Source organism: Carassius auratus, chromosome 22, assembly GCF_003368295.1.
Source record: "Carassius auratus strain Wakin chromosome 22, ASM336829v1, whole genome shotgun sequence".
NCBI classification, from domain to species: domain Eukaryota; kingdom Metazoa; phylum Chordata; class Actinopteri; order Cypriniformes; family Cyprinidae; genus Carassius; species Carassius auratus.
The window spans coordinates 9,923,551-9,995,639 of NC_039264.1; the positions used below are offsets into that span (position 1 = coordinate 9,923,551).

The 72,089-nt window shown below is 36.8% G+C and overlaps 1 protein-coding gene across 1 annotated transcript; it reads left to right on the forward strand.

The window, feature by feature from the left end:
* The first annotated feature begins 8,625 nt into the window (after positions 1-8,625).
* Positions 8,626-59,957, forward strand: LOC113039654 (anthrax toxin receptor 1-like). The gene is made up of 18 exons (XM_026197638.1): positions 8,626-9,085; positions 19,082-19,153; positions 19,423-19,494; positions 19,646-19,727; positions 19,990-20,023; positions 20,792-20,871; positions 22,054-22,122; positions 22,257-22,337; positions 24,707-24,767; positions 25,191-25,289; positions 29,848-29,917; positions 30,043-30,121; positions 31,877-31,972; positions 43,925-43,966; positions 46,304-46,399; positions 47,414-47,581; positions 48,980-49,060; positions 59,383-59,957. Exons 1-18 carry the CDS (start codon positions 8,943-8,945, stop codon positions 59,797-59,799), a joined length of 1,842 nt encoding a protein of 613 aa, XP_026053423.1. The 5' UTR covers positions 8,626-8,942; the 3' UTR covers positions 59,800-59,957.
* The last annotated feature ends 12,132 nt before the right edge of the window (positions 59,958-72,089 follow it).

Genomic DNA, 72,089 nt, shown 5'->3' on the forward strand with positions numbered 1-72,089 from the left:
AAGTCCATATTACCCGCAAAGTAACGGGCTAGCAGAGAAATCTGTGCAAACTGCAAAGAGGTTGCTGGAAAAGGCTAAGGCTGACAAAAGAGATCAACCCTGCGGTCAACCCTACCAAATACCAATCAGCAGCTCCTGCCAAAAGTCGTCAGGAGGAAAGATGTCAGAGCAAAGAGGTTACAGAAACAACAGAGCCAAAAAAAGCTGTTATGACAGATCGGCTAGACCTTTATCTCAGGGACAGGCAGTTAGGGTACATGAGCAAGGATACTGGAAACCAGCCGTTATCGTCAGATCAGCCGGCACTCAGAGATCGTATTACGTGCGTACTTCTGATGGACGGGAATATCGACGAAACAGACGTCACCTCCTTGACACGAAGGAACCTCAGGACAGTTCTGACATATCCTTGGGACATGATGGTGTTGAGCTATGTGAAACGCCAATCAGCAGTGCACCACACAATGACATTATACACACACCTGACCACACTGATGACCTGCTCAAATCTGTCACTTACAGAACCAGATATGGATGCCAGATAAAGCCCAGAGTCATTCTGGATCTGTGATTGTACAAGGGTGTAGGCGGATCGCTGCCATTAAAAAGAAAAAAAAAATTGTTCACAATGTTCAATGTAGTTTGCGTTTTGTATGTGACAATCCATTATTGTGTGAACACACACACAGTATGCTAGTGCTTTAGTATAATGCTATATGGATGCTCTAGTTTGTACATGTGATGTTTTTTTGAAAGCTGAATGTTTCTTTCACTTAATATGATATGCAATATGTTCTTTATATTGTTTATTTCAAAAGAAGGGGGATGTAGTATTCTGACATTCTGCTAAGAACCAATCACATGTCAGAGACATTGTATCCAATGTTCTCATTGGCTATAGCATTTGCCAGTAAAGTTTATGCAGATTGGCTCTAAAAGTTCAATGTGTATTATGCTGCTGAAGAGTTAACACTTATGTTGCGAGTCTGAGTCGAGTTAATAAATCCTCATGATAAGACTAGTTCTGCGTGTACCCGCAGTCTCTTTGAATACGAATCATCATAACAAAAAACATAACACCAATACCTCAAGGCACCCATTTCTCATTCAAGACATGCATCACTGGGTAACTAGTGATGGGTCATTCTTGAACAATTCGTTCATTTGCATGTGCAAAATTCTATAGGTTCTATACTGGAATTAGTCTACTTTAGTTCACCTGTTTCAGTCAATGCAGTCTGAGCCTGAAAAATAATTGATTGGTTATTTTTTTCATATATTTTATTAATGCCAAGGTACCAAAGTACAGAGAATGTCAATATTTCTTACAAAGAAGTGGCTTTATCATTTACAAACATATGTAAACGTAAAAATAAATACTAAACGAAAGCTTTAACAAAATAAATTAAAAATATTAAACAGCCTTAAAAATATTAGTTTGAACAGCCTGAAGATTTTTGGAAGATTAAATAGTTTGGATATACTGTTGAACCTGTTTTTTAAGCCATTCCTGAACCACAGACAAAGTCAGAGGCGTCTTACCTGGGCTAAGGAGAAGAAGAACTGGATTCTTGCCCAGTGGTCCAAAGTCCTCTTTTCAGATGAGAGCAAGTTTTGTATTTCATTTGTAAACTAAGGTCCTAGAGTCTGGAGGAAGGGTGAAGAAGCTCATAGCCCAAGTAGCTTGAAGTCCATTGTTAAGTTTCCACAGTCTGTGATGATTCTGGGGTGCAATGTCATCTGCTGGTGTTGGTCCATTGTGTTTTTTGAAAGCCAAAGTCATTGTACCCATTTACCAAGAAATCTTGGAGAACTTCATGCTTCCTTCTCCTGACCAGCTTTTTGGAGATGTTGATTTCATTTTCCAGAAGAATTTGGCACCTGCCCACACTGCCAAAAGCACCAAAAGTTGGTTAAATGACCATGGTGTTGGTGTGCTTGCCTGGACTGCAAACTCACCAGACCTGAACCCCATAGACAATCTATGTGGTATTGTCAATAGGAAAATAATAAACAAGAGACCAAAAAATACAGATAAGCTGTAGGCCACTGTCAAAGAAACCTGGGCTTCCAGACCACCTCAACAGTCCCACAAACTGAACATCTTCATGCCACCCAGAATTGAGGCAGTAATTAAAGCAAAAGGAGCCCCTACCAAATATTAAGTACATTTACAGTAAATGAAAATACTTTCCAGATGGCGAACAATTCACTTAAAATGTATTTCTGTGTGTGTATATATATATATATATATATATATATATATATATATATATATATATATATATATATATATATATATATATATATATATTCTTTTTTTTTGTTTTTTTGTTTTTTGAAGAAAATATTTATTTATTCTCAAATTTAACTTAATGGATATATACAAAAAACTAAATCAAAAATGTGCTTAATTACTGCATTTGTTTACAAGAAACTTTATTCAAGTTAAAAAAAAATATATAATAATAAAATTAATAGGATTTATGTAATATACTGTAGAATTTAGCTTTTTTTTGGGGGGGGGGGGCACTGAAAATGCTCTAGACACGCCCCTGCTAAAGCCAATAGATGGCACTTTAATGATACATTATTATATAGCATCTCCTTCCTAGATCAACTTAGACGAGAATTAATAATTTTTGGGGGGGAAATTAATTCCCACTGTCATAATCCACAGATGTTCTGGGAAGTTACAAAATGTTTTTCAAGGGGTAATTGCATCTCATATTCTACTAAAGTCAAGGCCTCTAGGAATAAATGGGGTGAGGAGCTAGAAAAAAAGATTCATGATCTAGAATGTCAACTGGCTAATGCTTTTTTCAATTAAGCTTAATTGGGAGCTACTGTATATTTATTAAAAGCAGAATATGCTTTTCTCTCTATATCCAAAGCTGAGTTTATCATCCACAGTACAAGAGTTTGAATCTAAAGCCAGCATTGACATAATTAAAACTGACTCTGGTGAAATTACTATGGACCCAAAGGCTATTAATGATGAGTTAAATCATTCTGTTCTACATTGTATTGGCCTGAGGTCTGCCTTGACACAAGAGAATGTAGTGACTTTTTCAGTCACTTGAATCCTCCCACTTGATCGATTTCTGTTCAAGACTGCATAATCCTTTAACACTGGACGAACTCCACAATGGAGCAAAACTGTTCCAGAAAGGTAAATCTCCTGACCCTGATGAAATCCCTCCCAAGATCTATCTAGCTATCTGGGATATTATGGGCCCCCTAATTCTGAAGTGCATGAATTATGCCACTGATCATGATACTCTTCATAGAGATCAAAATATAGCCATCATTACCCTGATGCTTAAAAAAGAAAAACATCCACTAAGTTGTTCTTGTTATCATCCGATATCTCTGATATCACCTGACGTCAAGATCCTAGCCAAGGCACTGGTTTTACGATTGGAACCATATATTGACAATATGATTCATCATGACCCAACTGGCTTCTTGAAGGGCAGTTTAGCATTGAGTAACATGCGCCAACTATTACATATTATTGATCACGCTGAGACCATTAAAGCTACCTTTGCGTCTGGGTCCTGATCAGCCTGTCAGGATTTATTCCGAGAGAACCACTGGATGGATGTACATAAGGTGTGCAAATTACTCTGTCCCATGGGCAGCTTTGGGGCTCTATGATCACTGTCTGGTTCATCTTATACCAACCTACAGGCAAAAACTTAAATCTGCTAAACCTAGCGTAAACACTGTAAAGAGATGGACCAACAAAATCCGAGTGGATTTTAAAAGCCAGTTTTGATCTCTCTAATTGGAATGTTTTTGAAGCTGCTACCACAGATCTGGACAAATTCAGAGACTGTAACATGATATATTAGAGTTCGTCCAGATCAGTGGTAGCAGCACTTCAGCCTGCAACATCTGGACAAAACAGGGACTTATGTGAGGATCCTGTTTGTGGACTTTAGTTCTGCCTTCCACACCATCATTTCAAACTACCCCAACTCTTTGGCCCTAGCTCTATCTGTCTTTAGATCACCAGCTTTCTGACAGATAGGCAACAGCTAGTGAGACTGGGGAAATTAATTTTAAACAGTCTCTCCACCAACACTAGTTCCCCTCAGGGATGTGAGACACCAACAACTGCACCTCTAAAGACCCCTCTGTCAAGCTCCAGAAGTTTGCAGACAACACTACTGTCATCTGTCTCATCCAGGAGGACAGTGACAAGTCAGGCAAGAGTCTGAGCAGCTGGTTGTCTGGTGCAGTCTTAACAACCTGGAGCTGAACACGCTCAAAACTGTAGAGATGATAGTGGACTTCAGGAGAAACTCCCCATTTATTTATTTATTTATTTAGTCTCCGTGTACTGGAAACGTATACTACTTAAACAATGTATTGGCAATAAAGCTCTTCTGATTCTGATTCTCTAAATCTCTAGGGACTCAAAATTATAATTTTTATCTACAAAAGATCTGTCTTCTGTCATCTGATCTATAGTTCATACTTATTTACATACCTGCAAACTAGTCACTTTTAAGCGAAAATCACCGCTTTGAATGGGAAAATCTCATCCACGTGAATCGTGTAGATCCGAAGAGTTTTTTTGACGGGGGAGGGGGGGTCTTCTGCGGTCTTCCCTACTGCGGTCTTCTTCACAAACATCTTTGGTGATACAGCACGCGAGTCATTTGGCCATTCACAGTCAAGATAACAGCAGCGTCTTCTTTGAAAAGCCCCTGGCTGCAGCTTTTGCCGTGGATGAATTTGCGCCTATTTACGCATATTTCTAGAACCTGCTGCACGCGAGTCATTTGGCCAATCACAGTCAAGATAGCGGCAGCTTTCCTGCGGATGAATTCACGCTTTGGACACTGACATTAGTTTTGAGGTAAGTGCTGTTATCTGCCAACAATATAATAAATAATAATAATAATAATAATAATAATAATAATAATAAATGTGTCACCTTTTTCAGTCCTTCTGAGTTTGCAGGTATGTATTTAGTAAGTAAAACATCTTTAAGTATAATTGCAGAAACAACCACTTTTAGGTTACGGTTCACGTCTTTTGCTGTGAATTGCTTAATGATTTTTAAAAAGTAAACATAACCTTTATATTTTCAGTAATATTTCATGATGAACATTATATGTATATGTGTGTGTGTGTGTGTGTGTGTGTGAATGAATCATTAGTATTATTATTAATCATGTTAAAATGTGAGTATCAAATATGATCATCAGTACGGTGGCCGAGAGAGCTCAACACGCTGCAATTTAAGAAAACACATGCAAGTTGTAAAAAATATCTTCATCAGTTTGACAACACAAGTGTTGCAAATCATCACAACACATGCATATAACGAAATGTGCTGCAAATACTTCACAACACACGCAAATTAAGAAATGCTGCAAATCCTCACAACTAGGGCTGGGACAACGCGTCAAGGTCATCGATGATGTCGACGCAAAAAATACGTCGACGCAAAATATGCGCATCGATTCGTTGACCTGTTTTTATTTCTCTAAAATACGTTTACAAAACGTTTACCTTATGTGCGCTAAATATACGCGATGGCCGGATCAACATTCTGTCCAACGTTATATAACCAATCCAGGGGTTTTTCTGCATTGATCTTTTTTTTCTTTTTTTTTTGGCGGCTGTCAAAGCCTTATTCGATCAGTGAATGATGTAGAATAGAATGACTGCTGTATGAGAGAGAGAGCCCCGGCTGCGTGCACTCACAGTCTTCAAACTACACAGGCGCTGTTTTGCTCTCTATCTCTCTCTCTCTCTCTCTCGTGCATATTAACCAAAATCATTAGACACGATAGAAAAAGGGCGGAACGCCAAAGTTTCATGTGGAGCATTCTGAGATTTTTTTTTCCCTCCATGACAGGCTGCTGGCTCCCACTGTTAATTTTTATTTTTATTTTTTGTGGAAAAGCACTCTCTGTATTAGCTTAAAGCCCTCAAGTTTACATTGGTTACTGTATTCTTTCAATTGCTCTAAACAAGTATTTTGGGTGACCTTTTTTATTGAATGCTAGACATCAAGTTGTTTTCATCTGAAAGAACTTTTTTTCAGTAAGCTAGGCCCTATGTGTTCAGTAAGCTTGTTTCAGTAAACTATGTGTTATCAAGGCTTCAAGGTTTTATTGAATGCTATCTCTATACAAGTGCAAAGTAATGCATTCTTAGTCAGTCTTTTATTTTGTAATTTTAAGAGCAATAAACATATATTGCAATGTTAAGGAATTCATGTTTTTTTTCATTCAGATATGAAAATAAACATGTATAAATTGTTAGTAGTCAATTAATGGGGAGATAATCGAAAGGAATCAACGATAAAGGAATCATCAATCAGGGTGTTAAAAACAAAAACAAAAAAAAAACGTACCTTTCAGTTCACCAACAACTCCACTGACCAGTAGCCACTGCAGGATACGCAAATCCCAACCGGGTCCAACACTTTTTGGGGTCTCCTTGAAACATTTCCATTGTGGTCAGTGCTATTTGCAGCTCGTTTGTTAATTTGCATGTGTTGTGAAGGATTTGCAGCCCGTTTCGTTATATGCATCTGTTGTGAGGATTTGCAGTGTTTTTTAATTAGCATGTTTTGTGAAGGATTTGCAGCGCGTTTCGTTATATGCCAGTCCCTCCAGAAAAACGCGATTATGCGATTGCGTGATTTTATGCATAATCAGCCAAGGACCGCATATTTATGCGGGGGTCGCATTTTTTCAAATACGCCGCACTTTCGCCGCATAAAATCTCGATTTCAGGAAGCAAAATCCCGATTTCAGGAAGCAAAATATGCGGCGGAGGTAGCATGATTTCATAATAATAATAATTTTCGTTGCAAAAAAGTCACATAAATCTTAGCAGAAAGTTGAAAAATGTTGCATTTACTTCACACAAGTAAATCGCCATTATTTCCCAATGCGAACCTTATGAAGTGACGTAAATGCGCGATGTGAACATCATCTGTGAAGCCCGCGGTGAAACCAGGGTGAAGGACACAAATCATTCTCATCTGCCAACAAAATTAAGCGCAAAAGACCACGCAAAGCAGTTACCTTGTTACATGGTACATGACAGTGGGGGCAAATTATTTTGAGAAAGGGATGAGGATGAGGATGGCGAATGATAGGCCAGTGTTAGAGGCTACGCAGTTAGCTTTCATTTTCACAGTGGACTGTTGTAGTTTCATTCAGAAGTTGATGCACCTCTACAGTTGTAAGATTGTACTTTTTTGTTACAGAATACTACCAAAACCTTACAGTTGTAAGTATATTAGTAGTATGTAAAATAATTTACGTTGCAATAAGAGATAGCACTTTGCAATTCCTGTAAAACAGCATTTGTATATTTGTGTGTATATTTTATTTGTATTCATTTTTACAGAAGTAGTTGAATATTCCTTTTGTAAAGCTAGAGAACCTGTTTGACTCAATGTTTTGTAAGTTTGAGCCATGTGTTAATTAAGGTCTGAAATAAAACAGAATGAGAACTTAAATATTCTGTGATTTAATATGCTTGCTTATCATAGGAAGTCATAAAAAATGACTCATTACAGTAAGGTAGTAGCCTAGTGAGAACAGGGTGTTGGGGGGGGGGGGTCATCTTTTTTTCTCTTTTTCATCAAACCGCAGTTTTTGCAATTTCCCGCAATTTCATCGCATAAGATTGCAAAAATATCCCGCCTATTCCATCACATTTTTTACGAAAACCTGCCACAAAATCAAGGATTTTTGTCCACAACAATCACCAAAAAAATCTGTGTTTTTCCGGAGGGACTGATAATATGCATATGTTGTGAGTATTTACAGTGTTTCTTAATTTGCATGTGTTGTGAGATTTTGCAGGGCGTTTTGTTTTATGCATGTGCTGTGAGGATTTGCAACACTTGTGTTGTCAAACTGATGAAGATGTTTTTTTTTTTTTTTGGTGCTTTTTCAATTTGCATGTGTTTCTTAAATTGAGCTCTCTCGGCCATCGTACTTCAGGCTTTTGAAGAACATTTATTTGTTCATCTCTCATTCATTACTATGTAATTTAATGCATTGAATTAAATGTTTTGAAACCCAAGGGCTGATAAAACTATAAGCATTTAAATATCATACTACTAAGACCTATTATTGGGTGATACAGAGTGACAACTGGTATTTATATCATTGTGTGTAAATAATCTGCTATACTATAGTAAATCACATCTCATTGATTTGCATTTTAAGCTAAAAACATTTTATCTTATAAATATAAATATCAGAAATTGCATATTTTTGCTCAGTTTGGGCCTCTGAACAAAACTGAGGTCTTTTTTCCTCGGCTCCATACTGTAAACTATTCAATTTCCAAAATTGAGATCACTGGACTATTATAAAACCACTGTATTGTTTTGTATGTCAGGCTTTCCAGGAAAAAAAAAAAAGAAAGTGTTGGAATTTATTATTATGTGATGGTGTCAATAAGCAAACAGTTTCACTAACATTTCTTACCACCAGATGGCAAAATAACAACCTTAATCACGCTTTGGGTTTCTTTATTGCTTTAAAAAAAGAGGATGGAAAGTTGTTTTGGAGTCAAGGGGCTGAGAGAGACAATGATTGGAAAAGACACACACACACACACACACACAATCAACCACACTCCCTCCCACACTCCATTAATCTAACAGCAACTGGGGCAGCAAGCAGAAGTGTGTCAGACTTTAGGGTGCATGTGCACATTTCTTCTTTAGAACCAAGATTCTTTCTTAGAGACATTTTCTTTCTTTCCTTCTGTAAAGTATTTACTCTGCTGCCAGTAGAAGCAAAGAAAACTTAAATTGGTTTCTCAAAATTAACTCCACAGAACAGCTGCACACATTACGGACTGTCAAGGACCCCGTGGAACCTTACTTTTCTCTCATGGTTGCTTTTGTATTTTTCCTGTAGTCCTGACTTTTGCTTGACACAAACATGTGCAGACTTTTGAGGATAGCATTTTTGCTCTGTGTCAAATTGGTGGACACTGCAAATGGGAATACAGGACTAATGCCTAAAAGAGAGACAGCAGCTTCCTCCTGCTATGGGGGTTTTGACCTGTACTTTGTACTAGACAAGTAAGTTATCCTGTGATTTACCACTTTTTCTTATCAGTACATGCTTATATGTATGATAATACTGTAAATGCTGTGTTGGCGTCTGTAGACCATACAAGACTCACTATGACTGATGTTTTGGGGCAAGGTTTTGTTAGAGTGAGGAAGGCTAAGTTAAGTTTTCATGTATTAATGTTTTATCACATTTTTTGATAGACACTGCCCTGAAGAGTCATATTTTAATACTTTAAAGATCATTTTAAAATTAATTCCTATGCCATGAATACCATTACATTAGATTCAACGTATTAAAGTGGCATCTGCAGCAAACTTTTCTGATAGCTACAGTAATTAATTTTTTTCTTCATCTTTTTTGCTAAATTACTTTTAATCCAAGTCAGCTCTCCACAAGTTTACATAGGTTTTCTATCAGGGTAACTACAGGTGTAGATCATCACATTAACTTACATGATCCTCTAACGATTGAAAACCATAAAATATCCAATTACATTTTTTCTATTTTCTATTGGTTTACCTTCTGTGTAGTATTTTTCTTGAGAAGAGTTCATATGCTATCTTTTTTTAAATCAATTCCATGCAGGTTGATTGGAAAGAGAAAAAGATTTCCCGTGTAACATATATGTCATGCAACAACAATATCGCTTGAGGTGGGAAAATTGCATGTTAGGGGTCAATGCGTACAAACTGGCTGGATGAAAGTACTGCCCCTTGAGGGCAGTTTACAAACATGCAGCACTGATCCAAAAAGACTGCAAGATAATGATGGATTAAACAGCTGGGTTAAGAGCCCATTTGCCGTAATAGAATCACATTAGCAGTTTAATAGAAAAGTGAAAAAATCTGAAATAATAACAAATAAAAAGCAATCTGAAGTCGGGAAGAGATTGATGTTTTACTGCTTTCTTAAAATATACTCCAGTAATCACTTTTTATAATTTAGAAATGATTTCAGTGCATTTTGACTACAAATTAAGGTTGTTTTAGTCTTGTTTGATAGTTTGCTTGGCAACTCACAAGCTACCTTGACCTAATTTTTGCATGCAGCCTTATAAAAGCACACAGAAAATCACATACGGTTCTAAACTCAATCATAATACTGTGATGTTTACTGGTGTGATGCTAGCTTTATACAATACCACACACACACACACATGGACATACAATAGATTGGATGTGGGTCATAGTTTCCAAGTATTTCTGTTTAGTCTAAACTTTAGTGCTACTTGGCAACTTTTCCCACAGTGTTATGCCCATGTTCAACGAACGTGTTTTAAGGATGACAAACACAGCTGTGTTTCCTAATACATGTAAATCATTCCTCACGAGCAGCCTGTCAGTTCAGCTGTGAATGTGATGTTATTGTTGGACAGATTCATACTGTTATACAGTGACATACAGCTATAATGTCAACTCATTTCCCTGTTACTCCACTGCCTTGGATATTACAAATCAAAGCCTGTCAGATCAGGTTCTTTTCTATTTTGTTCATTTGTTTTTTATTTTATTTTATTTTTTTCCAGTAAGAACATTTTCCTGAATATGATTATTGTATATTAGTGCAAAGAAGATTTATAATATAATATTCATGTGGTGTTCAGTCTGATCACCTAGTGGCCGAGCAACAGCGTGATGATACTTAAAATAATAAAAGATTATGTGCTTTCAGAGGAACCCCTTTCATCAGCTTCAAGACTTGTGAAGTCAAGTATTATGGTTTTACTAGATACACAAAATTAATTCTAGAAATGCTGTGGGAGAATAGAGTTAATGAAAGCTCTGATGGCAGAACATGCTAACAAAGCAAACAGCTGTAATCAGCAGGGAATGATCGCGAAAGGTTCCTATTTTGCACTTGTACAATTTAATAGAACAAGTTGAGTTTTAAATTTAATTATTATTGTTATAAATTAATTCTAAATTAATCAGTATAATAGTTTGAGTAAAAGGCTAAAAGGTTAATGTAAGGATTTCTTAGCATTTGTTAATAGTTTCACTAGTTTCACCTTCATATCATTCATAAACATATACATAGAGTAGCAAAAGTCAAAAATGAACATTGCTAATGTCTCCAAGACACTTCAAGAAAACTGCAAAGCTATAGTACTGTGTAACGTTTTAGGCACTTGTGTAAAAATACTGTAAAAAGTGAGGATGCCATCAAACATAATGCCATAAAAAGGATGTATTAATTAACTTCCATTAACTATTAGCTTTGCAGGTTTCTTGAAGTGTCTTGGAGACATTGGCAATGTTCTTCTGGGTTGAGTCTGTCTCAGTTTGTTCTGTTTCTTCATGTTATTCCAGACAAACTGATGATGATGAGATCAGATCTCTGTGTGGAGCACTGGCTTCTGTCAGACTCCTTGTGCAGACAAGAATCTCACATAAAAATAATGTTTGGAAATTTAAACTGATATTTACTACTGACACAAAGATAGAAATAACTGACTTAAAACCATTTTTTGTTGTTGTTGAAAATACTAGTGGCCTAAGACTTTTGCTCAGTACCATACTATATATATATAGTATATTTAGTATATCAAGTATATTTATGACAATTATATTGCATACAGTTAGTGTTGGCGGTATGGTTATGTTCTGGGCAAAAACTCCACATGCCGGTCCATGCAGCCATGCTTGGACAAAGTGGAGAGAGCAGCTAAACAACCCCCCCCCCACCCCCCACCCCCCTGGGGTACAGAACAGAACCCATATATACATACATAATATCAATTCACGAGTCAATTCATGAGTTGTAAACAAAATCTGCTTCCAAATGAAGAGACTTTAAAGAACGAAAAAAGTTAGATCGGATTAGTTGGTGGAGTTGGGGTTGGAGAAGGTAGTTAATTGCAAGCAGCAATGCGATGGAAGAGACGCTAAAGAATGGGAATTTAAATAGACTGCATGTGATACTGCTGACTGCCGGCTGATGCAGGCGTGACTAACATGGCCTGACTGAAATAATGCGATGCTGAATAGTTACTCATAATTAATTTAGCATTGTAGCTTTTCTTATTTATTTACAATAAATAATAAAAACTCCTCTTAAAACCTATAAAAACAGGTTTACAGCTGTAAACAAGAAAATGATGATTCAGTAATGCAAACATATATCAATTTTGCTGTAAAGCTGCTTTAAAAAGCCAATAATAAACAGTCACTATAAAGTTGAGTTCAGTTCATTTGTTGATTCAATTCAGTTCAATAAGTGTATAAAGTCAATCAACAATGGAATAGCTTTAATTAATCTACTGTATAAAGAAGCTATGGGGAAAACAGTGATGTCATCGGTCCAGCTCACTTCACTTCTCATCCAATAATTTCAGTGCATTTAAATAATTATTATTGCAAATAGTAAATGTCACTAAGAATGCCAAAAGGTAACAGTGGCAAGGAACCCAAACTCCATCAGTGACCAAAGTTGGGGAGGCCAGTTTCATGTATTTTAAATGATACAGCAGATACAAAACACAACTGGTCATAATCTGTCATGCAGTGTAACGGTCTATTAAAAACTTTCAGCTGACAAGACATGTTACAGAATTAATTGAATATGTAAAACAGGAGCATTCTAGCAATCATGGCACAATCCCCACTATTAAGCACTGGTTGTGTTTAACATAGTTTGATTTATCAAAACAAATCAATCAGCAATCACTTGGATATTGTTTGATTGCTCTACCTATGGGCCATTTATGTGGCTCCACCTTTATTGCTGTGGGCTTGATGGTTTGGCTCATGTTCTCAGCAGGGTCTGTGAAGGCCATTTACCGTTCTCCTCCATTCATTCAGCTCAAGTGTTTTTGCAGACAGAGCAACAAGAGAACAGTTAAGAAGCAGTGGTGGGAATGAAGACATGTGTTATGAAACTAATAATATCACTCAACTCTAATGACCAGGAAGGCCTGTTGTTGTCTCTGAAATAGTTCTGGAATACATCTGCTTCTGGTGGGTCAATCACATTCCTTAGATCAATCTTTTTGAAAATTGTCCCAAATTTTCAACATAATTGTCCCTGGTACCTATTCATTTCTCTGCAAAATGAAATAACCAGTGCAATAATTATTAATAGTTGTATTATTAGTATTTGTGAATGAATATATTATTCAATTCAGATCTTTGGATTCTGTTAAACTAGTCTGCACAATGGTCTATTGATTCATTTTATGAATCTGTGATGATGTGATTCTTCACTTGATCAAAGAGAAAACACACGATGGAGCTTATGTGACATCTGCTTTTCACATGGTTAACCACCAGATCCTCCTATCAACCCTACTGGCAAAAGGCATCTCAGGAACCACACTTCAATGGTTTGAGTCTTATCTGTCAGATAGGTCCTTTAAAGTGTCTTGGAGAGGTGAGGTGTCCAAGGCACAACATCTAACTACCGGGGTGCCTCAGGGCTCAGTTCCTGGACCTCTTCTCTTCTCTGTCTACATGGCATCATTAGGTTCTGTCATTCAGAAACATAGCTTTTCATACCACTGCTATGCTGATGACACTCAACTCTACCTCTCATTCCATCCTGATGATCCGATGGTAGCTATTCACATCTCAGCTTGTCTAACAGACATTTTTTGCTGGAGGATGGACCATCACCTTCAACTCAACCTTGCCAAGACAGAACTGCTTGTGATTCCAGCAAACCCATCGTTTCATCACAATTTCACCATCAAGTTAGGCACATTAACCATAACTAACAGCTAGAATCCTTGGAGTTATGATTGATGATCAGCTGACTTTCTCAGACCACATTGCTAAAACTGTCCAATCCTGTCCCATTTCTCTGTCTTTATCCCCATCAAAAAATTTCTGAGGAATGTTTCCAACACCTTGTCTGTCTAAATCTTTGTTAGTGAGCAATTCTCCTTTTGCCGAGATAATCCATCCACCTCAACAAGATGCTTATTCGACAGCATGATAAGCATGACAGGTGTGCCTTAGGCTGGCCACAATAAAAGGCCACTATAAAATGTGCAGTTTTATCATAAGGCACAATGCCACAGACGTCACAAGTTTTGAGGGATGCTGCAATTGGCATGCTGCCACCCAGACAGCTGCTGCAACAATCGGTTTGCATAATCAAAGAATTTCTGCACAAACTGTCAGAATCTGTCTCTGTGAAGATCATCTGCATGCTCGTCCTCCTCATCTGGGTCTCAACCTGACTGCAGTTCATCGTCATAGCCAACCAGAGTGGGCAAATGCTCACATTCTATGGTATCTGGCACACTTTAGAATCAATGAATCCCGGTTTTCACTGTACAGGGTAGATGGCAGACAGCGTGTATGGTGTCATGTGGGTGAGCGGTTTGCTGATGTCAACATTGTGGAACGATTGACCCATGGTGGCAGTGGGGTTATGGTATTGGGTAGGCGTATGTTATGGACAAAGAACACAGGTGCATTTTATTGGTGACATTTTGAATGTACAGAGATACTGTGATGAGATCCTGAGGCCCATTGCTGTGCCATTCATCCACGACCATCACCGACCATGTTGCAGCATGATTATGCATGGCCCAATGTTGCAAGGATCTATACACAATTGCTGGAAGCTGAAAACATCCCAGTTCTTGCATGGCCAGCATGCTCACCAGACATGTCACTCATTGAGCATGTTTGGGATGTTCTGGATCGGTGTATATGACAGCGTTTTTCAGTTCCTGCTAATATCCAGCAACTTCACACAGCCATTGGAGAGGAGTGGACCAACATTCAACAGGCCACAATAAACAACCTGATCAACTCTATGTGAAGGAGATGTGTTGCACTGTGTAAGGCAAGTAGTGGTCACACCAGATACTGACCCCAATGCAGTAAAACTGCACATTTTAGAGATTTGTGAACAATAATTGAGAGAATAGGCCTTTGTGTACATAGAAAAAGTCTTAGATCTCTGAGTTCAGCTCATGAAAATGGGTGCAAAAAAAGTGTTGTGTTTATAATTTTCTTCACTATAGTTAAGAAGTTACAGTATATTAGTTATGAATAGTATTTTTAAAACATTAGAACATTTTAGAGTAAAATTTGCTTATGACAGTTATGCTTTATACAACATTTTTATGATTTTTGTGACTGACTGATATTTATGATAATACATTATACCTAGCTTAACTGTACAGTGAGGACTGCAATACTCCTATTACAGTTTAGGACAAAGCCTTCATCATTTTAATATGGTTTTATTAGTCATCTGGCTCTGAACACCACACTATACCTGAGCAAAGATTGAATATAACATGTAAAGCAACTTGCGTAATGGCTGCTAGACAAACTGCTGTTGTTTTGAGTCCAGCCTGAAGTGAAATGCCCTCGTTGAACTCTTCTCGATCTGAAATAAGAAGAGATGTGGTTGAGGGTGGGTTTCGTGCTCTCATCCAGTCCCAATAATTATCTAAACCTTTAGGTCAACGAGGAACTGAATAAAGTGACAATCCAGTACAATTTCAGTGACAATGAATTGGCAATCTTGGGCAGCTGTAGAAGGCTAGTTCATTAAAAGTTTTAGCTAAATCCTTTGCTTTTACACACTCGCACACACATACCAGTTGCCTCTTGTTAAACCATTACACCATCAGCTCCAGATGTTCCAAACGCTGTCTGCTTTGGCTGCTTTAGAGCCCTGGCTCTCACTAGCAATGGAAAAAAAGTGAGAGAGGGAGAAAAACATGCATAGGATAAAATGATGACTCAGGCAGTGCCTAAACAATTCAGATACATTTGTCACATTATCTCACATAATTTCATTGCAATGAATAATTCTAAACACATAATGATGTGGAGCAGAACCTTTTATTGTTTCAGCTAGTGGCCCCAAAGGGTATTTGGACAATCTTCAACTACAGGAATTAGTGTGTTTCTTAAACTACAGGAATTTTTATGTCCCAGTGGGAGGCTTTTATTCAAACTAAAAGATTTTTCTTTTATTCTTGTGTTGTTATAGAAAAGCGGCTCATGAATTATTTTATTGACTGGCCCATCATCACTTATTTTTGTTACTTATAAAATGCCTTTTATTATTATTATTATTATATTACCCTTATCTCAAAGCCATAGTTTCAGATTTCAGTAACTAGTTGCTTATCAACATGCAAATTACTAGCATATGGATGTTTATTAGTATTTATAAAGCACATATCAATGTCTTATTCTTCATGACTATATTCTAGATATCTTAATCTAAGCCCATACCAAAACTTAATAACTGCCTTACTCTTTAGGAATTTATCGAGGCAAAAGTTAGTTAATTTAGAATTGGTCCCCAAACTAAATTGTGACTGGGATTTTCATATTGGCTTTTGAATTTAAATATTTCACAAGATTGTGATTAACACAATGAGTTGTGAAAGCAAACTAGTCAGTGTAAGTTTACTTGTTCAATGTGATGAAGTTTCGGAAGACCATATTTCAGGCCTTTAACCAAAAACTGGTACAAAGCGCTCTCTAGAGGATGCAACGTCTCGTTCCCTATTCTCAGGGAACCATGGTTACATTCATAACCTGAGACGTTCCTTTTCGAAAGGGAACTCCACGCTGCATCCTCTAGAGAGCGTTTTGGGAATGGTATACCATTGCGCCATTCTGAGTGATAAGTGCCTAGGTAACAGTTTCCCCAAGTAAGGACTTGGGGAACAGCACCCCTACCAGTGAAACTGCTACGCTTTATAGCAGGCTCAAGCTCCAAACATCATAGACTACTTCACCCGCCAAAGTCTGGAGCTCTAAGAAAGGAGGTCTCCGCATAATGACCGAGAGGAGACCTTGCTACACTCAACGCCAGAGGCAGGTAGTGAGGCTCAAATAAAGAGCCTACTACCCGCATTCCTGCCTAAGCGGAGCTCTGGGGAGCGGAGGCTTCACCAGAAAACTAGGGGAAACCTACAATGATCAACCCTGGAAGGGGAGCTCTTAAGAGTGGAGGTCTCAGCAAAATGAAGCGAGAGGAGACCTGGCTACACTCAGTGCCAGAGACAGTTAGCGAGGCTCAAAGAGAGCCTACAAACTCAATCACTACCCACTACATACAGCATAACGACTCTCTGAAGCGAGAGGAGACCTAGCTACACTGCCAAATACAGTTAGCGAGGCTCATAAAAAGGGAGCCTGCATACCAAACAGTCTAAACCATGAGGACAGAAGGAGGCTAACTAAGTCCTAGTACCAGCCCAAGACACCTTATTTCCAAGTCCTTGTCTAGGGCGGAACTGTCCCTGTTGCTCCTTCCTTCTATTTCTACACTTTGCCTCCCTGAATTTACTAACCACCTTCTCAACAGATGTGCCGAATACTTCAGAGGGCGAAACCGGCGTATCAAGAAGAAAAAAAAAAATTCTTTCACCCCGATGTCTGCCAGGTTCACCCACAGGTGGCTCTCCATGGCCACCATTGGGGAAAAAGGGACAAACGAGAGCAGAGCTTCTTCAAAGAGAACCGCTCACAACAAATGCACTGTTCCCTCGAGAGCAGAACGCGCATGCTCCTCACCCAAGCACATAACTCAAAGTTTGTGTGCATCATCCGGTGTCAAATAGCATGGACATGGATCTGCACATTTCCTGAAATGCCTAAGATTAGACATTCCCCCTTTACTTACTGCTCACACTTCAGAACAAATGACCATGAAGACAACAAAGAGGATGATGTGTTCCACAGGTGCTCAATTGGTTATGTCATAGTCTTCCGCCTGCCAATGTCAAGTTCGTTGTCGTTATTTCATTCATGCTTCAGGCACCGGCCAAGCTGAAAGTGTTCCCAAAGTGCCCTCTAGAGGACGCAGCGTGGAGTTCCCTTTCGAAAGGAACTAACTGTTCTCGAAACAGAACTAACAAATATTGCTACAAGTGTGACTGCATCATATAATAATTGCTGTTAATATTGTTCATCGTCTGGCTGACTACGTCTTGTATTCATTTTTATGAAAAATCCTGTCATACGCGCACAAACTGACAGTCACCACTTATAAGCTACTGCTAAATATCGTAGTAACTTAATTTTCTGTTGCTTTGTAATGATTTGTATTGTAAAAAGGGCAATACAAATAAACTTGAATTAAGTGACGTGACATATGGTGACCCGTACTCAGAATTCGTGCTCTGCTTTTTTTCGTGCATTGTACATGCACTCCCCCACCTACAATTTCTGTTTGCCCGAGACTCAAACTCACAACCCTTCAATTGTGAGTCTGACTCTCTTACCATTAGGCCACGACTTCCCCCGTGGGAATTTGAATTGAATTGAATTGAATTGAACTGGTAGATTTCACTTGCCAGTGATTGATTTAGATGCTGGAAATAGGTTTAGCGCAGACTTTGTGTTTAAGAGTTTCATCGTCTGTGTTTTTACACCACAGTTAGCAAACTATTCTTATTGATATCAATGGATGCATAGAGTAGCCCAGAATTTTTGATCTTGACCAGGGATGTGAAACTTCTCTGAGTTTAGCTCCAAACCGAATTAAACACACCTGAACAAGCTAATCAAGGTCTTCAGAATTTCTAGAAACTTCCAGGCAGGTAAATTGGAGTTTGTTTGGAGTAGGACAGTCACCATCCAGAAACTGAGATTGACACTTCTAGACATTCAAGATCCAGAAAGATAGTCTTACATAACACATAGAATAGATATGCTTTGTGTAAAATATATATTTTTGTTGTTGTTTTTTTTAAGTCAAAATGTATTAGATCATTTGAAATCATTTAGCCTTTAAGAACAAGCGTTTAAGCTTCAAAAAAAGTCAATGGCATATTGACAGCTGGCATCACATTCATTCAGACAGAATGTTCTGGGAGGATGCATGGATTTTTGAATGATTTCCCTTTAAAGAAAATAAAAATATGTCAATGCAGTTTCTGAACTGAAAAACAAAAACAAAAAACTATTCACTCAGCTGTAAATCTAAAACTTCAGCTATTCCTCTCAGCTTGTGCATCTTTATCGCCCCCTTGATGTTCAGCTATAAGTGTCCAATATATCTGTTTCTCCCTCCAGATCAGGAAGTGTGCAGCATCACTGGAATGAAATATATAACTTTGTGGAACATCTGGCCCATAAGTTCATAAGGTAGGCAAAGACAGATTCTCACAAATCTCCGTGAGTGTGCATATCTTTTTCTACTACTGTATATGTGGATGAAAAGTAATGTCAAAAATCCTTTAAAACGTTCAACTAAAATATTGCATCACTAGTTGCAAGTTTTTTGTGAAGTAGGAGTAGGAATGTGTGGGATCACATTGAAAGACTTCTGTACAATTAAAATATGCTTTTAAAATTGTAATATGCAATTTCAGTTATTTCAAAGTTATCTAATATACGTTTGTTATTACATCTAGCCCTCAGTTGCGGATGTCCTTCATTGTATTCTCTGATCAGGGCAATATTTTGATGTGGCTTACAGAAGACAGGTGAGTGAATTAAAATGATCTGTATTAATTTCTGATTTAACTCATGTCATTAGCAAAAACGCACTGTATCCACTTTTGCAATCTGGAAGGGGGTTGACTATGGTATTGGCTAAAAATATAAGCCCCTTACGCTCTGTTTCGTTTTGGGCAGGGACCAAATTCGGAAAGGTTTGGAGGAACTCCATAAAGTTCGACCAGGTGGAGACACGTTTATGCATGAAGGCATTCAGCGGGTGAGTGGGCCAATAGGAACCATCTAGGCGTCAGTATCGCCAAGCCAGCAGTGAAAAATGATGTGAAATATCCTTCACGAAGGTTATGTTTGGCCAGTACTCAGACAAATGGGCCTAAAAACATAAAACTGTTGAGTTTTTAAATGATCTTTCACAGATAGGTACATTTATTCCTCATCTGTCAGTGAAATATCCAGTTATTGTGAATGTTGTTTGATCTACAATATTAATGATGTTTTTTTATTTATTTTTCTACTACTAGGCCAGTGAACAGATTTACTATGGTAACTCTGAGGGTAGGTCCATTTCAAACACTTTCTTGCTGAAACAAGAAACAGTTTAGATTAGTTTAAGTAATCTTCAAGGTGGTCTTAAATGGCTTTAGATTACTTAGATAATTGCAGATAGACTAGCTTAAAGGGATAGTTCACATTTACTCACCATCATGTTGTATCAAACCCATACAAATTTCTGTCCTCTGTTAAACACAAAAGAAGATATTTTGAAGAATGTTGTTAACCAAACAGTTGCCCATAGCCACTGACTTTAACAGAATGGAAAAAAAAAGAAACAAATTCAATGAAACCCCTTATACTGTTAATTATCAAAAAATATTGGTTGCACTTTATTTTACAGTATGTGTACTAACATGTACTTATAGTGTACTTACAGTGTATTTATCTAAGAAACTTCTGGTTACACAAGGTAACTACATGGGGTAGGGTTAGGTTTAGGGGTAGGTTCAGGGTTAGTACCTAGTTATTACATAGTTATTGTAATTACTATAATAAGTACATAGTATGTACATGAGGAACGGGACTGTAAACTAAAGTGCTATATTACCTTAATTAGTTATATAACCTAGTGACCACCTGAACAAGTTTATCTGGTTTAACTGTTTCCAATCAGCATATATACTGTTTATTTACCTTATATTGTCCATTAAGATATCAAAACTACTTTGCACCACTAGCTAGTTTCAACATGCTTCAACAGTTAAAAATGTGTAGCTTAAAATCTGGCATTAAGTTGCAATCATGATAAAGCTTTGATTCTCTGTGAAGGATATCGCACAGCCAGTGTGATCATCGCCCTCACAGATGGAGAACTGCATGAAGATCTCTTCTATTATGCTGAGAGAGAGGTGAGAATGATGAAAGACAGAAGAAGAGAAAGAAAAAGAGTGGAGGGCTTGACAGTCCCTTGTGTAAAAAAAGAAGAATGCTTCGTACTCATTTTATGAGGAGTTTATTATGGAAATAGTACTTTAAAAGAATATACTTAAATACAAACTGAATGTAATGATTCAACACTTGATTTCATGTTTTTTTTTTATATATCAGTTGTAATTAGCACTAAAAACATTATAACCCTCTTAAGTAGGACATAAGTACATCTTTATATGAAATTACATAATAACAGTTATTGTCTTTAAAATAAGGTTAAAATGTTCTGCTGAATGTACTGACAAGAGTTTATGGTAAACTAAAATATGCTTTATTGTAATTTTTGTTGTAACGTTGTACTTAAATATATTTGTAATTACACATTTGTAATGCTGAAATGGCAATTTAGTACATTACAAATATGTTAAACAGTTAAAATTATAATAAATTACCTGGCATTTGTTTTAATCAAGTACTGAAACATAAATTGTACACTTTTAATTTGACATGATTACAAAGTGCAATTTTTAAAAGTTTACTTAAGTGTGTTATGAAAGTCATGGAAATGCACTCTTTAAGTGCACTTAAGTGGCATTTTATTATCTGCAAGCTTTTTTAAGGATTTGAAGTACATGACAAGTGTGTATTCAGTACAGTTTGGTGTATTTCCTTCTCACAAGGGGTATCATCAACGAGAGCAACAATGTTCACTGTTTGGTGTTTTTCTTTGTGTTCATGAGTTGAAGACAGGGTCATCGGTGGCCCTGGGAATAAGATCACACATTTATCTTTTCTTCATCATCTTGTAACACAGATAGTAACATTATTATAACAGTGTACACCGATAAGAACCATATCTGTGGTTAAACATGAATAACAGAGAACAGCAAATCTTATGAGCTATAGTATAACTCATGAGCATGTATTTTTTATGTTGCTGAAATAATAAGTGTACTTATCCCCATGCTTTGACCCACTTTTACTTTTAGCTTCAACCAACAAAGACATTATTTAGCATCTAATGATCAGAATTACCCAGCGTCCTCTTCATAGATGTTCAGCTTTGCCACCTAGAACCAAAAGCATGCTCTGTGGATGAAGCAGTGCATGGCTAATAGTTAACATGAGTCTGGGGTGTTTGTGCTCTGTGTTTCCTTCAGGCCGATCGCTCTCGTAGCCTGGGTGCCTCTGTGTACTGTGTAGGAGTGAAGGATTTCAATGAGACTCAGGTGTGTGTGTGCATGTTTGGGTTTTAAAACTAGATTGTGGCACTATGCCAGACTGTTACATGGTTTCTAGAAATTACGCTTAGAGTGGATGGGTGGGTATGTAATACTTGTAATACTTTTTATTGTTTTTCTAGCTGGCCAAGATTGCTGACAGCAAAGACCATGTCTTTCCAGTAAATGACGGCTTTGAAGCTCTTCAAGGTGTCATTGGTTCGGTAAGTGTTTTTGCTTTGTTTTGCGATAATTTACATCCTATATGAAAAATATTGTTGTGAGAAATGTTTTTTTTATCATTATATTCTAATGATCAGGCTAACAGGCTGGGTTATAAAGTTTAAAATGGGCTCAGATTTAACTGTGTGAGAGGTTTATATGCGTCAAAAAGAATTACATAAAACAGAAATATGTTTAAAAACGGTGTATTTACAAAGTTCACAGGACTTTAAAACAACACAATAAAACCAGGAAAACCCAGTCTGTAAAAACAGAGTTCTCTGCACCCTACCCTAAAAACAGTCCAAGAATCCCAGAGTGCTGAAAAAGTCCCAAAGTGAGTCCACCAGTGTATATACAATCCAAAATGAAAGGGAAGTCCACACAAAGGAAACTTCCCAATCCAGATGTGTTTTGTAGCTGTTAGTGGCCACTTTGTTTGGCATACAGCTCTCTTTATACATTTCCTGCATCCAACCATACAATTTTTAAAGACATATACTCACTAAAATCTTATGAATAATAAAATGTACTTAAGAAAACAGGCTAACCAGTTAAAACTCATTGCAATAAATAAAGCGGTAAAACATGTCTCTTATGTGACAGTGTCACATATAAAACAAATATCATTATGATTGTTTCCATTCATTTAACTTTTTCTTTTTTCTTTTATCAATTTATTTTGAAAGTAGTTTCACTACTTCACAACTACCACATCACTGCGGATTGTAATTTTGGTACCACATTGATTTGATTTAATATTTTAAGTAATTTTGATTAAGCATTTAAACTTAACTTTTACATTTAAATTAGCTTGATTAAATTAGCTGAGAAAGTGTCATCCTTCATTCATGCCATCTCTGTGCATTGCTTTCTTTTTACTGAATTAATTAATTAATTAATTTAACTAATTGTTCCCTGTTCACAAGGATTTACCAGATTACTGCACTAGTGTTTTATTTTTTTCATATAATTAATTTTCAAGTGATTTATTTCTAATTTAGTACATATTTTGTTAATTTCTGAAATTGTTATGCAATTGTTTTTAATATCTTTAAATTAAAGAGAGTGATATCATAAATATCAGCTTTATATTGGCCATTGACCACCCTGCTGTCTAAGACAGCGACCACCACGAAATCAGTATCCATCGGCCAATAATTAGCATGACCATGAGTGGAACAAGATGCTTTTCAGACAGTATCTACCAGCAGGGGCAAACACAGCCACGCCAACCAGACAAAGCTTGATCTCCAGGGTAAAAATGACCCTAAGAAACAGCCGTTTAATAAAAAAAAAAACTGAGGAATTTAAGAAAAACACAGAAGTGAAGAACAACAAATAAGAATATTCATTCAGCCCCGTCTGAAGATGGTGTATTTGTCTCCAGTATCAGAGAGACCTCCCATGCCCTTCCTGCATCGCTTTGATCCCACGGTCCGCTGGAGTCTGTCCAAACGCCATCAAAGCCTGTTCAACGTGTCCTTTCTTTTTGCACTGGAAGCTAATCATTTATATTTTTTGGGATATCTGGGTAAAGACTTGTCTCGCCCATGCAGAGGTAAACTGTTTCATGAGCTGAGACTGGGGTCAGTGCAGCTGGCCTCCATCTGCTGTCAATTAGCAGCATGCTGAAAACTCTTGGCCGGAGCTCAGGAGAAGAGTGTTGTAAATCAGCAGGGACCTTGGGCTCTGAAAGCATACTTCCACAGATGACAGAGCAAGGCAGTAGACATGTAGATCAAAACAAGCTTGCCACACATAGGTGCTGGTATGGCCAATGACAGCTGTTTCCATTATGAGAGGAAAGAGACGGAGAAAACAGATGGGCTGTTCAAAACAAAAACGCCACATGAGGATTGTCCTGTTGAGGCACGAGCAGGAGACTTGGTACTGTTACTTGTTCTGCAAACAAAAAAAAAAAATAATAATAATGTCAATGGAAATTCTTCTCCATTTGCTATTTCAATTTGACTGATGAATTTAAAAGGGTTGCTCACCCCAAAATAAAACTTCTGCCATGTTTTACTCACTTTCAAGTTGCTCTATACATGTATGTTCTTCTATTGAACATAAAGATATTTTGAAGAATGTTAGTAAGCAAACACTTTCTGCTCCCCATTGACTTCCACTGTATTTTTTATTTTTATTATTTCTATATGGACGTCAATGACTACCTGTTTGCATTTTTCTAAATATCTTCTTTTGTGTTCAGCATAACACAAAAGATGATGACTGAAAATGATGACAGAATTGTCATTTTTGGGTGAACTGTCCCTTTAAGGAGGTGCAATTGAGTGGTCATTTAGCTTTACTAGGTCAGCTGACCCAGTTGTTCACCTTCTGAATTTTTACTCTTTGTACCCATCAGATCTTGAAGAAATCATGCATAGAAATCCTTGCTGCTGAACCTTCCAGTATCTGTGCTGGAGGTGAGTGTGATTCTCACTAGATCAACTGTTAAGGTCTCTGCTCTAAAGCGTTCAGCAGTAGAAAACTGTCCCCCAGAATAATAAGATTGATATGAATGGAATACAACAAGTTGTCATTGGATCATTGCATTACATGCCTTTAAGAATCACACACATTGGACTTAAAAATACAGTGGATTTATATAATGCATCACTTTAATATGCTGAAGAGGCTTAAAGACCAAACATGTAATGGTTTAAAACTTTAACAAGGCACTTAATTTTTTTAGTATTTTTTTTTATGATACAGTATTTAGTTAACTTTAATTAAGTTGTTCAGGTTCGTGGAAATTTTGCTAATATAAAAACACAAACAGAAACAAATGTCTTTCAATATTCGCTTCACGGTGCAACATTGTGATGTGTGAACTTTCTGTTTTAAAGAGGCGTTCCAAGTCGTCGTGAGAGGAAACGGATTCCTTCATGCTAGAAATGTGGACAAGGTTCTTTGCAGCTTCAGAATAAACGACACCCTTACCAGAAGTAAGTACAATGAAAGAGTTAGGGTACTTGTTTTTGGACTGGACAATTTGGACCGGAGATTTTTCTACAGATGAGTCCACATCATGTGTAATGTGAAAGATGACTCGACAAGGTGGACTTGGACCCAACACTAGTTCACCTAAACATGATAATTCTGGTATCATTTACTCATCCATTTCAAACCTGTTTATTCCATGGAACATACAATTTATTTTTTAGTGCACCACGGACTGTCAAGCTACCAAAAGGCCACAGAAGAAGTGTTACGAACATAGCGTACAGAATGAGACTTGTGCACTTAAATCCGAGTCTACAGCTGTGTTATGAACAGACCTGAATGAGACTCTCTGAGACTCTCAAATAAAATGAGGACATTAGGCTGCATTACAGTAATATCAAACATCACTGAGGGTCTCATAACTTGTGACATATTTGATTTGAGAGCTAATTAGTTCATTAGGTTAGGTTAATAGTGAATGATGGTTTAAATTTCACTCTGTTCCTTACTCAATCTATTGTACATCTCCAGAAGACTTCAATATAGTGCTCGACTGATATGGATTATCTTTATGACACATTTATGGTATTTATTTGTAATTTTGTCAGATATAATTATAATATATTTTTATATTATCATTTTCACAGACCTTTAGTAACTTTGAACTGTTGTTTTTTTGTTTTTGTTTTTTTTGTATAAATTTTTTAAATATTTTTTTTATATTATAATTTTTACAGACCTGTTGTAACTTTGAACTGTTGTTTTGTTTTTGTTTTTTGGAGTGAACCATGCCTTTAAACCAACCATTACATTGCATTATCAAGAACATGTATATTGAACACATCACTGGTTCAATGAAGACTATTAAACAGGGTTGAATGTTATGTGGGATGACAGCAGTCTTATATAAGACATTTATGGGACTTTCTTGCGTAATTACCATATTGTTGGAAGGATTGGAGGCAGAATCTATAAACCCTTCTGATTAGCTGATCATTTTTCCACCGAACGTCCCAGAAGACTTTTAGTTTTCAGATATTCCCTGGAACGGCAACCATGCTGTGTCAGTCCCATTTGTGTTTCGCCAAATAGTAGTTTTTAAAGGCAACATTAGGGGTTTTATATGATGGATTCCTGCCAAATGAAGGAGATATGAGAAAGAAATGCTGCCACACAAAAGACTGACAGCGTTAGCAAAGCCCGTCAGGCAAATGGCTCATGATGGCTCAAATTAATTACTAGTTATTGAAAAGATGTGTAAGCATTGTACATTTAACAAAATCTGCTGTTAATTGTTTGCCAACTTTCCTTTTGAAGTAAAGCTATTAAAATACAAGTGATCCTATGCTGACATTTCATATGCAGCGATACTGTAATCGTATTAAAGCTTCGGGAGGGTTTAATTCTCTTCAAGCAATCATTAATTCATTCAAATTGGTGCTGGTTGTAAGATCAAAGCCCATTCATCTGACTTCAATCCTATTTTACATTATCAGTAATGGCTACCATATTTGGTGCTTCGCTTCTCCTTGCATGTCTTTGCTCTGATTAAAGCCGAATATTTCAAACATGGTAGCATGCTAATTGTTTGTGTCCGATAAAAACCAGAACATCCTGTTGACGAGTGTAACTGTGTCATGGAAGCATTTAAAAAAAAAAAAAAAAAGGAAAAACCTTTTTCTGTCCACCACTCAGCACACTGGTCCCACTTTACCATCCTTAAGGCATATTCTCAGATCTAAACCAAATATACTCCAACTTTGAGGACGCCTGCTGTTTATTTGCTCTTGACCAGTATAAACACTAGAGAGGATATCCTGGAAATGAATGATAATGTCCATCATGCACAAACCTGCTCCCCTTCCTTGGAACCCAAGGCTGATCACAGGGTGTCAGAAAAGAGTCGTGCTCATTAATCTTCTGACTTGCTTCTGATTACTCTGAAGATGTAGCTGTCAAAATCTGCACACTGTTTGTCCTAACCAGAACAGAAGATGGGTATTAGTGCATCAAAATATTATGATACAGAGGGGTTGAAAAAAATAATGGGAATACACATTATTATAGTGGTTATTTTCATTTGTGTAGGCTACAGTAAAAAAAAAATATTTATTTGTTTTATTAATCTTTTCGTTGTCTGAATTCTCTAGTTTGTATATGAGTGTAGTGCAAGCTGTGTTTAGCAGTGTTTAGTACAAGCTGTGGGTGAAATAAGTGGCTAGTCAGACTTCCAAACTGGACAAATCATGGGAGCATTTTTGGGAAAGGGTCTGTAACCTTAACAGCCTCGTTGTCTGGTGTTTTAAGAACATCAGGCTTTATGATTATGACTGTGTACGCAAAACCTAGCAAGACTTCAGAAGAATAGTGGCTGAAAACTGAAAGTGAATGAGAGGGATTGTTAAACACTAGACGGATTGTGTCCAAACAACACAGAACTACTGCAGCAAAGTGACACCAAACCTCAATACTCACCTTGAAGAGCCTGTTTTCTAAAAAACCAACCACAGAAAACTTCACAAAGCCAAAACCCATGTAAGAGCTAGAACTAAAAGACAAAATGAAAAAAAAAAAAGATGGAGTCAAGATCATAAAATGTGGACAAAATAATGCAAACACCTGGGTAATAGGCAGTAATTCTTTCCTGAGGTATTTTTCCACTGTTTTCCTTTAAGATTCCAAACTTCTTACAATCAATCCATACTTCTTTTGAATACCCTCCAGTTAAATATATTGTCTATTGTTTCTTTCCTGCATAATTTATTCTCAAACTGGAGCATAAAAATTTAGATCAACATCTGCCCTGGCCAGACAAATCACCTGACTTGAATATTATCAAACCACTGTGGATAGTTTTGGAGAGAAGTGTGAGAAGTGGATTCCCTTCTCCAATATTTAGATAACATTCAGCTGGAGTTTATTTCAAAAGTTGTATGAATCTATTCTAAGTATGTTGGAAGCTGTGTTAAAGGCAAACAGTGGAAAAATACCTCAGTAAAGAAATACTGCGTATTTTCCCAGTTCACATTATTTTGACCAACCTTGGATTTGCTTAGATGGTATATAGATTCATACGTTTGTGATTGTACACTATAGCCCAAAGTGTACTCTAGTTTTTACACAAACACTAGCGTATGTGTACAGCTGAATATATAGCCTTTTGAAGTACAGTGAAGGTAAGTTTGAAAGTCAATAGACATGCTATTGCGGATTTGTTTTTGTTTAGTTTCAAATATTGTATTTGTTGTCATTTCCGTTAATCGTTGTAGTTTACAAAACTATGAAAACCTTGGTTCTGAGAATCACAGAAATGTGAAAAGAGACCAATCATTTTATGTAACATTTAGCAGTAGATAAATTGTTGAAATCACTTTAATAGAAAAATGTATCAGTTCCACACAATATAAACACAACTGTATGTAAAGAATAAGGAGTTAACGTTACAGGTCAGATGACTAAGCAGTCACTTAACCATTTCAGGTCAGTGCTGCTTATTCGTCTTATACATCCATTTTTACATATAGTAAACATCTCTGAACATCTTTCAGACATTGACCTTGCAAGCTTTGGCAAACCCAACAACTGTTTGTTCCTCAAAGCACTCATAGTTTGCATAGATTTTAGCGGTGTGCTGTACGCATCAGACAGTCAGTGAATGGACTGGGTGCAGTTTGCGGATGTCTAGACTAGCTGTCTTTGACTTGCACTTCCTTTCTTTAACCTCAAGTAAATCCTCAAGAAATCAGATGATTGCATAACAAACACATGGGCTGTTGAATTCATCCTCCAGGCTTCAGCCCAGTCAGGGTATTTCTCTCTCGAAAGGCTCAGAAGCAATTCGGTATCAGCAGTAATTCTTGTTGATTTATCACGCAAGTCAAAACCATGTGCATGTCTTTACTTAGTAGTAAAACATGACCTTCCCTCATGTGCTATGGGTAAACAGCCCAATAAAGTGCATTGACAATTGGACCCTTTGCCAGAATTCTGATTCTTTGGGATTTCAGCCGACCTTCTACAACAACAAACAGAAAAACAAAGAAGTGTTATATTTGTACATTTTCTGCTGTGTTCTTGCTTTGGCTGTATGAAGCACCAATCGCCCTCCTGGCCATTTGATTCTTCGGAGTGTAGTAACTCAGAGTCGCAGTAAAATTGTAATATGCAATTACAAGAGCAAACCTTACATCTGCAGTTTGTTGTTTTTTGTTGTTTTTCGGCCTCCATTGGCTTCTCAGTAAGAGGCCCTTGACAAGTTTCAGAGCAATGGCCCCATTACCCCGTTCTGTAATCCGTGTCCCACTTCTCTTTCCTTTTGGATATGAGGGCTACCAGGGGTTAAGTGCCTTGCATAAGAGTTGATTCTTATATAAGACAAAGTGTAGTTGAAATGTTTTGCAACAATGAAAAATGTTTTGCATTCTGTCCTCAACAACTGCATGAAAACATGAAATATTCTTATATGCATCAAGGAATCAGACAACAATATGCGTATATTTTATGCATTGTTTTCCAGATTTTTCATTTGAAATGCGATTCTGCATTTATCGTTTTTATTAGTGGTGAAGCCATTGGTGGTGGAGGACACATATCTGCTCTGTCCAGCTCCTGTTCTTCGAGAGGAGGGAACGTAAGTGTCCCAGAGAAATATTTTTACTTTCTTTCCAATGGCATAAATGTTAACTGTGCCTCATTAAGGAATGCAATGAAGTGTTTTCAAAAGATCTAAGATTTTTGTCATTATGTTTACTGCAGGGCAGCCTCCCTTTACGTTAGCATGAATGAAGGCTTGAGTTTTATCTCTAGTTCTGTTACTATCACCACTGTAAGATGTGTAAGTATTATTCATAATCATATTTTGTGCTTTATTATTTGTGTTTTTGTGTTTGACAACCAGTATTGGGGAAACTACTGTACACTACAGTTTGGTGTCAGTAAGATTTTCTTTTAGGTTTTTGAAGGAAGAGTCTAAGGTTGCATCAAAACCAGTAATATTGTGAAGTAATAATACAAATGAAAACTAGATGAGCAAAGTTTGTTGAGGTTGACTTTAAAGAGCCTAACCTGAAGGTCTGAAGCAGTTGTAAATAGCATGATATGCTAGCATGATTGAGCACATTAGATTGTTTTAGCATGTTTGTTTTTTATCATGATAAGCATGTTTCTAACATGATTAACGTGTTGTTACTAGCATATTGCTAACATGTTTTAGCATGCTGATAGCATGATATTGCACATTGCTATTTGCATCTTTATTTTAACATGTTTCTAGCATGATTAGCAAATTAGCATGTTGTCCTAGGATAGACATGAAGCATTGCTGGTGATTCACAGCTTAAACATTCAATAAATCGTATAGTACAAAAGTTTTGACCCCCTCACTGAAAGAAAAGAAAGACGTAGCAAACCGAGTCAGACCAGTTTAAAGGCCTGACCTGAGTTTGGTGATTGTAGCTTCACAACTCTAGGATGAGATACAGTCCAAATTTACTCTCAGCTTAAATAGTAGATCAGTAACTATTTTAGATTTTAATATATTTTAAAATGTAATTTATTCATGTTATAAAAGATGGATTTTTAGCATCACTACTACATTCTTTAGTGTCACATGATCCTTCAGAAATCATTCTAATATGCTGTTTTGCTGCTCAATAAGCATTTATCATTATTATCAATGCTGTAAACAGTTGTGCTGCTTTATTAAGTGTGGAAAGTGTGTTTTTTTTTTCAGGATTATTTAATGAATGATTGTGTGAAGAACAGCATTTATTTGAAATAGACACTTTATGTACAATTCTAAAAATGGTCAGTGTCACTTTAGATTTAGATTTTAGCTCTTGCTGATTAAAAGTATTAGTTTCTTTAAATAAAAAAGTAAATAAATAATTACTCAATACTTTTGATTTTTGTACCAAACTGCTCGATGTTGGAAGGTGTAGCTTGTTACTAGAGCTGCACTATTTTAAACATAGTTTGATTACTTTCCTGCAACTTAAAAATATAATTATGTTTCTCCCCAACAATGGTAATAACAGGGCTTGAAGCTGCAGTATTACTCAAAAGGATTCTCTAGCTAACAGCCATTGCTGTAGTGTTTTAGCTTTTGAAAATGCAGCCAAATTACTGTGCAAAAAAATGTGTTAAAGGAAAGTAAACAAAAGATTCTACAGGTCGGGAACTTTTGTGCAAAGAAAATAAAATTATGGTAAATGTATTAAAAGGATTGCTGGAGTGTCTGATGCCTGTAAAGTGGTGCCAGTCAAAGCTCTTTAGAGCACAATAGGTTGCCCACTGAACAAATCCAAAACCTTCCCACAAGCCAGTGGGTTATGAGATCTCCCAGTGAGATCACTTGTAACTTAGTTCATCCCCTCGTTTAATAGCCATCCCTTTTCAGCATGAATCATCTTTTATTTTCATAGCTAGCACACTTTCATGGAACCTTTGTTTAAACTGGAGATTGAACGACTGACATCATCTTATTGTTCCATTACTATTCCAAATGTTTTTCTGCATGTCATTTGGATCTGCTGTCATAACAAAAAACAGTCCCACTCAGAGAAGTGTTAATATCTGTTTCTCCCTGCAGTCTGATGGTACGATCCTGGCCATAGCGCTACTGATAGTGATGCTACTGCTAATTCTGGCTCTCCTCTGGTGGTTTTGGCCTCTCTGCTGCACAGTGGTGAGTCCTGCTTGAAAATCTTGAGTTTACGTAAATAGAATTCCTGCTACATATTAGGAATTATGCACACAAGATCTGCATCTGCAGAATTACACAAAAAAAACTCAATGTATCTCCTAGCCTGGAGCATGTTCCCAAAAGGCACCAACTACGGTCACAAGTTCCATCGTTACCAACACAGTTTAACAAATCATTGTGTTTCCTCAAACCATACTTTCAACAAACATTCACAAAAACTTGTGTGGTCGGAACTACATCTCTAAATGGAAGAACGGTTTTTTTGGACATTTGGACTAGAGCATGCACTCAAGTCTGCAGGGGAAACTTGTAGGAGAAGGAGTATGACATAAGAGTGAACCCACAATGGAATCCCACATCTGGAAATAAAGCAAAACTATAGAGAAACCAAAATAATGAAGTAGTCCTCAGATGCCATGTTAATTAAATACAGGAATAATCACAGTTATTATTACTTGACCACCTGCATGTTTGCATTATTTACAGTTGTATATTGTTGAAGCAGTGGTTTGAACAGTGGATTTGCAACAAAGTTATTTAGGCTAAGTCCACACGAAGCCAGAGCTTTCCATATCCAGTCTTTTTTTTTTTTTCTCATCTCAAGAAATATCTGCTTCTACACAAAACCACAAAACCAAACAAAACGATGTATGTGCATGTGTCACTGTTATTCTGCCACAGAGATACACTAAAAACGGAGAAGAAGACTTGGACATTGAAAATAAACCTTGTGCGTGGTATACAAATGAACATGGAACGTTACATTTATTAGTCTGTGTTAATGTTAGATAATAAAAAGACAATAATTCTGTGTTTTTTCATGTTTTAGTTGCTGTTACATGACGTAGCATTGTTTGCAACATGGGCTGATGATGTCATCATTTCAGAAAATAGACGGATTTGTCCACTCTGGGACCCGGTTTCAAAAAATAGCCTTCCAAAATTGCCAGATCAATGTCGACGAAAATCCTATCCGATTTGTGCGTATTCACAGAAACTTGCCTCCGTGTGGACAGGGACTTAGATTTCAGGAAGCAGGTTTTATTAGATAGTTTATTCCTTCAATCATGACTTGTACTATGGTCGTTAATCAGAGAGTTATGTCGTTGAATAGGAAATATACCCCTGGTCTCATGGGAATCTAATGACTGCTAGTTGACATGCAGTTGCAAAATTACTTATAGTTATAGTTTATAACTGTAAGTTTACCTAACTTAGTTTAAACTTACCATCAAATGTACCATATTGATATAAAAAAGGAGTTGAAAATCTATTCCATTTTTTAAATCAACATAATACAGTTAATTAAACATACATTAAACAAGGGTTTCCCAAACTGGGGTTGAACAAAAATGTAAATGATTCCCTACTGGAAGCTGACTATTAGTAATTATTAACAAATTAGACAAATATTTAGTAAATGGCCACAAAAAGGTTTTTCCTAACTCTTTAACATACCTACGTTTAGTGCTGGGTAGTTCCAAAAATCAAGTACTAGTAATTATATTAAATTACATTTTAAAATGCTCAATCAGATTGCAGTTATTTATTATGGGTTACATGATTACATATTATTCACACAACAGCAATGAATGATAAATAATTCATTGATTCTCCCTAAATCCTTTTTCATCTTTTAAATGTTCAACTCAGAAAGTTGTTCAGTTTTTTGGACATTCACACAAGCAATTAGTATCTGACCAGTAAATTTACAAATATATATATATTTGTAAGTAATCCACCCAGCTCTGTGTGTGTCATACCATTGAACTTTGACTCTATATTGACAATATACAATGATCATTTAGATGTCATGTAAAACAAGAAAGTGCAAACCATGCTTTGAATTTGTGTGAAAAAAGCACCTCCCAAGCAATTTGACCATGAAACATACAATTATGCATGCTACTAAACCCTGTTGATGTATAGCTGTGAAAGTTCCTATACATTAATAAAGAGAAATATGATTAAAAAAAAAAAACAATCTTTAAAATCAAAGTAATTTTGACTCATTTTTTAGAAAGTGCTAGTATTTACAAAAAATGGGATACATGAGATCCATGGTCGAACACATTTCACACACAAAATAACAAATGGAAAGCAGTTCAGTGGAATGCAAAACTGTGTGCAGGACTCTCAGCTGCACATTTTACCACACTTATAACCATTTCTTTTATTCTGTCAGATTTCCCCCCACAATCACCGTGGAGGAAATGTGCAGATTCTGTGTGGTCTTATTTAATGGTTAGATTTAGAGATTTAATATCTCATTATTTTGTACATAAAAACACAGAATGGCCTGTTGCCATGATGTCATGGGGTTCCAGTGATTGAGAATGGACCAGTAACAAATTAAGAGGATTTATTTTAAGATTTGGTCATTTCATTGAATATGGGGAGGACTGCTCCTCTTTCAGAAACATGAGCACATCTGAGGTTTTTATCAGTATGAAATATTAATATCTAATTGCCTGTCTCTTAAACTGTAGTTCTAAATGAATATCTACAAGGACAATGCATTACACATCAAGTTTTCCATCCATACAAAATACTAAATGCTTGGGACATCTAACCACTACATGTGAGAATTACAGCTGGCAGATTATTTGTTTACTCTGGGCTAAAACTGCACTCCCCTAAAGCCTAGTATATGAAATTATAAGATAATATATAAGATTCATATCTGACAAACCTGTTGGATTTCTATTTGTTCAATATTTATATAAATAAACAAGAACGACTTGAACCAAACTCTATTACCTAAAGAGACATTTTAGCTGTGGCATCCTAGGCCTCGGCAAACACTGTTAAAAATGATGTTTTCTTTAAAGGCTGTACCTTTGTAATGAGCCCTTCTGGTACTAAACTAAATTCCAGTGGTGTCCAGGCAGTATTTACAGGTTGTGTTGGGTGAGCTTTCATGTCCTGTTTGTCCTGTAATGACTTGTTAAGCCCCAACTGTGTATATTAGACTCGCACAGAGTCAAGGCCACCTGGGATCCATGGACAAATTGTTTCAACACCTCTTGGATCTGATGTCACCTTTGAACTGTCAAGGTCGAAAGTCAGGAGTGAGTTTCCTCATTGCTTTCGAGGTGCAGATGTGGAACTTTCTTTTACAGAAAGAAAATATGAATATAAGAACTTAGAGATGATCAGAGAAGGAAAAAAGCATTGTTCAAAAAAAGACTTGGACAAGATCAGGGGTAGTCAAGATCGGTCCTAGAGAGCCACTGAGGGATCTCCTCCCATTGTTTAGTTTAGTTCCAACTTTGAAATAAAACCTGCCTATAGCCTAAACTTGAGTTCCATTTGGGTCTACCCCCTGGAGTGAGAACTTTGAAGGGATGGTGTTTGTTTAGGGGTCAAAGGTCATACATTTTGTACACTTGACCCCCAGTCATATTTGACTTTAAGAGGTTACAAATAATGTATATTTGTATATGAAATGTAATGTAATGTAATATGTATTTGTAGTGTATATTGTGTCTGTGTATTTGAAACATTTGAATGGACTTCAAAGGTAGCTGTAAAGTATTTTGTTGAAGTACAATGTATTGACCATAATAATATACCAAATCTAACTCGTAAAAATATTACAGTAGCATAGACAAATACTATTCATTAGGGGTGTGACGAGACACTTATGCCATGAAACAAGATGAGACACTAGACTGGGTTCACAAGAATGAGATATTGGGAATATATAGCTTTTATTCAACTGAAAAACTCAAAATGCAAAAAATGTAGGAGCACCTTTAAATTAATGAAATTAAACATCTATTTTAATCAATTTTATGCAGTAATAAACAACATGTAAACACTGCTGAAGGTTTTGCCACAAACTCAACTGACAAGCAAATAATTGGACAAAAATTATAAATAGTATAAATAAAAATAATAATAAACTACAAAAATATACCTTTAAAGTGGAAGTGAAGCAGTCAGTCAAGTTTTTATTTAGTAATAAAGCAGTGGTTCCCAAACTGTGGAGCCCAGCAGGGCTGAGGGATAGTTAGGGCCCTATGAAATCCATTTAATTTTTTAATTTTAATCTTAAATTCAGTTTTGTTTTGTTTTTTCGTTTGAATTGTTCTGTATTGCTATTTTCCATTTCAATTTTTTTCAACTCTTTTTTAATAGTTCAATTAAAAAGTCTAAGCGTATATATTTTCACTTCAATTTATTAAAAGTTTAATATGTTTAATAAGTTTAATTTAATGTTTAGGGCCCTGTGATTTTTTTTTTAATCACTGTATTATTTATATTTTTAATTGTTATCAAATTTTGTGTTGTAGCATGTCTAATTATTTGAATGTGTAAACAACTTTATTCAACAATTTATTCATTTGATTTTTTCTTAAAGTAGCGTTATTAAAAAAAAAATTGTTCCTCAGAAATTCTGTGTATTTTCTCTCAAATGAAGGCATAAAACATTAATTAAATTTAACTTTTAATTATTGGAAATTAAGAAAACTTTATTTTTTAGGCAAACAAAGATTTACTATTAAAGGGCACCTATTATGCCCCTTTTTACAAGATATAATAATGGTCTTGGGTGTCCCCAGAATGTATTTGTGAAGTTTCAGCACAAAATACCCCACAGTTAATTTATTATAACCATTTGAAAATGTCATTTTTGGGGCCTGTTTTAAAAAGAGCTGTTTTGGTGTGTACCACCTTAAATATAAATGAGCTGCATATCCCCGCCCTGCCTTTGGATGAGGGCGTAACTGGCACACCTATTACAATGAGCGATCGGTAGAAGCAGAATGGCTGAGAGTGGGAGACCCGCTGTTTTGTATGGCATTCAGCCGTATATGTTTGAACCGGAATCAGACCCAGATGATGAAGAGACTCCGGCAGAAGAAACACAAATGAGAATGGAGCAGGATGTCTCTGAATGGTTGTTTGATACATTTATGTACTTATATTTTAATCGCGTCCCCTTTGCAATTATGGATGTGCAACACGCACTGTGATAACGTTCGCGCAATTTTTTTAAACTACAAACACAAATACTGTGATAACGTTTGCTAAGTACAAACGAAATTATATTTATGCGAGGGAACGATTGCGTCATGTTGACATTACTTGTCGTACAGGTGTTTATGTGGCAAATGTGAGAAGATGGCTACAGAACCAGAAAATATATGCTGCAGGGAGATAGAACAGGTATTAATTTATTTACATTTGTAATTGTTGCAAAAAATAATACGTGACATAAAACTGTCATACGCTATTTGTTGTATCAAAGGTTACAAGACTGTCTGCACGCCAATATCCCTCTTTCTACAGCTTCGTGTCGATGTGCTGGCCTTTATAAACATAGCAATTTTGTTGTCTTGTCTTTACAGAAAACATACACGGTTTTTAATACAATATCTTACAAAAATTATATACGTGTGGATACACACTTCACAAACAAGGTTTACATTATATACACAGTCAGATTTTCTACGACGACGACAACAACTTTAGACGCATTTGTTATTGAACTGGCTGACATCTACGGAAATGACTATTTTCTAAAAAAACATGAAATACACTTCTTCTGAAGGTGACGTTGCATCGCGAACAGTAGGCAACGATCCAGACTTGAGGATTAACTTTGAAGCAAGACCTGCTTTGAATTGACCCTCGTTCTCAAAACAGTCAAAAAACATAAATGTATTTTGGAATTTTGAGTGGCGCCTTTCCTTCATAAATAAAATCCATCCACTGCGTTTTCAGTTGCTCTGATGTCGGAAGTAAGTGAAAACTACTATGTTCATTATTACATCCCACAACTTATGTTTCTTAGGAGACATTACCGGCTGTCGTTGAAACAATGGAGGATGGTGTACTGATCACGGAGGGCGGGCTCTATGCCAAAACCAGATTGTCAATCAAACCACGTCGGTGGGGCTTAGCTCAATTCTACGTCACAGTGAGAGCAGTCTTAGAACAGGGCGTTTTGAGACAGTGCTCATGAATTATTGAGATTGTAAAAAAAACACTGGGTGGATTTTTATCATTCTAGGGTGGTTTTGCTCACACACTGCCAACACACATGTATGGTCAAACACCATGTAAAAGTGAATTTTGCATAATAGGTGCCCTTTAAAATTAAAACATGGGAGAAATGTTGTATGATTAATCTAAAAAAAAAAAAAATGGTTTCATTTTAGTAGTAGCAGAAATAGTAGTAGGCAGACTTTTATTTTGACCCTTTACAGTTCTGTGTATGCTATATGACACTAGTTTTATTCAAATCAAACGGTAAAATACTAATGAAGTGACTGTCAGAGCAGTTCTGGAGATGTTGTTCATGTGTTCAAGTCTGCATTTAGTCTCACTAAAGCGGCAGACGCTGAAATCACCATGAGCATCAGCAACACTTCAGTATATGTGTAGTAAATGTAACCATGCGTCTGCGCAATTTATTAACAGAGACACGCAGAGAATTCAGGATTTATATTTAAAATTTACTTTAGCGATTTTATATTTACAGATAATGTATTGATTTAAGTGTGATGACCTACTGTGAATTGATTAATTAAAAATTTGACAAATTCCGTGACTAAGCGTTTAGCTGTGAATTCTGTTTTTATGATTGGATAAAGACTACACCATGTAATTTTCCCACTTATCATGTGTCCACTTGCCTGATGTGAATATAAAATATCTTACATACCTCCACTGGTGAAAGGGCCAGTGTCATGCAAATATATTTGAATGGTCTGGGTGAGGATATTGTCACGTTCTCGTGAGACCAGTCAGTAATATACATCCATTTATAGGTAAAGTAGAAATCTGTGATGCCAAACACCTCCCCTGTGCAAAGGATCATGGGGGCCCGAAGTGTCCATCAGTTGTACCCTTTTAACTCCTTACTTTCAAAGGGCCCTTTGGGTGCCCAGTTTGGAGCACTTCAGTTTGGAACGCAGTGGCTTCTCTCTCTCCCGTCAGAACAGTGTTTTCGTGTTGAGTCGCAGTGTTGTTGTACGTCTTCATCGCTTCTACCTGTCTTTAAGCGCACATACAGTCATAAGTTTCTGCACAATGTCAACAGAACCACCTTTTACCCACTGGATGTAAATCATGCGGGGATTGGCTTTGTCATCAATAATGCATGGTGCAGCGATGCTGTTGTGGTCTGCAAACACTGCTCACCCCTGGTGGAGTTTACGATTATTAAGTGCTGGCCCTTCTATCTGCCGAAGGAATATTCAGCCATACTGCTCGTTGCTGTTTACATTCCTCCCAGATCCAACCACAGCAACAGGATGAGGCACTAAATGAACTGTACAGACACATCAGTGAGCAGCAGACAGCCCACCCTGATGTTTTTCTCATCTTGGCTGGGGATTTAAACCTTAAAGAGTGTGTTCCCAGATATACACCAACAGATTAACTTTCCAAAATGAGGTAAAAACATTTAGAATTTAGTTTACACCTCCCAGAAAGGAGCTTACAATATCACTGTCATGCTAATGCATGCATACAGACCGCTCGTTAAAGTCATCAAACCAGTTCACAAACAAATACAAGTGTGTCTGGAAGGGTCATCAGGCTCTTCAAGACACCACTTTGTTTTGACACCACTGACTGGGGTATGGTTAACCTGTCCAGCACCCCCCATTATGGGACTCGCAGCTGAAATTGTCCTACCTAAAGTAACTTAAAATTTTAATTGTTCCTTATCGTTCAGTGTGTTACAAACATAATCTTTGGAAAGACGACGATTTGGGCTTTACTTTTTATTAACCAGATTTGATAATGCTCAAAAACATTAAAAGTTATAGATACTGAAGTGCCTTGATTATTTTTTTTTTACAACACTTAATTATATAAAAATACATGAGATCAGTCCTGGAGCAATCTAAAAAAGTAAAGGGTTGAAAGTCAAGAGTTTCTATTTCAAGACTATGTCTAGCCCCTGACTGACACGTGCGAGTTGAGGGGAGTTGAGGACACGAGCGCCGGGGTGCAGGCTACGAGGTTAAGCAGGCTGCCACATACAATAACACCACAGACCTCCAAGAGTACTCCAAGACTGTCACTGCCTACATCAATTATTGTCAAGTGTATTGATGATGGAACAATAACAAAGACCATCACTGTCCAGGCCAACCAGAAGCCGTGGATGACAAGAGAGGTCTACAGACTCTACAGAAGATGTGGAACACTGCCTTCTGAGCTTGAAATGAGGTGGGCCTGAGGACAGCCAGGGCTAACCTATCCTGCAGCATCAAAGAGGCTAAAAGACAGTACTCCAGGAGGATAGACCATCGATTCAACGACAACAGAGACACTCAGAGCCTGTGGCAGGGGATACAGACCATTACGAACTTTAAGCCCCCACTGCAGTCTTGTGACAGCACCATCTCCCCCCCGGCAGACTTTCTGATTGGAAGACCTCATGAAGTTCGGGTCGGCAGCAACACATCCAGCACCATCACACTGAACACTGGTGCCCCCAAAGGATGTGTGCTGAGCCCCCTCCTCTTCGCTTGACCCACGACTGCACACATCACACAAATCCAACATTTTTATTAAGTTTGCGGATTACCCAACTGTGGTGGGTCTCACAGGAGCAATGTTAGTTGCCTAGCCGGGTGGTGCAGTGACAACAATCTCTCTCTGAACGTGGAGAAGACGAAAGAGATTGTTGATGCTCCTCTGACAATCAATATGTGACCAAGTTCCTGGGTTTGCACATCACAGAGGACCTGTCCTGGACTGACAACACAGCAGCACTGGCCAAGAAAGCACAGCAGCATCTCTACAAATGGAGAAGAGCCAGAGCCCGACCCCCATCATGTCCACCTTCTACAGAGGCACAAACGTCCTGGAGGAGAGCTCAGTTCAGTGTTCCCCATTTTGGTCACAGTGTAGTTCCCTGATTTAATGTTCTACTCTTAGTGTTATCTGTATGCACCGGGGTCTGAGAGTAACGCAGTTTCAATTATCTGTAGTATGTGCTGTACAAGTGGAAGAATTGACAATAAAGCAGACTTGACTTGGCTTGACTTGATTATGTTTGGATCTAAATTCTGCAGGACAGCAGCTCTCCAGGACCAAACTTGTCTACCCCTTGGCAAGATCATTGATTATGTGGCTAGACATTCAACAAATTATTAGTATATTGATCTAGTTTCAATTGACTAGTTTTTTTATTTTCTATTCAGACCAGTCCAAGACATGTAGACCTGTACATACACTCATCGGCCACTTTATTAGGTGATTTTATTTTATCTAATTTGGCTCCAGTCAGCTAATCAAGGCCTCCAGAATTACCTGAAAACTAATTCTGGTAGGTGAAAGGCATATTGGAGCAGGATCACATTTAAACTCTGCAGGGCTGAGTTTGAAACCAGAGTAATCATTTACCACAGGACGATCGTGTCGGCCTACACTGCTTGAGACCCAAGACTGGCCTTTCTCTTGATTTCTAAAGGACTTATAATAATTCAAACTGTCAGCGACGTTCAGCTGAGAAATATCAGAAGGACTAGATTTGTCTGGAAATTGTCTGGAAAGGCACAACAGGAAAAGAGAAGAAATGAGTCATTGCCATGTTAGAGGAGTGTTGAGCTGAAGTTCATGAAAGGTTGAACCAGCTAAACACGCTAAAATCTAACTCAGCCATGATCATTTCCATAGAGAACAGCTGCAGGCCAACATGGACCGAATTAGCATTGGCATATTGCTACGTTCAAATAGCTTAGCTTTATTTATTAACACAGGGTCGTTTAGACTTGAAATACCATGTGTGTTGGTCAAGTTCACACCAGCTATGCAAAATGTCTTATTAAAATTTATATTTTTTACAAACAGAATAAGACTTGTCTGTTTATACAAGGTAATCCTGACACTTGAAATCTCTCTGGGAACTTCAAGGGGGCACAGCACTGTTTGGGAAAGTTATCCTGTGTTACCATGGAAAATGAAATTTTGATTTGACGTTTGAAATAACAAGGAAGAATAGTGCCCATTCTTCACTACATTAAGAACTACTGTTTGCCAAGTAGTGTAATGCTAACATTTTAATGCAGGTACAGAGCCATATTTACAGCCCCCCCCCCCCCCCCCCCCCCCAACTATTATGAATGAAGCAGTTTTTACTGTAGGATAGCCAGTATATAAAGCATTAGCTATATGCTAATTCTGTGTTCAAAAGCTTTCTGCAAGTTTCTGCCTATTAATTTGGACAACTTAATTACAACATGGTGTGTAGTAAAGTGATTTTGCATGGAATAAATTAGATACGTTGGCCAATTTAGCATTGTTTTTTTTTTTTTCACAATCATAACAGGAAGATTTCAGCATTAGTGCAACAAAATGAAGAGCAACTGACATGCTTAAGTCATTTGATTTATACTTTATCTGTGTTTCATTCTTCTCAACCACTGACAACGATTGGCACATTTTGTTGCACAAGTCTTAAACCACTTTTTAAATCAGCTCTTTTGCTTATCTTTATCAACAGAACACCAAAATGTGTACATACTAAATGGTACCATCAACATTCACAATTGCATGTTCAATAACAATTTGCTTAATCCATTAATTATATAGCCTACTTGACATAACAGAAAGAGAGAGCATAAAAATGTTTCTAATTGGTAATTGTACTTTATGATGTTATCATAAACTAAATACAATCATTCCATCATGACTAGAACACAGCTAGAGACCACATAACTGTTTATGAAAACAATCAATCAAATAATATTCTCTTCAGTCCAAATGAAAGCAAAAAAAAATTAGTGTTTTTCACATGATTCCCAGAATTCCAGTTTCAAAACAATAACAGTGTGTGCTCTTTCACAATTGTTTTGCATTTGGATGAATAGTGGATTTCCTTTTTAATACTTGATGAACAGTGAAAAAAATGTACTGCCTTCATCAAATTATGTTTCTAAATGTCCTAATATGCTCATTTTCCAACTGCCAAGAGTAAAACAGGTCAGTTTTACTGTTATCAAATATATTATTTAATCTGATTAGACCGTCCCCAGCAACTCTGCTATTGCTGCAACTACACAGACTAGCTGGGGACTATTTTCAGGCACTGCGCAATATCACTGTGCCTGCTGCACCCATGGTATGGCAGCAAATTTCCTTAATTTTAATGGCAGAATGAGAGAATAGTTCATAGCTATATCGGCTTAGAAAAATGCAGCTTTTCATTTTCCATCAGTATTAGTGTAACTACAGAAGAGTCAAGTTTTAATTTGGAAAAATATAGAATCTCATCTATGCTAAGCTAAGATAAAATTGCTACCACCAGAGCTGGAGATCGGCTGAATGAATTTGAAAACAGTAAAACTCAACTGTTTAACACTAGTGGAGTTGGAAAATGCAACCATTTTCTCAAAAAGTATCATATAACCAAAGCTCTAAATGGTTTCAGTTTTTCAATTAGCTGTTAGCTTAGCAAACCACAAACTAGTTAGCCTGCTAGCCTGTCATACTTCACAGAGTTTAGCAAAAGGATAAAAAGGAAAGTCATAATGTAACCAGTTATTTGATAATAATTTACAAACAACTGCTCCTTGCAGTCGAAGGGTAAATTTGTGAAGAATTATGTAAGAATTTATGTGATTATATGATGTATTATATAACTTCTTTGAAGGTTGCATATCTGGAAAAGCTTAACATTGAGCCCTACATTTTGGGTTTTAGATCTGGCCTCCAGATATTTAGGTCATTTAAACTTGCTTGTAAACACACTGAAAATGGGGAAGGGAGGGGTGCAATTCCTTAGCCATGTGTTTTTGTGTAACCTGTTTTTCTGGCACATAATGAAAACATCACTTGGGTCCTTTGACAAGTCAGTGGAAGAAAAAACTGTTTTTTAACTTTGGAGAGCATGTGGTCTGACATGCCAGCATGAGTGGGCTCATATGAGGTTGTTTATCTCTCTCTCTCTCTCTCTCTCTGCAGATTATCCATGAACCTCCACCACCAGTAGTTGAAGATAGTTCGGTAAGAACCTTTTTTTTATGAATTGTACATGTCACAATCTAATTAAGTACACTTGCATTTGTGTTGACATATTGTGACCTGGCCATAGGCACAATACGTTTTGAACAAAAACTGCCCAATGGGTTCATTTGTTTCTTACTCACCAACAAAAATATTGTCAAAAGAAGCTTTCCATATTCATTCTGCTGCTCACATTTTCTGGTGTTGACAAGCAATGAGCATGCATGGGTGGAGTTATATCACATTTTATTGTGGCTTTCTGGAAAGCTGGAGTCTGATTGGTCAATTGCAGAATTGAGCAGTCAAGTATTTTTGTATAATGACTGCTAAACTAGATATTTCACATTTGTTCATGGAAACATGCAACTGGCGCAATTAGAAACTAAAAATGGTTGAAATGAGTGTGAAATGTCTCATTAATGAAAATGTAAAGTTTACTTGGTCAATTAAGCTGGACTTCAGGCAGTATTTTTAGATCTCTGTGCTAGCAATATTAAACTGTATTGTGAGTTGTAACGTTTTATTATTGTTATAGTAATTTTACATTTTAATGCTAAAGCTGCTTGCCGATTGAGCATTTCCGCAAGACGCAGTGGTCAGGCAATAGAAGATTACAAGATTAGTTACAAGTTCTGCAAAGACAAGAAATCTTTTTATTAGCCGAAATCTCAAAATTACGGTAATTCTGACACGGTGTGAATGCATCCAGAGACACAAATAGAACTTAATGGAAGACAAGTAACTTGGATTGCAGATTGCTAATAATACATAAATGATTACTGAGAAAATGTGCCAGTGGTCATCTGGTTTCTATAGGAAGTTTCCTACATTGCAATGGACTGATTTTATTGGCAAAATATTTAAGCTAATCTGTAAGTAAGATAATAAATATCCTGATAAGTAGCCATGTAATATGCAGGATAATATAAAGTCAAATGGTCATTATCGCTTAAATAAACCCAGACATGACTGTGAAGTTATGCAGAGGGGTTTTGTATCACTCTAAAGGGGTTTATTTTGTGATAATCTCCGTATGATGTGTTGGTATTATACTCTGTGAGTTCACCAGATTACCCTGCAGCATTTGTGGTGATTTTCTTCTTTAACTCTTGTTTATCTTGGATCAGACTTATTCCTTGTTTATTAAAACAATCCCTGAGATCTCATTGTCCAAACATGGGGAAAAAAAGAGTTTATTATGATTTGGATGTTATTTTGTAATGATGTTATTCTGATTTGAAACTCTTTCTGAAGGTCAGAATGTTTCAGCTATTTAACAGGAACTTTGGAAGAGACTTTGGATTCCATAAAACTCTCCAGATCTTTGTAGGCTGTTGTTTAACCACTCTGGCTCTGCTACATTAAAATGAATTAGTTCAATCTGGCCTTATTAAAGACCTGTAATATGATAGCATATTTTTATAAATCTTTCATCGGTGATGTCACTTTTGTTGGTCCATAGTAATGTCATACCGAATGGCCGAAGATTGGGGAATTTTCCCTAAAGGTTTCTTTAAGTTATGCTAAAGTTTCAGGATATAAAACATGTGATGGGGAATCAAGTGGGTGGTCAAACTGAAATATGAGGCATGGAGATGGCTGTTAAACTTTTTACTTAAGTATGGATGCATTGATAAAAGATGTCTTTTTAAATCTCGAGGACTGATTGTTAAACAAGGTTAAATTTCCTCACAGTTGGAAAAATAAAGTCATAACCCGAGTGAGCCAATTTGGACTCATTTTATTGGATCAGGAAGAGCTAGGGACGGCGTAAGCATGGCTCGTGCCTTTCTGAGAGGAAATAAATGAAAAAGTCATGTTTTAAAGAAGTGAGTCACGCCTCATTTAGGAAAATACTGCATTTAAATCACAAAAAAATCTTTACAATAAATGTTATTGTTTCATTCAAGAAGAAGTGTATATCAGTTCTCAACATAGAGACACATATTTTACATTGGACATTTGGCAAGCCAACATCCGTAACCTCTGCTTAATATGGTCTAGGTCACATTTCGTTTTAGTTTCACACTTAAAAATAAAGGCTCCATAAGGGGGTTTTCGCAGACGACGAACCATATTGGGTTCCCTTTCAGTGATCAATTCTTAAAAGAGCCATTGTTCCTTAGTGTGAAGAACATTTGAAAAATCTAAGAACCTTTCTCCACTGTAAAGAACCTTTTGTGGAATGGATGTTAGGTTCTTCATGGAACCATCAATGCCATCCAAGAAAGGTTATTAGCTTTTTCACAAATCAGAACAGATTTGTGGTCCAACAGTTAAGAATTATTGGGCTCTATTTCAGTCACAATTTCATTGTCTCTTTATTTACTGTATAAGGATGATGAAGAGGATGGAACTCCGAAGAAGAAGTGGCCAACAGTGGACGCGTCCTACTATGGAGGAAGAGGAGTTGGCGGAATTAAAAGAATGGAGGTAAACAACAGTTTTATCACTCGCTGGAGGGCACTAGCCACTAAATTAGCACACGCTCAGTCTCTTAACAGATGTTTTTCATCCAGAGGAAGAGGGCTGTATCTCTGGAGGAACACGGGGTTAAGTGTCTTTCTTAAGGGTGACGGATTCTGTAAGTAAATATCCAGTTGACAGTTTGCCCCTACTTGGAATGAAAGAGATGTCATAATTGAAGTCAGCGATGTTGCCGAAAGCTAATAAAAATGCCACAACTGTGAAGAAAAACAGGAAATACAGAAGGGAAAGTAAAATGTTTGTCAAATGCATTGATTCGCAAAAGTATGCTTGAAATAAACAATCTGCTATGCAAACAAATGCCATGACAAAAACAAGGAAAGGAATGGTTTAAGCCAGCCTAAGGTCTTAGATGGTCTAGTTTGCTGGCTTTAAAATGGTTTGGGAAACTGGAGCTTGCTGACTCCAGGCCAACTTGACAAGGCCGGGGGAAACAACCTTTAGCAAACCTTTGACGTGTGTTTCATCAAACGGCTTGCCAGTAAAGCCTAAAGTTTACAACCACCGCAACACAGTGTTTACAATAGAGGAAAACAAGTGAGTGTGCATTATACAGCTCATCTGCTGTTTGGAATCCTTCCTTCTGTCAAACATTCTACCTCGATTTCAAGCAGTGCAGAGTTTGCAATTTGATTTTCTCAGAAAATACCTGTCCAGCAATATCTCTGATTGAGAAAGCAATATAAAATACACATATTTTTTTGCCATTATTCACAGTTTTTGTACTACTGGGGTCACCATAAAAATCTTTTGATTTTGTTTTTCCATTTGTACCAGGAAAGCATTCTGAAATGCTGATAAAAGAAAGGTTATGATGTAAAAATGAAGAAGTATTTTGGAGTAAAATTCATGTGCACTCTTTTATACAAAAGGTCAAATGCTTTTGCCTCCATTGAATCTTTTTGGATCATTGTCAAGTCATGCTGGATAACTTGACCATCGCCATCTCTTTCATTTCAGGTTCGCTGGGGTGAGAAAGGTTCAACCGAGGAGGGTGCTAAACTGGAAAAGGCAAAGAACGCGAGGGTAAAGATGCCTGAGCAAGAGTTTGAAGTTCCTCCTTCTCGCATCCTAAACAATGGCATGCGGAAACCTCCAGGCCCTCGTAAATGGTACTCACCCATCAAGGTGAGAAGAACAATATTGTATAATATTGTCTCAGTGTACACACGCTAACTAAAACTCAAAAGTGTAGCAGTTTAGTTTAGGGACCAATTCTTACTTTTAACTAGTGGCTTATTAGCATGCATATTACTAGCATATTGGCTGTTAATTAGTGCTTATAAAGCAAATATTAATGTCTTATTCTACATGAACACATTATAGAGCCATTCATTTGACCACATACCTAAACTTAACAACTATCTTGATATATATCAATAAGCAGTTTATAATAAGAGTTGATTAAGGCAAAGTTGTAGTCGTGCTAGGGTTAGGGTTAGGGTTGGGGTTGTAGTCTGTTGACAGTTAAACATGAGCAGCCCCCATCATGCAGTCCTCTTGCTGAATTAATACATAAAAACATGGCTTAAGATGTCAGTGCTTATAATCAATCTATGAATCAGTTTGAGGATTTATAACATAGACCAGAAACTGTGGTGACCTCCAAGAACAGTATCTGTGGAGTCAGCACTTTAACACACTCAAAACCAGGTTTCCCTCATTTTATCTCTCTCCACTCGCTCGCTCTCACAGATCACACTGTCCAAGAGATCATAGCATTGCCAAAACATTTTCTCCTGTTGTTCATTCTTTTAGTCTGTGTATATTTACTTATAATTTTTAGTCTCTCTTTTATTTGTTCATTTCTTTATCTAATGTGTTTCCCTGTTTTTTGGAGAAAGGTAGCGTGAGCAGAGTGTGCCACTTTTTGTAACCCAATTTTACATTTAAATCTTCCAAGATGCCCTTCTGTTCTTTCTTTCACCCGTTCATGTTCTCTTCTTGGCAAAGAGAGCAGCTCTTGTGCAATGAGGGTCTACTGTCTTTATTGGGAAGTTGGGTCGAGGTCGAAGGACATCAGAATGCTGTTGTATTTTCATAACCGTGGAGCAGATAGCAAAGCATTGATTGATTCTAAACTGTGCTTTTGAGATTTACCCGTCTCATTTGATAGTGAGCCAGAGAGGCCACATGTGGAGGGTTGAGTTCAGGAAATGTCTTTGTTAATATAACCCATTTCAAAGAGTTTAGTGAATGAAAAACAGTCACAAAACCCTGATGGTCAGTGAAGACCCATGAAGACTTGAATCATACAGAAAACAGACAGTTTATACGAGGGGTGTCCAATCCTACTCCTGGAGGGCGATCGTCCTGCAGATTTTAACTCCAACACACTTGCCTAGAAGTTTCTTGTGAGTCTGAAGAGCTTGGTTACCTGATTCAGGTGAGTTTAATTAGGGTTGGAGTTAAACTCTGCAGGACAGTAGCCCTCCAGGAGTGGATTTTATTTATAGAAAAACACATATGCTTTATTTTTTTATCTTAATTATTGTGTTTTTGGTGTTTGTTTGTTCTGATGCGCAGGGAAAACTGGATGCATTGTGGGTACTTCTGAAGAAAGGGTATGACAGAGTGTCCATCATGCGACCACAACCTGGAGACAAGGTAAGACTCTTTAGTCTTGATGTAAAAAAATGCATTATTTATATGTATAACTAAATTATATATATATATATATATATATATATATATATATATATATATATATATATATATATATATATATATATATATATATATATATATATATATATATATATATATATAAAATAATTATAATAATTGCATGCATATATAGAGCATTCGTGATAGCATGTAAGACGTGAATGCACTGTATGCAACTTTTAACAAACGAACAAACTCTAAAATAATATATATTTCTACAGAAAGGAAGATTTCTGTTGAGTTTTGTGGGGGTTTTGTCAAGATAAAAGTAAAAAATAAAACATGAAAAAATGCATAGTATCTTGGCAATAATTATTGCATAGCATGTTATTCCATTTTTTCTTTTGAAGCTTTTATTTTATTTTATTTTATTTATGCCACAGAAATGAAAAAAAAAATTGCAATTTTGAAAATAAGCTTGGATAAGGTTCCTTACAAGCCCAGTTTGGTCCTGAAAATCAGTGGATTTTCAGATTAACTTATTTTTATTCACTGACATTAGATTCATTTTTGTCTGCACAATTTTATTTTTTAGTGTGGAAACATGAATAGGGGAAGTCGTGGCCTAATGGTTAGAGGGTTGGACTCCCAGTCGAAGGGTTGTAGGTTCTAGCCTCGGGCCGGACGGAATTGTGGGTGGGGGGAGTGTATGTACAGTTCTCTCTCCACTTTAAATACCATGACTTAGGTGCCCTTGAGCAAGGCATCGAACCCCCAACTGCTCCCCGGGCGCCGCAGCATAAATGGCTGCCCACTGCTCCGGGTGTGTGCTCACAGTGTGTGTGTGTGTGTGTTCACTGTTCTGTGTGTGTGCATTTCGGATGGGTTAAGTGCAGAGCACAAATTCTGAGTATGGGTCACCATACTTGGCTGAATGTCACTTCACTTCATATATTTGTAGGATGATGTGAGGTTTAAGCATTTTGAAGGACCAGCTGGGATAGCTGGAAATACAGTACTCTATACACTGTATGAGTTGTTGGTAATATGAGTGAGTAGGATGAGGTTGCTGTGTATAAGAGTGAAAAGTGGATGGGATTTGAGAGGTTTAGAACTGAAGGGTTTTAGTTATGTGCACGTAGCTTGCAGTGGCGTTCGTTTCCACTTTTAAAGATGACCATGTCTTTGATATGTTCACCAGCACAAGGACTCATAAAAGGAGCTTATAAAAGATCTTCACTTACTCTTCTCGAGTCATTTTCAAAGCCAAACAGAGAAATATGCTAAATCACTATGATAACTGTCAGTTAATTCAATACGACTTGGCTTTACTGAAGTGATAAAAAACAGCAGCACCGCAGCTTGATGGGAAATGAAAACCAGCCTCGCACTGATGGAGCATTACATAGATATAGACAACCAAAACCTTTGTTCAGTTCAGTTTTAAATAGTTTTTTTCTTTCTTCTTTTTTTCCATTTCCGAAGCTTTTTCTCACCATCCACTGTTGTTATGAGAGAAAACAAATGTGTAGAAATAATATTATTATATGGTCTATAACAGCATTAAGGTTCAATAAATGATGATAATGTTTGAGTCAACTATATCTGTGCATATCTAGTAATGTTCACTAGTAATGTTCACCCCCCCCCCCCCCCAGAAAAAAAAAACTATCCTGACAAATGTTGCAGTTAGACTTGGCATCCTCTTTATAGCATGTATTTGCTTTCACTTGCTGCTTCTTTTAAACACTCTTTTATCCTTGCCTGAATGGAGAACAACAACAGACCAAGTGTAAAAGCCCACTTGTTGCATGCTGGGTCTCCTGAACTAAGCAAATAAACTGAGGAAATGCATATCAAATATCCCAAATGGCAATGGGATTTGCATGAAAGGAAATAAAAAGTTATTTAGGGTGAACTCACATGTTATTTCTTACTTATGCAAATGATGATTTGACTTATAAAGTTCATGGCAGGTCACATCCACTGAGAGAAAGGGCTCGACTAAGGACAGGATGCAGTACTGAATGTTTTTTGTCGTCTATTTGTCAGGGTTGTTTGCAGGATCAGCAAGGAAGAGTTGAGGCGAGGATCTTTTAGCAGCAAATGTAATTTATTTACAAGACCAAATAATATGCAAGAGAACAAGAAATCTAGAAATACACAAACCAACATAATACTTGCCAAGAACAGACAATGAATTAAACCTAACAGGGGTTATAAATACACGAAAATGAGAAAACAAACAAGACACAGGTTAACATAATCCGTAGCTATGGAAACCAAATGAGGCCATACACAACATTGTTCTATATTGTTTCCAATACACCTTGTATATGGAAGGACCAATCAAAACAGACATGGTCAGCTGACCAATCAGGTTCATGGAAGGGAGGGGTTTACAGGCCTTGAAATTATTCTAATATTAAATGTATATTCCGAGAAAATTACAATGTTTTCTGACCTTAGATGCATTTAAACCTGTTGTAGGGGACTCCAACAAAATAGGACACTGTGAAATGTCATATGACCTGCTCTTTAAAAAAAAATGCAGCACTGGCAGAAAAACTTTTTTTAATAAACATTACAAAAATCATAATAATCTTAGTAGTCTTAGTGCTTAAAAACACAGAGAACACCTGAATACCACATAGCAACAGTCTATAGAATCTACTTTTACAACTACAAGCATCACTTATATTTTCTTCAGAAAGTTAGAAACTCTAGTTGCATCAGATCTAGATTGTACAATGTGACTGCCTTGTTCTTACAGTGCACTGCCAATAAGTTGATTTATCCTGCTTGTACTAAGAGCAGCTAAGATAGGTGGCCATTTCCTCAATTTCGAAATCTGCAGCTTTATTTTACCAAAATAAAGAGATAAGGATCCAATGTCAACAGATCCATTTGGACAAAACATCATGTGCAGAGGGTGGTGTCATTTTTAACTGAAGCACACTGCATAACTCAACACCCACACCCTATTTTTCTCCAAGGAACTCGCCTAGTAGCACTAAATGTCAACATCACCAGCTTGCAGTCAACTGTCTTGCTGTATCCTGCAGTCCCATGTATCTGCAGGTAAGATGGAGTTGATCAAATATCTGCTGAGTGATGTCAAAAAAATAGCACTTGTATCATAGAATGACATGCACATTTACAATTAACACCACTGACAAGCAAACAGACTTGGGAATGAAGCTTAAGGGAAACCTGGGCCTAAAATATCCAACAAAGAAAGCAGACCAATGGGCAGAAGCAATATAGTCTAGACTTGAATATCAGGAAGATGGTACAATTGCTTTACAAGGGAACATCCAAACATAGTATAGTAATTAACAGCATTGGGGAAGTGATGATGACACTATGAGGTTATTAACGATTCACCACAACACATGAAGCCACTTGGACGCATGCCAAAACTTAAAACACATCCAGATGCTCCAAGATAAATAGTGAAAGACATCCATCCGGTGACTGTGTGGTCACAGCCCTTATGAACAAATACAATGGCAGTCAAGCCAAATCAAGTCACCTTTATTTCTATACACAAGTTTTTATTTTGTATTATTATTATTTTTTAAGCAGCTTCACAGTAGATATGAAAATAACATCAGTGATGCAAACTTCATCAAATATGAAACAAATCCAAATTCTGCCTGTCATAAACTGCATGGTGACACAAAGATGGAGGATCCAAATGAAGTAGTTTATTGATGGAGTAATCCAAAAACATAATCCAAAGGCAGGCAGCAGTCATCCACAATAAACAATCCAAAACAACAACAGAGTAAAGGCCACTGATATACTTCAAACAAAGTTATTTTTGCCTTTTTGTTTGAGGGCAAAACGAAGTTTGAAAAAAGCTAAGCGATGGTTTACTGTTTGGGAAAATTCCAACACCCCAGCACTGCTGGAGGCGGGATTGTAAACATGTCTTACTCCGCCTGCGTGTTCTCCCTAAACAACAACAATGTGAGAAAAGAACATCTCGTAAACATCTGGCAGTAGCATTGATCTATGCAATGTCAAAGAAGAAAAACAAGAACAAGCAACATATTGTCCACTTAACTTTTTTTCCATTTCCATTTATTTAGACCTTGGTTTTACCTTTGGTACATAAGCTTATGCCCAAATCCACAATATCAGAATGTCCAGAACACATTAGATTAGATTCAACTTTGTCAATATGCAGAATACAAGTACAGAGCTAATGAAATGCAGTTAGCATCTAACAAGAAGTGCAAGAACATAATGTTTTATATACAGTAAGTGCAGAGTGAGTGAATCTATGATTTACAGACTGTTCAGTCAAATTTCTATATACAGTATTAAAACACATGACATGTATACCAAAAATAAAAATGACAAGACAGAGTGTCAGGGTAAAACTCCAACAGAATCATGTCCAAAAACTATATATCATGCAGCTCAAATCACTAAAACAGCCAAAATGTTCCGAAATGTCAGTAGAGTTCCTTGGTAAATAATATTTTCTAAATTTCTGCTTTTTGGTGGTAATTGACGTGATGATAAATGTGCATATGCAGAACATTACACTGGACAAACAGCTGTGAGCTGTGAAGCAAACACAGACAGCTGCCGGATAGAGATGTTGTTGTCTGGCAAACCCATCAGGAGATTCCAGTATCTGAAGCCAGCTTTAAAAGATTGTGCTTATATAATGTGGCACAGGACATAGAGGTAGTGTGAGTCAACTGTTCAAAGGCTTGGCAAACATTTTGTTGAATGCTATTGTAATTTTTCATGTAGGAAGTATTCACTTCTCTCACCTTAAAAACACTCCCATGTGTGGACTGATTGCTCTGAAAATTGTATGCATATCCAATGTTACATTAACAAAATTACTGAAAAAAATGTTTGTTTGACAAGCATTAAGGAAGCCAAAACAAGCAATATGCATCATGAAGCAAAGACCAAAATGACATAGAATTTCACAAAATTTATAGTGAAGTTTATTGAATTCACTGTCTGCATTGTTTAGAACCCAAATACTAACATGCAAATCAGGGTAACACAAATGTACACACAAGATCTGTACCGAGCACAATTTGTGTGGTGTAATTTCCCATCTTGCAATGCTAGGTTATCAATATACAGCAATCTGATATATTTTAATGGCACTATATAGCATTCATCTATCACTGAGAAGCATGAATTGATAATGTAGAAATTCTAAAGATATGTATCCCTAAATATGCACAATATGCTGTATACAAAAGTCGCACAACAGTTTAGTTAATTTCCCCCCATGTAAAAACACTGGCTATACCATAAAATTATGCTGCAATTAGTAAAAAAAAAAAAAAAAAACACTTAGAATTTGAAATAACCTAACTGCCTTACACAATTTTAAGTCAAGTATAAACGCTTTTTTTTTTTTTTTTGAAACACACTATTACTTATTATAATGCTGAAATTTAAGTTTTGATAACTAATTGCATCAATCTTTTTTTTCTAAATTTAACCCATTTTGAACAGTAAATGTTACAGTAAGTCACAGTACTTAACATTAGCTAATGCATTAACTAGCGATAATTAACAATTAGAAATACATTACATTTATTGCAGCATTTGTAATTGTTAGTTAACAGTGGAAGTTTAAGTGTTACCCAGTAAATTTAGTCCTTTACCAAAAACTGCAGAGTCAGCACTGAATGTGTGTCAGTCGATTGGAATTTCTATCATCGGTGGGTCTGACCCAGATTCTGAGCGTGACGTGAGTTTGGTGGTTGTGTCTTTTGGTTTACATAGCAACTGTGTAAATGTCTGTTGGGTTTTGAGTGGATCAAGACATCTTTCATTTTTCAAAAAAGAAAACAAAAAGGGAAATTAACTAGCTTTAGTGTAAGTTGCTGCCAAATGCTTCTGTCCCACTAGTTAAAATAATAATCGACCTGTTCTAAATTACAAGCAGATGATATTTAACTGAGCTGTACAGTGATGCGTAATAACTTCCAGACTTAAACTGCCCATTTGTATTGCAGACCAGTATCACACCCTTGAATTTTTGTTCTTTAATTTATTTATTTTCAATATTAGTTTAAATTGTGTTGGTAAATACTTTATATATATATATATATATATATATATATATATATATATATATATACAGTGTCACCCAATGTACACATCCAACAGGGACACCCTAATGTAAAGTTTCACCAGTTTGTTTTCACTCAATATATTTATCATTCAAGATATAAATATGAAACTATATTTGGGTAGTTGACGAATATGCCGTAAAATACTATTCTGGCCCCTTAACTAATTAAATTGTCTATGGAGTTTAAAAACAGGATATCCTGTCACACCAGAGGAAAGTTCATATGCTTTTAGAAATATATGGATGAAAAAAATTGCCAATTACTAAAATAGACACTTGTAAAATTATGCCTGAGGTACTAAACAATTCTATGCTTTTCTTTTTTAATTTGTAATTTATTGAACATCTTGGGACAGTCACATCATAGGACAATTGAGATTTAGCTTGAAAACGTAAAATAATAATAAATCTAATAACAAAGCAGGTTTTTTTATAACCATCTCAGCCAACTTTTAAAACAAGAGTTTACAATTTTAAATTTAAGAGTTTAACTATTGCTGAAGAAAAATTTATACATTTTATGAGATTAATGCTTAAGCAAAAACACCTGGTTATGAAAACTGCATTAGAGAACAGAATAATAATTATTAATTTTCTGGGCTGGCATGACATGCAGGCCAGGTTAAAATGCAAAAGTAATCAAATACAAATGTAAACACATTTAAGCAACAAACTGAAGGCAAAAATCTGAGGCCAGACACAAGATTGTCACACGTCATTGCCCGGAAGGAACACAGAGGCAAGGATAAGCGAAATAAGACTCTTTATTAATCCATAACGGGGTATATCCAACACGGACCACTGAGGTAGACACACACAAATGAACCTGGTAGACCCCAAAAAAAAAAAAAAAAAAAAACAGACCGAACAGACGTGGGTGTTTAAAGACAGGATAACGAAGGGCAGACAGGTGCATGGTATAACTTCATTAACAGGGACACGGAACTCATGTAAAGGGAACTAGACACACCTGGAATCAAATGAACATGACAGGAGACAGAAACTGGGTCACAGGGAGAAAAACACACACATAATTAGTCCAATGGTGTGACAGAGATGGGGTTCACAAGAATGAGACTAGACAAGAGTTTTACACTATTTTAAGAAATCTTCACTGATGAAAAACATGCCTTGGAAAAATAGTCTGCAGGTGCATTTGAAATCTTGAAATAAATGCCATCTCAGTTCTGCTTTCTGTATGAATTATAATATGCAGTAACAGACAATACTCAAGGACTTTAAAATATTTTGCCACAAATATTGAACTGACTGCCCTCTCTTTTGTATGATTTCGTGAGTCTCTTCAGACCTATAGAATTGTACTTGCAGGCTATTAGTTTTTAATGTTTGACCTCCAATCTGAACCTTTTTTCACAAGTCGATCATTAAAAATATATATTTATTAAAAAAAAAAAACTCCTATTATAGTGTTCATATTAATTTCAGCCTAGATATTGTATGCATCCTAATTTGCTTGTGTCAGAGAGCCACAGCCGCTCTGAAACTGCTGGAATTGAAATTGCGCGCACATGCTTTTTAGTTTCGCTTTCGCGATTGGGACCGGAGGAACAGAGCACATATTGCATTCTACACAATTTGTCATTACACTGCATGTCCACGAACATTTTTAATGAATTCCTATCTCACCTTACTCCCGTGATGGCTGTCTGAACCCCTAACATGGGGCCCCCTGGTGGCCACGGGGCCCTATGGAGCCGCTTATTTTGTTTATTAGGGCCGGCACTGGGCTTCTGTGTCACCTTTACACTGCAAAGATGCATTATTATAATGTCTACACTGTGCATAAATCCTATCTTATTGTCTGCACATATGTCTAACATGTGCACTGATTAAATAACATCAGTACTTCCTTTTCAACAGGAAGGTATAATTAGGTTTTTGATTTGTCATTTTTCTGTGAACTCTGAAGTTGAGTAAGTGGTGACAATCAGACAGTTTGAGATGAGCAGAAGACAAAGGTCTGGGAATGAAGACCAGACATGTAACAGAGGAAGAGGAATCTTGATTTAAGCAGTTACAGAAGGCGGTATGAGATGGAGGCATGCTCTTATTAAAACTGCAGGGTCTGGGGACTGTAAAATTAAAAAGAGGTTGGCTGCTGTCCCGACTACTTCTGAGAGAGACAGAGAGTACTTTGTTTGCATGTGTCTGCTAGATTAGATGAACCTTCTGAAATTAAGGCACATCCAAAACAACAGTATTCAGAAAAATATGACAAAATGAAACTATGACTAAATATGTATAAGGTACTTTGCAGTGTTTCCCACGATTAAACTGAGGTGGCTCAAAATTATAATGAAAACTAATGAAAATTATTGGTTGATGACCTTTTCCATGATTAAGATGAACATACTATCACATTCCAAGGCAATCAATCATGTGACCGGCTCTTTTGACTAAAACCAAACTATAAAGCAGCTCTTCTGTTTTTCCGCATTTGCTATTGTGATTTCTTCCATTTGTTTTTCTTAGTTAGTCTCTGTAATCTTACTTTTGTCTTATAGAGCTATACATACCGAATCCTTCCAGCCTTTGATTTTCTCGGTTACAGTACATATTATAAAGTGTGTGTGTGTTTGTGTCTTTCCTGGGGCCAGTGAGGGAGCTCTTCATTAGCTGACAGGAAATTGGGACAGAGTTCTCTAATTTTCCATAAGTGTTTCTAGTAGACATCCAACAGCTAGCCTTTCCTCTGTGTATCATTAAAACTTGTCTGGCATTTAAAGCTTCCTACAGCTACAGCAGACAGAAACACCAGCACACCTCTCAGCTCTGCAGTCTGAAGTCCATCATGGTTGCTGCCCATTTCCCAACCACATGCATTTGGAGATTTTAGCCTAATATTCCTGGCTTATTCACTTCATTAGAACTGGAGTCAGTTAACATAACTCACATTTCTCATCTGCCACGTTGTCCTACATGATGGCAACAAAACAAGCAAACTCTCTCCAATCTAGTGAATTTGGTCTGCAGTACCCATTTCAACCACTAACTGTTACTATTGCATACTGCACCTTTAAATATCACCTTTAAATATGTGGTTTTACATCCATAATCAATCTGAAATCCAAGTAATTTTCTATTTTCTATTTATTGCTTTTATTTATTTATTTTTGGACATAATCTCGTTGGCACTAGAAACTACATGCATTACACACAGGACATGACAATGCCTTAGCCCAGAAAATCTTAGCAACTGCAACATGTTAGCAGCACTCTGAAAACTAGCCATAACACCTTAGCAAATGCATATCACGCCTAGCCACCCTGCCAAACACCCACGACACTGTAGCAAATGCATTGCTAAAAGTTGTTAGAACATGTTAGTCACTGCATACTAACACATTGACAACTTCCAGAACACCCTAACAGTTACAGAAGGCGGTATGAGATGGAGGCATGCTCTTATTAAAACTGCAGGGTCTGGGGACTGTAAAATTAAAAAGAGGTTGGCTGCTGTCCCGACTACTTCTGAGAGAGACAGAGAGTAGTTTGTTTGCATGTGTCTGCTAGATTAGATGAACCTTCTGAAATTAAGGCACATCCAAAACAACAGTATTCAGAAAAACAACGTAATGGCAACATGCTAAAACACTCAAAAAACATGTTAATCAGTGTGTAGAAACACCTTGGCCAGCGCTGATAGTCTGTGGGCAGTGCGCCAACATTTAGCTCCAGTGCAATTCAGGCACCCCAGGTTCGACTCCTGACTCGCAGACCTTTTTCCTCTCAAAAATGGCAAAATATAAATCTAAATGAAAAAAAGAAACACCCTGGCAACCACCCACAGCAGCTTAACAACTGTATGACAAGATAGGAACTATTCAGAACAATGTTATCCACCGTATAGCAACATCATGACATCCACACATATCACACCAACTTCATGGTAACATGTCAAAAAAAAAAAGCCAAAACAAGTTACTATAAAAAAGCAACGCCCTGACAACCACTCACAGCAGCTTAACAAAGCTACAATATTGCACAACCTTGACAAAAATGCCAAAATGCCCTGAAAACTTCATGACAACATGGTAAAAAAAAAAAAAAAAAAAAAAAAAACACATCAGTTGTCACATGGCAACACCTTGACAACAGCAATCATCACACCACATTTTCTTTAGAAAAATATTACATCTGAAATCATTTGTTTTGTGTTCTCTTTGTCTCTCAGGGTCGCTGTATGAACTTCACACGCATTAAGTCTAGTCCCCCTCCACGCTATCCATCCTACAACCACCATTCTTCCCCCATCTACACCCCTCCATGCACCCTTAGCCCACCCCCTCCTCAGGGCCAGCTCCCCCCTCCTCCACATAGTCCACCCACCTCCCTGTCCTCCGGAATACCTTTGGCACCATCTACGCCCCCACCTCACGCCATCAACCCGTCTCCACCCATCACTCCTCCACCATCCTATTCTCCACCCCCTGTCTGGTCCTCATCTCCTAACACTCTCTACTTTTCTCCGCCCACATCTCTGCCCTCTCTTCCACCATCTCCTCCTGCCTCACTGCCCCCTCCGCCTCAAGCCCCGCCTCCAGGAAGAGCTCCTCCTCCAGATCGCCCACCTCCACGGCCTTGTGTGTAATGTGAAACATTTTGTATGGGACTACTACAAGGACTGGAAGTAAACAGGAAACATACATTTTCCATATCCTCTTCAAGATTCCGTTGCTGTGTGGCCTAATGCAATAAAACGTGATTCAAAGATCACCTGTGGCATCAAGGGCATTTGCTCCTGTGAAAGAGCAATGAAATGGAATACAAGCCACCATGAAACTCTATAGGGAGCAACAATCAGAATCACACCAGGCATTGCAAAGAAATGGAAAATCCACACAGAGTTCCTCAGCAGATGCCATTTGTGAGTTCAACCAAGCTTAGAGAATGGAAGTGGCTGGTTCCATTAATGGATTCATGGATGTTTCACAGTTGCATGCACATGGGACATTTGTCGGGCTTTCTCATTCGGAGCAATTGAGAAAATCTATGCACATTTTTGGGTCCACCATATACACGTCTTCTTCATTAAATGGCAGAACTAAACATTGTGTCTCATTTACTAAAAATTCCATGGGTTACACTTATATGCACAGAAAACAATTCTGCCAGATTTAAAACTATGTACATAAATTGGTTTTTAACTTCATAATTTTGAAAAACCGCATTCCCTTATTTACTAATTTGCATAAACACACCCATCTCCATTTAAGGGGTTATGTACTTTAGAACGCAACAGTCGTGTTCCAGAAGTAAAAATGCCATTCATTAGCTATGTTTCCACCCACCTATTTTTATGCACATTTTGAGATATTGGACAAAAAATAAACTCTGATTGGAAATAAATGCACATAAATTCTAAAAATGCACATAAAAAAACGTATGCGCTCAACTGAGTCTGATACATTTTTTATACAATAAGAAAACATGCACATAAACTATGATGGCAACACATTTACAGAATAAATCCATCGATGTGCATTAAAAAAAAGTCATGTAACCTAGCACAATGACCACATTTATTGCATTTTGTCAGAGCTGTCCGAGGCACAAGTAATTTATTATATATCAAAAAAGACTAAAAAAAAGTGGCTTCTTCTACTGCAGCAAATTACCTTATTTTTTATATGTGGTGCTAGTGTATCAGGAAGTGACCATTTTTGTTCTCTTTGTCTCGCTGTATGGAAACAGTGCTTTATTCACAAATGTTTTATGCAATATTCCAATTTTGTACATCAGTTAAATTCGCAGCTTTGGATAGATATAGCTATTTTCTCCACAGGGAAACTTTTTACCAATAACCTTAATAAACCTTTAGAGACAGACACACTGTTAGCTCAGAGGTTGTTAATCAATGGTTTTGATTACACTTTTGTTGAACCCATCTGTTCACATTGATTCAACATATTGTTAAAATAATCTTAAAAGCATAATTATTGGTGAAAAACTGCATTACCCCAAATACTGTGCAAATACATGCAAATGAAGCAACTCTAAAAAATAACCAAGTCGGCTAAATACTATATATATGTGTGTGTGTGTGTTGCAATGAAATTTACATACAGTATTTAAAGGGACAGTAAGTAGGAATTACTCCCATCTAGTGGTGAAATTGTATTTTGCATTCAAACTAATTTTGCTCTCCAGCGCCTCGCCTTTTCAAATGCGCGTTGCATCTACGGTAGGCGATATGTACCAAAAGCTTTGACAGGATGTCTTCTAATAGCACTTCGTCGAGTTTTCCTTCAGGTGAACAGGTGTGTTATTTCAAACAAACTGCAACATGACAACTAACAAACGAATGTTACAGTATGAATTACTGACTATGGAAAACATGAAATATTGTAATTAGTAGTTATGTCTTCTTTATTCGTTATATTTTCTGAATTATATGCATTGTTAGATATAAAAAAAATATTATAATATAGACTGTAAACACTGACTTACCTGTCGAGAAGAAAACTGGCCACTTCAGCGTCTCTTTTGAAATCTTTATCCAGCATTAGCTCTTTCCACCTAGTAAAAGCTTCCCCGACATTAACTCTTGTTTTCTGTAATCTACGGTCACGTTTCCTTTTACGTTCTATTTTTGACTGTTTTGGCGACGATGTTTTCTTCTCCTCTGGCGCGGCATATGTATGGTCCATAATAAGAATGCAATCCAGACTTTTAAACTTGCCGGTGCAGTTTCAAGCGCCTCTCACTGCTCTGCACCTGCGTTTCTGGCTCTGACCGAAAACGCATTGTGGAAACGCGTTGGCTTAGTACTTTTTGTCCCTCTCTGCTATTATAGTTTTGCAAGATGGCGGAACTACATGGAAGCCTCCGTCGACCTACCCGTCCCATGTATATAAAGATAATAAATTCTTCATTTACGAGGATTAGTTTAAACATTGGCATAGGTATTTGTACACCATTGAGGGCATATTTATGAATAAAAATATTGATTTTAGATAATAAAATACCTAAAAAGTTACTTATTGTCCCTTTAACTTTATATAAGTATACAGCTTTAATATTTTTATTTTCAAATTTTCCATAGTTTTTAATTGATTTATGTCATTTGCAATGGTTTATAGTATTGTCATTCTTTCCCTCACTCTTTCTGTCTGATTTTAATGTACTTTTTTTGCTTCAAGTAAAAGTTTGTAGTGCTGAAAAAAAAATACTTCTGGAACCAGAGCTGCTGAAAAATTGGGTGGGCACAAATGCACTCTATTGAAGCGTACATATGATTTCAGTTGGTTTTAAATTTTACAGTAAATTTTGAATTTTGAATTAGTACATGCTGATGAATCACTATTTCCACATGAAAATGTATCAACACAAATTTTACTCACAACTGTGCAGTACCCGCAGTTAGTAAATGAGACCCAAATGATTTTGAATCATTCATTATGCTAAAGGTTGTCTTTCAAAATTCTATGATTTCAACATTTTATTATATTTTTTTTTTGGGGGGTGGGGGTATAATACGGCTGTTTCTTTTTCAGGTAATTGACATTTATTTGTGCAATAGTGGTTTTAGAGGTTTTAATTTGATTTGGGATTGGGGTTGGGGGGAGGGGTGGCATGTTGCTTTTTGGTCTTTACATTTATTCACAAAGTACCTGACTATAATGAATTTAAGGAATAGTTCATGCAAAAAAAAAAAAGAAACTGTGTTACTATTCTATGATGATGAACTTGATGTTTCATTTTGGGCTGTTTTTTAATGGTGATGTATGTTTAAGAGACTAAGGTGTTTATGGGCATGGACTTGAAACATCGGAGCAAAATCTAAAATGTTTGTAGACTAAGCAACATCACCTTACTTTGCACATGTCACAGATGTAATGGTGTATGGGTGCATTATTAAAAGATTCTAGTACAAATGATCATGCATTACAAATGCTGTATGTATAAATCTATATATCCCAGTGTTGTTTTTTTACATAAGGTTTTCTTTTTGTGTGTGGGTGTTTTTATAAATATATATATATATATATATATATATATATATATATATATATATATATATATATATATACATATATACAGTATTGTTCAAAATAATAGCAGTACAATGTGACTAACCAGAATAATCAAGGTTTTTCGTATATTTTTTTATTGCTACGTGGCAAACAAGTTACCAGTAGGTTCAGTAGATTCTCAGAAAACAAATGAGACCCAGCATTCATGATATGCACGCTCTTAAGGCTGTGCAATTGGGCAATTAGTTGAATTAGTTGAAAGGGGTGTGTTCAAAAAAATAGCAGTGTGGCATTCAATCACTGAGGTCATCAATTTTGTGAAGAAACAGGTGTGAATCAGGTGGCCCCTATTTAAGGATGAAGCCAACACTTGTTGAACATGCATTTGAAAGCTGAGGAAAATGGGTCGTTCAAGACATTGTTCAGAAGAACAGCGTACTTTGATTAAAAAGTTGATTAGAGAGGGGAAAACCTATAAAGAGGTGCAAAAAATGATAGGCTGTTCAGCTAAAATGATCTCCAATGCCTTAAAATGGAGAGCAAAACCAGAGAGACGTGGAAGAAAACGGAAGACAACCATCAAAATGGATAGAAGAATAACCAGAATGGCAAAGGCTCAGCCAATGATCACCTCCAGGATGATCAAAGACAGTCTGGAGTTACCTGTAAGTACTGTGACAGTTAGAAGACGCCTGTGTGAAGCTAATCTATTTTCAAGAATCCCCCGCAAAGTCCCTCTGTTAAAAAAAAGGCATGTGCAGAATAGGTTACAATTTGCCAAAGAACACATCAACTGGCCTAAAGAGAAATGGAGGAACATTTTGTGGACTGATGAGAGTAAACTTGTTCTTTTTGGGTCCAAGGGCCACAGGCAGTTTGTGAGACGACCCCCAAACTCTGAATTCAAGCCACAGTACACAGTGAAGACAGTGAAGCATGGAGGTGCAAGCATCATGATATGGGCATGTTTCTCCTACTATGGTGTTGGGCCTATTTATCGCATACCAGGGATCATGGATCAATTTGCATATGTTAAAATACTTGAAGAGGTCATGTTGCCCTATGCTGAAGAGGACATGCCCTTGAAATGGTTGTTTCAACAAGACAATGACCCAAAACAAACTAGTAAACGGGCAAAGTCTTGGTTCCAAACCAACAAAATTAATGTTATGGAGTGGCCAGCCCAATCTCCAGACCTTAATCCAATTGAGAACTTGTGGGGTGATATCAAAAATGCTGTTTCTGAAGCAAAACCAAGAAATGTGAATGAATTGTGGAATGTTGTTAAAGAATCATGGAGTGGAATAACAGCTGAGAGGTGCCACAAGTTGGTTGACTCCATGCCACACAGATGTCAAGCAGTTTTAAAAAACTGTGGTCATACAACTAAATATTAGTTTAGTGATTCACAGGATTGCTAAATCCCAGAAAAAAAAATGTTTGTACAAAATAGTTTTGAGTTTGTACAGTCAAAGGTAGACACTGCTATTTTTTTGAACACACCCCTTTCAACTAATTGCCCAATTGCACAGCCTTAAGAGCGTGCATATCATGAATGCTGGGTCTTGTTTGTTTTCTGACAATCTACAGAACCTACTGGTAACTTGTTTGCCACGTAGCAATAAAAAATATACTAAAAACCTTGATTATTCTGGTTAGTCACATTGTACTGCTATTATTTTGAACAATACTGTATATATATATATATATATATATATATATATATATATATATATATATATATATATATATTAGTGCTGTCAAAATTAGCGCGTTAACGCATTCGATTAATTTGAAATATTTAACGCGTTAAAAAAAAATAACGCAATTAACGCGGTTGCAGTTTTTTTTTTATTTCCAGTTGTGGCCTATGTGTGTTCAATTTGCAAAGAAATATGGATAAGACCAAGGAAGAACTTTTAGAGGGAAAGTTTCAGTATAAAACTCCGGATTACTCTTCAGTCTGCCACAAGAAACATTACTCTTCATTCAGTCTGCCACAAGAAACAGCAACATTAAAATCATGAACTCAAATGTCATTGTTAAAAAAAAACAAAAAAAAAAACAATGACTGTAACAGTGCGTAAATCAGACCTTTCTGTAACGCTAACGTTAATAAGCTTAAACGAAAATAACGAAATAATTGTGTAGCGGAGTATTTTTTGTACACAGTGCCGCGAACTGTCAATCACTCCTGTACGCGTGCATCACTGTCCTCCTCAGCTGCAGCAACTTGCGCTCTCTCTCTTCATCAAGCTTTAAAACAAAAAGGGGACAAAAATATCATATTGTCTTTGTGCATAGGCTATAGATTAATTAGATAAATGAATATCTAAATTTGTGCCTTGCCGTCTACGCTATTTTTTTAGAACTTAGAAAAAAGATGCTGCAGCCAATGAGCAGCCAGCGGGGGCTGCAGGACGACTCAACCTCCGCAGACAGTTTTTAATGTTTATCAGACAATAAATACTCAAGATTTTGCTTTAGTATAACTCACAACGAGTTTCACACACCTTCTCCGGCCACGTTGAGTTGTTGACACTTAACAGTGGGAAAAGCGACACATGCGCTATTCACTTGTGTAACTTAAGGGTGAATGGGTAATGTAGTTTCTGCTCTGGGTGGGATGAATTAGGAAGCTTGCATTGTGAAGGGCGCTCTGAAAATCGGCAGTGCAGGTAAAAGATTAAAACCTCTATTAAAACAGATGTCCAAATGAGCGTACCGGTACGCTACAAGCACGTTCTGGGCGCACGGAGAGGTGGCGGTAAGCTCAAGAGCTATATTTGGAAGTGGCGGTACTGAGTACGGGTGCCTAACGGCCCACTTAAAGCACTGGCAATGACTATACTTTGGAATTTTTTTGCAGTCCACTTAGAATTCAACATGGAAATCATTTTTGTTTTTTATTGGCATTGATTGATTTGAAATTCAAATGGTACTTACATGCCTGTGTTTTTATTTCTGTAATAAATATGGCTTTCAAGCCAACAGTTAATTTGGAGGATATTGATGGTTTATTGCAGGTATGTTGTTTACATGAGAAAATCTGTGTTACAAGTTAAACAAAAATTCCAATAAACAATCATATTTTGAATTTAAATAGTTTCTTTGTCTTGAGTTTACATTAATTATTTACATTTTACATTTACTTATCCAAAAAGTTTCAGTCTTTTAATTGCGATTAATCGCGATTAATTTGAAAAAATTGTGCGATTAATTAGTTAATTTGTTTTAATCGATTGACAGCACTAATATATATATATATATATATATATATATATATATATATATATATATATATATATATATATATATATATATATATATATATATACAGACTGTTGTGGTGTGATTGAGACATTGAATAATGTAGACGCAAGTTCTAATTTCTGCTTTTTATAATTAACCACAGCAGAAGGTTACAAATAGCCTTTCAAATTGGAAATTATTTCTGCTAAAGAAGCTATGTACAATCCAGAATCCAACACATTTGATATATGAGTTTGTTTTTGTTCATAAATCCATGTTGTATATAACGTTGTCATAATACATCACAGAGTCAACTTCCACAATCCTTTGCTTTTAAAGGACTCTTGTCATTTTCTGTTGAGTCTAAGTTATTGCAGTGCCACTGTGATGCCAATGTTGTGATGCCAAAACCCTGTTTTGATGAAGGTTTATGGGTAATTAACAGCGGAGAAATCATAATCGTATGCTTTTCAAAGGAATCATGTAAATGAATCTATCTCTAAATGACTTGGATCGTGACTACATTGTTTTTTTACTTTAACTATGTTCTTTTGTTTTGAATAAAATGTTGTCATAAGTCTTATTCTATCTACTTTTTTGCATGCGTTTCCTGGGTAGTGTATCTTTTTATTCAATCCTTTTAAAATGTGACAATTTCCCCTGACATCATATCTATGGGTGAGATAAAAATTGTTACCACATGGTTCAAATAGAAGTAATATTATCTTACAGTCTTTATTACTGTAGCTACTAAATATTATGTTGAGATCAACTTCATTTACAGGTAGTAACCACTGATTTATAATATAGAACTGGTTCGCTCATGACGTCATGAAAGTGAAGCCGCCGCGCCGCCATATTGGTAATCCCAATTAGAAAAGAAAAATTACGGGGAAGTCGTGGCCTAATGGTTATAGAGTCGGACTCCCAATCGAAGGGTTGTGAGTTCTAGTCTCGGGCCGGACGGAATTGTGGTTGGTGGGAGCAGAGATGTATAGTAACGAAGTAGAACTACTTCGCTACTGTACTTAAGTACTAAAAGGCGGTATCTGTACTTTACTAGAGTATTATTTTTTTCTCCTACTTCCACTTTTACTTCAGTACATATTTTCGCTGAGTTTAATACTTTTACTCCGATATTTTTTTAATGTGCTGCATCGTTACTCGTTACAATTATAAAAATGTTACGAATCATTCCATTACAAACCACTGCCAGAACTGTAGATTCAGAAGCTGGCACATCATTGAGCGAATCAAGCGATTAAGAAGACTGCGCGTGCTGACTGAACTGCTGTGAAGAGAGAAATGAACACCGAGCCGAGCCAGATAATGACTCGTTCACGAGTCAAGAACCGGTTGCATCGGTTTTCGGATGACCAGTAACGTTAGTTCTTTCTGACAGTTCGATTCAATAAACCAGTTGAAGAAAACAGTTCACCGATTCTTTTGTGCTCGACGCACCTGGGCTAATAACATTAACACAGAATTAGTTCAGAATCAATCACCAAAAGAATCAGTTCGTTTCAGACGCTCTGTGTGTCGGTTTGCTTCACGCTAAATCACACATGCGCAGTATCATCAGCTCCTCGGTTCACGAATTCAATTCAATTCAATTCAATTCAAGTTTATTTGTATAGCGCTTTTTACAAAATAAATCGTTACAAAGCAACTTTACAGAAAATTATGTTTCTACAATATTTAGTAGTAGCTAGTAGTTTGTGCACATTTGACAGGATTTTAGAAAAAATAATAATAATAATACAAGACGTAGTCAGCTAGACGATGAACTATCAATATTATTAAGTTATTATATGATTCAGTCACACATTTAGCAATAATTGTTAGTTCTGTTTGTCGATTCAAGGTTAGCATCATCTGAGGTCCTCTGAGGGTCAGCATCATCTCTTCTCAGGTGTTCTGGATCCAGACTGGAGCTTGTTTAAATGTATGTAAATCCCGTGGCGAAACATAGAAACAAAATACAGACATCATTAGCATAGCTGCTGATCCAACAAAGTAAAATTAGTTTAACCCAAGCTAATGAATAAAAATGCAACTTTGAACAGATGCAACTACACTCACAATTAAAAAGAAACATTATTCGAATGCTTGGCGAAAGAGATGTGTTTTTAATCTAGATTTAAACAGAGAGAGTGTGTCTGAACCCCGAACATTATCAGGAAGGCTATTCCAGAGTTTGGGAGCCAAATGTGAGAAAGCTCTACCTCCTTTAGTGGACTTTGCTATCCTAGGAACGACCAAAAGTCCAGCGTTTTGTGACCTTAGGGTGCGTGATGGGTTGTAGCGTGGTAGAAGGCTAGTTAGGTACGCTGGAGCTAAACCATTTAGGGCCTTATAGGTAAGTAATGATAATTTGTAACTGATACAGAACTTAATAGGTAGCCAGTGCAGAGACTGTAAAATTGGGGTAATATAATCATATTTTCTTGACCTCATAAGGACTCTAGCTGCTGCATTTTGGACGACCTGTAGCTTGTTTATTGAAGAAGCAGGACAACCACCTAGAAGTGCATTACAATAGTCCAGTCTAGAGGTCATGAATGCATGAACTAGCTTTTCTGCATCAGAAACAGATAACATGTTTCGTAGCTTGGCAATGTTTCTAAGATGGAAGAATGCAGTTTTTGTAACATTGGAAATATGATTTTCAAAAGACAAATTGCTGTCTAATATAACACCCAGATTTCTGACTGTAGAGGAAGTAACAGTACATCCGTCTAGTTGCAGATTGTAATCTACAAGATTCTGTGTAGTGTTTTTTGGTCCAATAATTAATATCTCTGTCTTATCCGAATTTAATTGGAGAAAATTGTGTGTCATCCAATCTTTTACATTTTTAACACACTCTGTTAGCTTAGATAATTGGGAAGTTTCATCTGGTCTCGTTGAGATATATAGCTGAGTATCATCAGCATAACAGTGGAAGCTAATTCCGTATTTTCTAATAATATTACCAAGGGGCAACATATATATTGAAAATAGAAGGGGACCTAGGACGGATCCTTGTGGCACTCCATATTTTACTGATGATAAATGAGATGACTCCCCATTTAAGTAAACAAAATGGTAGCGATCGGACAGGTAGGATCTAAACCATCTTAGAGCCTGCCCTTGAATACCTGTATAGTTTTGTAATCGATCTATGAGTATGTCATGATCTATGGTGTCGAACGCAGCACTAAGATCAAGTAAGACTAGAAATGAGATGCAGCCTTGGTCTGACGCAAGGAGCAGGTCATTTGTAATTTTAACAAGTGCAGTTTCTGTGCTATGGTGGGGCCTAAAACCTGACTGAAATTCTTCATACATATCATTTTTATGCAGGAAGGTGCTCAATTGAGCAGACACAACTTTCTCTAAAATTTTAGACATAAATGGAAGATTTGAAATAGGCCTATAATTTGCCAGTACACTAGGATCTAGTTTTGGTTTCTTAATAAGAGGCTTGATAACCGCCAGCTTGAATGGTTTTGGGACGTGTCCTAAAGTTAACGACGAGTTTATGATATTGAGAAGCGTTTCTTCTGCTACAGGTAACAGCTCTTTCAGTAATTTAGTGGGTACAGGATCTAATAAACATGTTGTGGGTTTAGATACAGTGATAAGTTTATTTAGCTCTTCCTGTCCTATGGTTGTAAAGCGCTGCAGTTTATCTTTGGGTGCGATGGATGAAACTGAAGTGTTAGACGCTGTAGAATCTACATTCGCTATTGTATTTCTAATGTTATCTATTTTATCAGTGAAGAAATTCATAAAGTCATTACTATTTAATGTTGGTGGAATATTTGAATCAGGTGGCATCTGGTAATTTGTTAACTTAGCCACTGTGCTAAATAAAAACCTTGGATTGTTTTGGTTATTTTCAATGAGTTTGTGTATATGCTCTGCTCTAGCAGTTTTTAGAGCCTGTCTATAGCTGGACATACTGTTTTTCCATGCAATTCTAAAAACTTCTAAGTTAGTTTTTCTCCATTTGCGTTCAAGACTACGAGTTAATTTCTTGAGAGAGTGAGTATTACTGTTATACCATGGTACAGTACGTTTTTCTCTAACTTTTTTCAATTTGATTGGGGCAACAGCTTCTAATGTATTAGAGAAAATAGTGCCCATGTTGTCAGTAATTTCGTCTAATTCGTGTGTATTTTTGGGTACAATTAGCAGTTGAGATAGATCAGGCAGGTTATTTGCGAATCTTTCTTTGGTGGCTGCACCAAATACGCAGCATGCACGATACAAGGAAATGGTCTGTAATATCATCACTTTGAGGTACAATATCTATAGCAGTAAGATCGATTCCATGCGATATAATTAAATCTAGTGTATGATTAAAACGATGAGTGGGCCCGGTGACATTTTGCTTGACTCCAAAGGAGTTTATTAGGTCAGTAAACGCAAGTCCTAATGTATCATTTGCATTATCAACATGAATATTAAAATCTCCCATGATTAGCGCCTTATCAACTGTAACTAGAAGGTCTGAGAGGAAATCTGCAAATTCTTTCAGGAATTCTGTATACGGCCCTGGTGGTCTATACACAGTAGCCAGAGCAAGAGATACATTAGATTTCTTTTGCATGTCTGACAGAGTAACATTTAGCAGAAGTATTTCAAATGAGTTAAACCTGTATCCTGTTTTCTGGGTAACATTGAGAATATCACTATATATTGTTGCAACACCCCCGCCACGACCAGTCTGACGGGGCTCATGCTTATAACAGTAGTTTGGTGGAGTAGACTCATTTAGACCAAAATAATCATTTGGTTTTAGCCAGGTTTCAGTCAAGCAGAGTATATCAAAACTATTATCGGTGATCATTTCATTTACAATAACTGCTTTTGGTGCGAGCGATCTAATATTTATGAGCCCAAACTTTAAAAATTGTTTTTGTTCATTTACTTTACATTTTTCTGGTTTAATTACGATAAGATTTTTTCTAGATCCTACATTATATTTATATTTTGACCTCACTATTCGGGGAACAGACACAGTCTTAATAGGTTTTACAGCGCAAGTACCTTTAGCATTTAAGCGGTTAGAACAAAACTCATCATAATGGTTATTTGAGAATTGTCTTACTAGTCACATGGAGCGAAGTGTCCTGGAGATGTTGTCAGAGAGAAGCTCCGCTCCAATTCTGCTGGGGTGTAATCCATCAGCGCGAAACAGTCTAGGACGCTCCCAGAAAAGATTCCAGTTATTAACAAATAGCAGTTTCTGTTCTTTACACCATGACAACAACCATTCATTTAAAGCAAAAAGTCTACTGAACCTTTCGTGTCCTCGACGAATCAGACGCGTCTGACAGAAACGGTTCTTGACTCGTGAACGAGTCATTATCTGGCTCGGCTCGGTGTTCATCTTCAGTTCTCTCTTCACAGCAGTTCAGTCAGTGTACTGTTTGAGTCAATGAATTACTCCGGGTTATTGGTTTGTTTTAACTCAGGGGGAGTGTCAGACACATTAAACAAGTTAACAGGTTAATTCATCTGTGGATTAATGCGTATTGGAGACGCGAACTGTTTAAAACGATTCAGTTCCATTTGGTGGACTGTTTCAAAAAAAGATCCGGTTACATCGAATGATTCGTACGCGAACCGGATATCACAAACTGCTTTGTCTTAAAACATACAC

What these genes read in the sequence shown, in the direction of transcription:
- LOC113039654 (XM_026197638.1), top strand. Translation starts at nt 8,943, where the DNA reads ATGTGCAGACTTTTGAGGATAGCATTTTTGCTCTGTGTCAAATTGGTG. An exon ending in TGCATGAAGGCATTCAGCGG is followed by an intron (nt 19,728 to 19,989) that starts GTGAGTGGGCCA and finishes TTCTACTACTAG; the next exon opens with GCCAGTGAACAGATTTACTA. An exon ending in AGGATTTCAATGAGACTCAG is followed by an intron (nt 22,123 to 22,256) that starts GTGTGTGTGTGC and finishes TTGTTTTTCTAG; the next exon opens with CTGGCCAAGATTGCTGACAG.